General features: G+C 37.3%; 2 protein-coding genes, 1 long non-coding RNA gene and 1 pseudogene across 8 annotated transcripts; 3 read left to right on the plus strand and 1 right to left on the minus strand.

The window, feature by feature from the left end:
* Positions 1 to 10,969: 10,969 nt before the first annotated feature.
* On the plus strand, positions 10,970 to 12,723 carry LOC147525373 (uncharacterized). Its single transcript, XR_015198049.1, has 5 exons — positions 10,970 to 11,091; positions 11,182 to 11,281; positions 11,455 to 11,557; positions 12,376 to 12,446; positions 12,573 to 12,723. It is a non-coding gene; the product is annotated as an uncharacterized LOC147525373 (long non-coding RNA).
* Positions 12,724 to 13,188: 465 nt separating this feature from the next.
* LOC147525374 (D-3-phosphoglycerate dehydrogenase 1, chloroplastic-like) lies at positions 13,189 to 15,599 on the plus strand. Of its 2 annotated transcripts, XM_086606830.1 has the most exons (5): positions 13,189 to 13,236; positions 13,353 to 13,432; positions 13,686 to 13,763; positions 14,331 to 14,455; positions 15,154 to 15,599. In XM_086606830.1, exons 4-5 carry the CDS (start codon positions 14,348 to 14,350, stop codon positions 15,334 to 15,336), a joined length of 291 nt encoding a protein of 96 aa, XP_086462956.1. In that variant the 5' UTR covers positions 13,189 to 13,236; positions 13,353 to 13,432; positions 13,686 to 13,763; positions 14,331 to 14,347; the 3' UTR covers positions 15,337 to 15,599. The 2 variants fall into 2 exon arrangements, with proteins under 2 accessions (XP_086462956.1, XP_086462965.1); XM_086606839.1 differs by lacking the exons at positions 13,189 to 13,236; positions 13,353 to 13,432; positions 13,686 to 13,763 and adding an exon at positions 13,287 to 13,305.
* Positions 15,600 to 16,398: 799 nt separating this feature from the next.
* Positions 16,399 to 20,127, plus strand: LOC147525375 (pentatricopeptide repeat-containing protein At2g03880, mitochondrial pseudogene; annotated as a pseudogene). Its single transcript, XR_015221475.1, has 2 exons — positions 16,399 to 19,405; positions 19,526 to 20,127. The product of XR_015221475.1 is annotated as a pentatricopeptide repeat-containing protein At2g03880, mitochondrial pseudogene (transcript).
* On the minus strand, positions 19,779 to 29,763 carry RNEE/G (RNAse E/G-like protein). Of its 4 annotated transcripts, none has more exons than XM_086606794.1 (15): positions 29,667 to 29,763; positions 29,460 to 29,585; positions 29,295 to 29,383; positions 29,002 to 29,201; positions 28,319 to 28,547; positions 27,110 to 28,230; positions 26,692 to 27,009; positions 26,554 to 26,595; positions 25,914 to 26,038; positions 25,311 to 25,461; positions 22,711 to 22,783; positions 22,169 to 22,281; positions 20,997 to 21,116; positions 20,538 to 20,693; positions 19,779 to 20,153 (listed from the first exon to the last, which is right to left on the minus strand). In XM_086606794.1, the coding sequence occupies exons 2-15, from the start codon at positions 29,573 to 29,575 to the stop codon at positions 19,974 to 19,976; spliced, it is 3,033 nt and encodes a 1,010-aa protein (XP_086462920.1). In that variant the 5' UTR covers positions 29,576 to 29,585; positions 29,667 to 29,763; the 3' UTR covers positions 19,779 to 19,973. The 4 variants fall into 4 exon arrangements, with proteins under 4 accessions (XP_086462920.1, XP_086462912.1, XP_086462928.1 ...); XM_086606786.1 differs by having other exon boundaries at positions 29,460 to 29,582; positions 29,667 to 29,747; XM_086606802.1 differs by lacking the exon at positions 29,667 to 29,763 and having other exon boundaries at positions 29,002 to 29,148; positions 29,460 to 29,582.
* Positions 29,764 to 72,089: the final 42,326 nt, after the last annotated feature.

Consider the following 72,089-nt stretch of genomic DNA (forward strand, 5'->3'; position numbering starts at 1 on the left):
CGTTGGTTTTAGAAACTAACACCCTATAAATACTTGATTCAGTCTACACTCACAACCTACACCTCTCACCTTTCACTCCTCATTTTTCTCTTAGTTTCCACTGCATAGCACTCAAGTTATACAGAGTGCGCCCTGCGCCCTTCATAGGAAAAATCCAAGCGCACCCTGCGCTGAAGTGCCTGGACCTCGAGCAAGGCAAGAGCGCACCCCGCACCCTTCACTAGCCAATTTGGAGCATAACCCGCGCCTTGTCAATCGCAACCACTTAAATTTCTGATTTTTTGTGAGTTTTTTCGGGGTTGTTTACAGCACTTCTAGAGAGTATTTGTGATGATGACACTGCCTCATATCATACCGGAGCAGTCTTTTAAAGATTTGTTCTAAAGTAACACCTATGGAGGATGGTTCTGTGATAGAATTGTTCAGTCAAAATGGACACGTCTACTAGTAAGTCCTAATGACTCGTATTCCCCTCAACATACTGAATATTTCTATAATAATTCAAGGTTCTTTTGTCGACCAGATGGAGAACAAATGTTCTCTATCACACTTAATGGTACGACTATGGATTTTAGTAAGTTTTTTGTCGCTTTTGTTATGGGACTGCCTATGCCGGTTCCTACAAACTCATGGGGATATCTAACTAATAATGCATACCTTTACAACTATGAGTACTTTCACGAGACCTATGGGGGAGGAGTTTTTCATGTAATGGACCGAGGGCAGTATAACATATCCCTTGGTAGCCTATCCCCGAACGTAGGCCTTACCATGTTCTTCATTATGATGAATATTTTAGGGGATTGGCAGTATACTTTTGTGCATAGTACCGCTGGTGATGTTTTCCTTGCTTTAGCTGAAGGACGTTTCCTATATGACATTCCTAAGGTTTTAGTGGCTAGTCTAGCTAGAGGCCATAGTGTGAGGCATAAGTACCTTCTTATGCCTGTTTTGGTTTGTCATATCTTGTGCCGTTTTTTCCTGATTTTTGTACCTGCTACACGGATTGGGTTGGGGTTGAAATTATGAGACCCACCAATTGTGTTGTTCGTTCGTTTCGTGTTATAACTTGGTCGGGATGGAGGGTACAACCTCAATGGGTTGCTCCTTACACCCAATCAGACCGAGTAACACTTAACAGGCTAGCACAGGTTAATGATACAAGGAGAGAGGCTTGGCAAATTATCATGGCGTGGCAGGACACAAAAGAACCTCACTTTTATGTAGACGAGGACGATGATGCCTAAATGCTGAATAGGAGGTAAGTTTTTATTTTTTGTTCTCGTCTGCTTATGTCCCAAGCAATTTACTTCTTGCAACCCCATAGCGGGTGGAACTCATTTAGAGTTGCGTCTATTTTTATTTATCTATATTAGTATGTTTTAACTTTGTTTGCAGATGTTCCAAAATTTCACGTGTTTCCATTGTATTTTTCTACCCTTTTTATTTCAATACTTTGAGGACAAAGCATGCTTCTTTGTTTGGGGGTGGCATAGAAACACGCGTAATTTAGGGCACCTGTTATGATATAGATATGTACAATATGTACTTGTTTTCTAGTAAAAAATTCAAAAAATAAAAAATATAAATAAAAAGTTATGCTATACACTTAGGAATATTGGTATTGTTTTCTTTCTCTATGCTCTTAATAATCTAGAAGTTTCACGTTAGCTTTTGCATTATAATAGTTTTTAGAAACTTAGGTTAATATGTAGGTAATAATCTTTGTATCTTTCTATAAATATATTGCATGAGTATCTATGATGTATTGGCAGTAAGTTTCTGAAATCTAGGCTAGAATACTTATTCTACAAATCCTGTGAGAATATAGCCTAAAGCCTTATATGAGTGAAATATTTGAGAAATGACATAAGGGAAAAGTAAATTCCGAATAGAGAAATCACACGTCTACTTGTTTGATCACTATACCATATCTTAAGCGAGAATTTAGGCTCTCTTTGGATCGATATAGCTAGAAATTCAAACCTATATGAAATTATTTTTCGCTAGTCGCCCCTCTAAGCCTTTCTTTAGCCTTTCATAAATCGCAAATTCTTTACCCTTCTACAAAACAAAATAAAAATAAAAATCGGCTTACCCATTCTTTGAATGAGTCTGAGAATAGAGATGAAGAATAGAAAAGAGAAAGACTTTTGAAATCAAGAATTTGTTAGTTGCTTCAAATAAGAAAAGAAAGTTTCCATCTAAAGAAAAGAGAAAAAATAAATAAATAAATAAAGAGTTAGAACTCCAAAACATAATCAAAGGAGTCAAAAGCCAAAGCAAAAGAAAAAAATGGCTAATGATGGAAACAAAGTGTAGAAGCAAAGTAAATAACAAGGTCTTCTCTAGTTACATAATATGAAGACTCTATTATCTCAGACTGGTTCTTTTTGAATCTCCATTTCCTTCATTCTTAAACCATCACCTAATCCCCGTAACACCTAATAAAGACCTCTAGCTCAATTAAGATTTTTTTTTTTATGCTAATAGGTAATTGATTAATAAAGAATAAAGATTACAAAAGTGAAGGTTACATATTAAGAATTGCTTAGAGAAGGTTACATCATATGTGTACCTTTCCCAAAACATCAATGATCTAGTGGACAAATCGAAAATAAGTGGTGTAGTGATTTCGAAACATCAATTAGGAATAGGTTAGTGTAAGACCCCATATTATTTTTTCATTATTTCGTAACAATATTTAGTATTTTGAAATTTGATATTTATTTCTTGGTCAACGGGCTATTAAATGTGGGCTTGAATTTTTGATAGAAAAAGAAAAGAGGGAAAACAAGTATTTTGAATTTTGAATTTTTGTGTAGAGATATTTAATAGTTGGAAAGTTTTCAAAATAGATGTTAATATAAGGTATGTAATAAATAAAATATTTTTATGTAATAATGTTATAAAATATATGGTAAGTAAATTATTTAGAAAGGTAAAAAAGAAAAGAAGGTTTTCTCTTAAAACAACTAAACATGTAAAACACAAAGAAGAACGGAGACACGGATCGTGCGTCTTCTAGCTGGCTCGGAATTGGATTAACTCGTGTAATTTTCTTTGTACTCTGTTTCGGCAATACGAGAGGTGAGTAATTATATTTTTAAATCTATTTTCACCCAACCTACGGGAAGAAAAAGCTTTACTGTCAAGGTTTTGATTCCGCTCAGTATATATTTTTTTGTTTTGCTTACTATTGATATTATCATTCTGTCGAATTGTTTTAAGGGTTAACATATTGTTTGGCCGACTGTAAAACAAACTCTAGAAGTTTATTTGTTGAAGCTTATGGGCTGTAAATGGCGGCTAAAGCCCCTGAAATCGCCCAGTATAATTATCTTATTATATTATTTGAACTTTGGTGGTTGTGATTTTTGATTGATTGTGGATTGTTGGGTTATGGGGGATGTCGGGTTTAGAATCGGTTGTTGGGTGCTGTAGGGATTGAAATGGGTGGGTTGTTGAAGCTTGAACAAGTGTTAATGGCGGTCGAGATCTGTTGGGGAAGTGATTCCGAAAGTTAGTGAAATCAAGTTTGGTGTTTATTAAAGGGGTAGGGTTTTGGTCCAGGAGTCAAACCGTTGGGATGAGGGTGGCTCGCAGAGAGGAGTGGTGGTGGCCGGAATTGGAGCTGCTGGCTCTGGTGAGAGTGGGGGAATCGGGTTTTGTTAGTATTGGAAGATGGGGTTTTTCTGGGGGTTCAAAACCGAACTATTTCGGTTAGGTTGGAGTGCTGATAGGTGGTTAGTGGTGGCTGGTGGAGGAGTGCTGCTAGAGCTGCTGGCGCTGGTGAGGTGAGGGAGACGACTTGTTTGGTTGGTTGGTTGGGCCTTGGGCCGAAATCTGTTTAGTTTGGGCTGGTTTCATTTTTTGGGCTTTAGGTTTTAGTTCTTGGGCTGGACTAAGTTTTTTTTTTTTGGTAGGCAAGCGGGGTTTTTAACGAGGTCCCCTACCCCTTCATTAAAGAAATAAATAGTAACTGAGCTGTTTACAATCTCACATACTCTATGCCACTGGCATCCTCATATACAATCTTCCTAATATCCTCTGAAAATGAGCTAGGGATTATATCAACATTCCTCACATTGGGTACATTATTAGCTAACGCATCAGCCAATTTATTCGCTTCCCTATATACATGAATTATATTAAACTGCTCCAAGTGTCTCACCAGCTCTTCAATGCTCCGGATTAGCTTCCTTGCGTGCCATGGGTACTTCCCTTTTGTGTTCATGAATGAGACAACATTCATTGAGTCTATCCTTGCTTTAATTCGATGTATACCTTGCTGCCTTGTCATTTCCAGCCCTTTTTCCAAGCCTTGTAGTTCGATCATGGCGGACTAAGTTAGTTAGTGGTTTGGGCCATTTTTATATTAGTTTTTGGGCCAATTTCTCTTATTTACTTTGGGCCAAACCAATTAAAGTTTTGGGCCAGTTTAAGTTTCTTTTTTAGTTGGCTTGGGCTGAAACCAATTAGCTTTCTTTGGGCCAGTTTCAAGTTTGTTTTGGGGGCCGGTCCATATAACTTAATATAGATCCAAATGGGGTATTTAAATATTTAGACTTTTGGGTTTTGGCTTTGGGCTTTGATTGTGGACTTTTGACTATATAATTGTGCTACATTTTATGTTGTAAATTGTATGGACAAATCAAATGCTAAAATGGTATGGAAGCCTACATAAATTGGTTCGTCATTATCTAAGAAAGATTTGACATTGATATTGTGCAATTTTTAACACGTGACGAGATAGAAATCTTAAGAGATATAATATTCCTAAAACGCTATAAAAATGTTATGCGGCACGTTTGGAGAAATTATGACGTTATGTGGTATGTTGACATTGTTGTTCTGTTAAATGATATCATATATTAGGATATCTATTAAATGTAATATCTTTGAGAAATTTATATAAACACTCCATTATTATATCGGTAAGATGCTACTATGAGGTAGTATAATATTTGTGGATATTTCCCACAGGATTGTGGCTTAGTGCAATAATTAATTGGCACGTGAAAGAATGAAAGGTGTTATGACATTGTGGCTTAGTGCAATAATGTATTTGACATGCACGTGATATAGTGAAATGGTTATGAGATATAAATGTATGACACCTGAATAAATTACGTAACGAAAATCCTAGAACCTAGCTACCACAACTCATGTGATTTAGCCCTTGTGATGGGCGTATGTGATATGATTGGCCCTTCTGGCGTTTCAGTGAATCTGAATGGCCCTTCTGGCGTAAGTAATTTGATTGGCCCTTCTGGCATTTCAGTGAATCTGAATGACCCTTCTAGCTTAGCCGAATAGTGGCTTGATTATTCCATTCGCAAAATTAGAACGATACGCGCGATATTTTATGCCGAATAGTGGCAGTACTCACATAATGGCTTTCGTGTGAGGGTTACCTGGTATGCGATATCCCGCTTAGGGTAACTACACATGGAGTGGTTCATTATGTGAGGGGAGGCATGTGGATATACATGTTCGGTGTTGGGAAGCGATTGTGGTAGCCAGGGAAACTAGGTAAGACATAGAGACGATGTCATTCTAGAAACACTCGAAGAAACTCTGAACAATGATTGTGATGATATATCAAAGTGTACGTTAAATCTATAATAAATGATTTATTGTGATTTAAGTTGCATTCACAATGGTTTTGCAGAAGAGTGGGTTAAATTGATTATTTATGCAGGTGTGACCCACTCTGTGATTTGTCTTACACCAGTGTAAGTATAGAGTAAGTTTTAGGTTTGGTCATTCTATTATTAGATACAGTTGATCTAGTACTGTTTGAAGTTAAGGCGCCTCAGTGGAAGAACTAAATGCCTTATTATTATTGAATTGGAAGCTAAGGTGCCTCAGTGGAGGAACTACTTGCCTTAATTATTGTACTTAAGGATGTTGTATTATTCGTTAAATGTTAAAGTGCCTTGGTGGAGGAACTAACTGCCTTATTTATTGGGTATATATATGTATTAGTATGATTTGTATTTTAGGGCTACTCACACCAGCATTGTTTATAATGCTGACCCAATTTGCATGTTTGCTTATCGGGTGTGTTCATTAAATGAACATAGTTGATAAGTCTTGACAGGATTAGTGTTGAAGCAGGTTGGTTAGTGCTTGTGGTTTGCATTAGCATCGCATTTAGAATATGTTTTGTTTTTCCCTAGAGGTGCAATAGATTTTCAGTTGATATAATGTTTTCGTATTTTCAGTTATTATTATAATTAAAGAGTTGTTGAAAGGAAATTTGTAACTTAATCATATTTGTGAAAGTGTTGTAATGAAGAGGACTTTTGTTTATTTAAAATTTTTATTGGTTTCAAATTATTAGAATAATTAAATAGATGATGGGTTTTTGGAAGTGGAGAGTGCATGACACCTCTAAAATCGAAAAGTCGGGAACAAATATTATTTTTCCGATTTTGTCGAAATTCGGGGTGTAACAGTTAGTGTGATAGTAAGTGGTAGATGTGTTTGATCGACTTCGGCTTCCTTGTGTGTTATTGAGATTGTAAGGTAAAGTGTGCTCACTGCATACTGGAGTAGCGAAATTTGAGCAGAAAAATCAGAGTGTTTTTGTCTTGACATTTATGTGAGGACCTATTTAAGGACGCTATTCCAAAGTTTTAGAAATGGACCTGTTAGTGCATTTCATAACATTGTTCATTGTATATATGTTTATTCGTAGATGATTGATTATTATGCATATATTAGCTTAGGTTTCGACTTGATTATTGTGTATTCATTGCTAGTGAGATGTATAGATGTTTGAAAATAAATAAGGAAACAATAGTTTTATTTCTTAGTCGTTGTAGTATAGATGAAGTTTGTGAGTATCTTCACTGAAAAACTCTCACGATGCTATAACTCATCCACTAGGGAATTCCTAGTGGTTTAAGGCCTTGTTGCATATGGTCAATGCAATTGCACTCGGTGAAATGAGATTAGTTAGAACTCCATTTTTTAGTCATTTATTATAATTTCTCATATTTGCTTGAGGAGAAGCAAAATGTTGTTTGGGGGTGGTTTGATAAGAGCTCAAAACTGTAGTTTTAACCCCTTAACAATATTGCTTTTTGACCAATGATATGATTAATAAGTAGGAGTTAGTACTATTATCGTGTTCTTATGTATTTCAGGCATTGGAGTCAAATATGTGCAGAAATGCGTTCCTTTTGCGAGATAAAGGAGCAAAGGTTGGTTGCTAAGAAGTTCTATGATTAAAGGCCAAGATTCAAGGAGAAAAAGCCTCTTTAAAGCCCGGTCAAAGCTAAAAAAGTCAAAGTCAACCCGGGCAGAAATAGCGCACAAAAGTTAGTAGAACTTCCAAAGACCGTATCATTGGACTTAGACCTCAGAATTAGGCTTACCTTATGTCAAAACGACCATCTTGGAAAAAGTTTTCTAATGGTCCAAGCCTTGACCTAATCAGAGGAGCAGAAGTAGACGAAAAGGATGTTGAAGTCATTTCTAACTGAAAACCACTTTGTGGACTGAAGTAATGAGGTTTTGGGCTCAATTTTCCAGCCCAAAACAAAACATGGCTTCTTAGCCCATGCACAAAATTGTTGATCTAGTCTCTTATATATAAAGAGACTAAGGCTTAGCTCTTAAGTTATCTAGTTATTTTTTATAGAATTAGTTTTTAGAACAAGAAATTAGTTTGTAGAATCAATTACTTAGTTAATTTCAAGTTATCTAGTGAATTATCAATAAATTAGTTTTAGAACAGTAAATTTAGTTTTTTTTTTTTAAATCAATTACTTAGTTATATTTCAAGTTTTTGTTTCTAATTCAATACTTAGTTAATTTTAGTTTTGTCTTAATTTCATAATTAGTTTAGTCATAAACTCAAGTTCTAAATTAGTTTTAATTCAATATTAATCCATTTCGAATCATTAGACTATTGTTCAATTAGATTTATAAAGTTAATTACTTATTCAATAATGACTTGTTCTTATTGTTTTTGTTTTAGAAATGATAGTACAATGATTCAAGGCTAAAACATCCATTAGAGGGGTTTGAGGAAACCTTGATGATGACTTGATTTTTGATTAGCATGGATATAGTTGTAATGTTCTATTCTACTCTAGAAAATAATTAGTTCACCATGAGAATGAATTTGATTACTTCACATGCTAGTTATTAGTTGGTAGAGATTACCATGAATAATTAGGGATTAGAAACACCCAACCTTTACGTGAAAACCTAAATATTAGGATTACAACGTATTCTATGCTAGTTTATTAAGTCGAATTAAGGTGGAATCAAATTCCCCTAATTCATTCTCATATTATCAATTTAGTATTAAATTGCCATCGTTTCATTTATCACATCTTGATTAGTTAATTCACCATCGTAGTTACATTAAATTCCATTACTCTCATGACTTTGTTAGCTAACACGAACTATAAAACTTCACATCTAAACGACTAGGAGTGGAACGAATTCTCTACTCTAAACATATTGCATTGTTAACAAGAGTAAACAACTTTGATATATAAGCACAAAATAGTTTTAGTTTTACTTACATTTGAGTTTCATCACTTATTCGTAGATAAAACTATCGTTTCGTTTTACCTTTTATCAGCTACCGATGATCAGATTTCAGGGTTACCTTGCTGGAGGTATAAGGAAGTTGAGGCCAACTTAGTGTTAAAGTTTATACCCTAAAAAGTCATTTTAGTTTTTAATTGTTTTATAATAAATAAAATGGTTACTTAGTGTTACCCCTAGCTGACTTATTTTTTTGTGTGTACTTAGGGGGGAGACCCTAATTTCCCCATCTAGTGAGGGGGAAATCCTAATTGGCTTATCGAAAAAGGGGGCGGTAATACCTAAATAAAATATTGTGACATCTTATTTAGTTGTTGTTTGATTAGATCATTCTTAAAAGGGTAATGACCATTTCCATTGAACATGAGATGATCAATGAGGTATATGATACCATTAAGGTCCCTAGGTATATTAAAGGATGGCTAAGTAGTTAGCATTAAGCTAACACGGGAGATTTAGCCTACCGTGTTCTTATGCCTAAAAGTGTCACAACTTTGGATAGAGTTGGACACTCTATTTATATGGCTGCCATGGTGTTAGATGATCCTCATTATTGAAAAATAATAGTTATATCTCAACCTATGTAGTACGACAATTACAAACATGTGAAACTTATGTACTCATCAACATGTGGGTACTTAAATGTACACTAACATATTGCAAGTGAAAGATGTCTTTGTGAAACTTACTGTTAATGAGAGATATCTTTCACACACAAAATATTAGTCAATAAGTCATTAGACCTGAGGATTTTATTAGTCACTAAATAGTAGTCTATTGTCTTGATTAAATCATATTGAATCCAAACATGAGATTCATTAAATGGTTTATATTGAATGGTAGATGAGTTGTGTTGAGTAACAATGAAACTCCAACAAGGGATCCATGCCCATACTAAATGGGAGAATATCTACGATTCGGAAATGAATAGATGTTATCAATTATCAAATAGTCCTAATCCTACCTATATTAATATCAGTTCTTCCAAAATGCTCATAATGAGCCACGTTAGCAAATTTTTTAAAATAGACCCTACTTGAAAAGTATTTATTTGTCTTCTTACCAAAATAACCCTGAATTTAGTGTCCTTTCTAATTTAATATAAGTCAAAATTGTCTTTTTATGTGTGTTGGAAAAAAATAAAATAAAACTACGTCCGATTATTTCAATTCTGCGCCCCCGTTATTTCAATTCTGCGCAAGAGCTATTTTAATCCGTGAGCGTAGTGAACTCTTGAGGTCGCTTTTCTTAAGTCACCCAACCAAATAACACTTCTTTTGTGTCTGACCGTACCTTATTTTCTCATTTTCTCCTATCTTCGCCAATCTCTACCAATCTCTCCTCCATCAAACCTATCCTCACAATCTAAGTGATAAAGGACCGTCTGCTGTTTTACACAGCCACATCCGACCTCGTTAGATCTAACTCTCCCAATCTCCCAATCTCCCAATCGTCTCTCTATTCTCGCTTCTTCGGATTAAGCATCAAAAATCTGCAAGTTGGAAATGGCTTTCTACGATGGTGTGACGCAGTGTATTCAATCCTCCAATTTGCACTAAGGTTTCAAGTTATAAATGTTCCCCGATCTAATTTGTGTAGGTTCTCTTTGTTTTTTTTGTTTTTTTTTTAAGTCTTTCATTTACTACGGGGTTGTTTGTTTTTTTTGAATTCAGCATTCAGAGCCTCTTAAACTTAAGTTTTAAGCATTCAGAGGCTCAAAACTTGTTTGTTTTTTTTAAGTAGTTTAAGCATTGTAGTACTTTTTAGCATTCAAAGATTCAAAGACCAAAATTTCTTCTGAATGCTGAATTTTAATACTTGAAACAAAAAAGTCCCTTCTTGCCCTTTCTTAAGAACCCAATCTTAAGAACCTATCTACTTTCCTACCTTGACTTTTATGGTTTCAAAATAGGTTCTTCAAAATTTGATGTTGGCGTCACGGGTTTTTTCATTTTTTTTGGGTGAATGATATCCACTTTGTTAAAAATAGAATTACATATATATATTCTGAAAATAAACAAAATATGAAAATAAACCGTGAAAATATATTTGTGAAAGCATATTTTAAATAAATTTATTTATCATTTATTTTTTTCGATAATCCATCTCTTCTCCTCAAATATAATATATATTTTGTTTAACAAGAAATCAAGTTAGTGTTTAAAATAGATAGCATGAGTAAAATTGTCCTAATGATTTATATTCAAATTGAGCGAGGTTATTCTAACAAAAACAAACATGTTTTTAGAATTCAAAGAATCGGCATTTAGCATTCAGAGGATGAGCCATTCAAAGATTCAAAGATTCAAAGATTCATAGGCTCAGAAAAACAAACGACCCCTACGTACATATTCACTTCTTGTTTTGAGAATGGACTTTTCAAATGTGATTTTGATAGATGAGTGTGGATACGAAAAGTGTTACTGATCAGCTAAGTAGTGGTCTCTTACAAGGTTAAGGTCTTATAGGAGGGAAATTGTCAAATGGACTAATGCTTATGATGGCAAAACCATTGAGGTTGGTCTTTTCTATACTTTCTTTCTTTATTTTCTGTTATTCATTGCAACATTAACTAAATAAATTGCTTCTCTTGTAATGTAATGGCAGGTCTATGATCCTGCCACTGGTGATGTGATAGCCAATTTGGCTTGCATGGGTAGGAGGGAGACTAGTGATGCTATCTCTTCTGCCTCGGAAGTATTTAAAAGTAAGTTTTGGGGATTCACATTATACTGTTAATCTTCTTTACATGTTTTAGTAGTTCCTCGCACCAGCTACTGCATTATTTTATTTATTAATGACAAGGTACTTTGTGTTCATTTGCTTTTGTATTGCTTTCAAAGGTCCACAATTTGATTTTGATATTCATGTACGTTACAGGTAAATTATGGAGCTAACTTTATCGAGTACTATGCTGAGGAAGCAAAACGGTGATATCATTCCGACACCACTTCCTGATCGCCGATTATTTGTTTTAAAACAGGCAAGCATCTTTCAAGCTCGTCATTTAACTTGATGTTTCTTTTGAATGTTGACATACTCAAAACCTTACTTGCTGTCCTCTTTCAATTATAAGTATTCCTAAACTAATTAACTGAGTGTGGGGAAGTACTTGATACAATGATACCATTAATAGTACTTCTTAATTCTTGTGTTATTTATTGAGTATTGAAGTGGGAGCATGTATTTTAATTTCTAATAAAAGGGAGGTTCGAAAAAAAATTAGTTTCAAAGTCAAGAGGACTAGATCGGACCAAGGTGCATCTTTCTCTTAACTTTAAGGAAGTACACTTGATATTATTCATCAAGCAAGTCCCCACCCTTCACAAAAAAAACCGTGTTTATTGAAAGGAATATAATGGGACTTGTTGACATGGTTGAGTCTTTGTTGTTGTTCTCGGTTTTGAAACTAAATTTGGTAGCGATTCGCGAACTCTCCTTACAATTTTGCTTAATTTGGAATTAAATACTTATTTTTGACAATAAGTAAATCCGACTAATTTCAATATGTGGGAAGATGTTATTCTATTTAGTACCACCAAAAGGACTAGTTGGTTGCATAAACCTCGATTGTGTATTCTGATATGGCTCTATTAGTAGATGCAAAAAACTGTTGGTGACAATCTTAATTTTCACTCATATTTTGAATTCTGTTTTCAGAGAGGGAGGCAAGAATGCAAGAATGCGATACACCCAAGATCCTTTATCTTGGATTTTTAAGCTTTCTAATTGAATTCGGACCTTATCTATATGGATATATTATTACTTTATTAAAGGTCTTGCATCATTCTTCTTCTGTAGCCTGTTGGTGTCATTGGAGTGATTACACCATGGAACTTCCCTTTAGCAATGTTCATTCGCAAAATCGCAAGGTATACTCTCTAGTTTAACCCTTTTTGCATATAGTTTGAGATTTTGAATATGGATACCTTTTTGTTTTTGGTTGATACCTTTATGCCTTTTTGAAGATCATAAGCTCTCTATTTATGTTGTTTCAGGTCACTCCTGCTCTAGCTTGTGGTTGTACAGTAGTTATCAAGCCCTCTGAACTTACACCCCTGACATCTTTAGCAGCGGCCAAGCTTTCTCTTCAAGTTGGCATACCACCGGTAAACTTTACTGCCTATATTTTACAACGACGGCCACATTGTCGTCCTTTTAGTTCCATGCTTTCTTTTTCACACGACGATTTATTTTTTATTTGTTTCTTTCCACTGGTTATTTATTTCTTGTAGACTTTTAGTCAATTAAAAACTTGCAACTGAACCAATTGAACTTTTCGTGTATTAGAATCCTTTGGTTTTACTTGATTTGATGAGTTTTGCAATTGACATCAACTGAAGTGAACTGTTTTGGTGGCTTCAAAGAAATGCTAAGTTTGATTCTCATTACTTATGTTTTGAACGGTCTCATTCTTAGTGTCGTCTATCGAACTCCATGGACTATTACTTCCTCACATTCATTGGGTCTCATACTCTCATGAAAACATACTATTTCCCTTCACTGATACCATTATAAAGTTTCTACTGTGATATTATGCTCCACCATCCTCTATCTTTTTACTGCCTCTTGCAACTCATGAAGTCAAATAAACCGGGTGCTGTGAATGTGGTTATGGGAAATGCTTCTGAGATTGGAGACACTATTCTTGAGAGTCCACAGGTGAAGTACCTTTTGACTTCCAAACTCTTTTTGGATGGTGACGTGAACTAATCTCCTTGTGGAGTTTCAGTTAGTATTTCAACATTGGCATCTTCTTTTCTTTTTTCCCATTTTAGGTGAGGAAGATTACATTCACGGGCTCAACAATTTGTTGGAAAGAAATTGATGGCAGGTGCGGTAGGAAAACAGTTAAAAGGTAGACGCGATATATGAAGAAAAAACTGATCACTATATTGGATTGTACTCTTTATGATTGATGCACATCATAAATGTGAGATATAAATCACATATTGTATAACTCTTGTTGAAGGACTATAGTTGTTTTGAGTACGTTGAAGTACAAATGATACAATTTACCCTGAATCTTAGACATTTATTAAGCACTGCATATATCTTTTTGGTAGAATACACCATATTTATAATTTCATTTTGGATATTGAGATTTGCAGGTATCCTTGGAACTTGGTGGAAATGCAACTTGTATAGTTTTTGATGATGCAGACCTCGATTTGGCAGTGAAAATAAGTGTAAGTTATAATGTGACATCTGACATCTCCACTTATAACTCGAGTTAGCATGTGAAGTATAAATTAACATGCATATATGTTCCTCATGTATCCTTCAATTTGCATGGATTCTCAAACCCTTACTTTGATATTTACGTATGAATTTATGCGGGTTATGTATACATGCTTATTTTGTTATTAATGTGAGGCCTACTTACGCTTGGACACTGTTGTAGATTCTTCGTGGATTCTTACATAATGTATGTGAACTTTTATATCTGTAAGACATAGTCACTTCTAATTAGATTTCTATTTTCTAGTTTGTATGATCTTTGTAACTTTCTTGTACACTGTTTTGCTATCAGTACACTAATAAAAAAGTAAAAAGGTTTCTAGTATTGGTTTCTTTTTCTTGATCCTCGTGTTTTCGTTCAACTAGTAATACTATGGATGCTTTCAAAAAGGTAATTTTTATAACCTCTGCAAATGTAACTCCACATCTTGGAGCCAGCACCATGGAAGCACAGGTATATTAGATGAACAGCTGTATCATCTAGTCATGCTTATTCAATTGTATTCCTATATCAGGATTCTAATGACTGGTTATGATAACTCGGGAAGGAGTGGCCATTGAGATAGCTGATGCTTTTGTTGGGACCTTGAAGGGGGAGCTCTCTGCTACTGCTGTGAATGCACCCATGGTTCCTGCTGAGGTATGTCCACAACATTTTCCTCTTTTTGTTATGCATTTTTAGGATTTCTTTCTGTTTCTAGTGAAATTTTTTGCTTGGTCTGATTTATTAAAGTAACAAACTCGCCCAATGGGGAGCCCCCTAAGCCGCACGCACCTTTTAGAAAGTGTTAGTATAGAATTGGCTTGAATCTCCATATGTTAAAATTCTGCATCCTGGTGTAGTTTTGTATATCAGTTTTTCCTTCAGTTAAATTATGAATTCAAAACTCTCCTGTGTTATGTTTAGAATATAGTACTGACAATGCATGGGATTCATGTGTTTGTGGTATGTGATAAAGGGATCTGATTAGGTATATGATAGCCGTCTATAAGATTCATGTGTTTGCTTTAATCTCCATATGTTATAATTTTGCATCCCGGTATAGTTTTGTAAATCAGTTTATCTTTCGGTTGAGTTATGAATTCAAAACTCACATGTGTTATGTTAAGAATATAGTCTTGTGACAGACAAGCATGGTATTCATGTGTTTGTGGTATGCGATAAAGAGATCTGATTAGGTGTATGATAACCATTTATAAGATTCATGTGTTTGTTTGATTTTACTGTGGCATTCGCATTATTCAAAGTGCATGACCTTGTGTATATTTAAGTAGTAAGATTCAAGTTTTCATCTAGATTGAAAGAATTGATCTCGTAACTCTGTCTCCTGATTACAGGTGCTTTCGGAGCTTGCACCATATGTTGTATTGGCAAAGAAACTAGGCAGACTGGCTGTGCAATTGGTTGGAGGTGGTAGCGGTGTTAAAACATTGAAGGTCACATATGCTTCTGCAAGAGTTCCTGATGATCTTGACACTAGACTGCTTCGCGCCATGATCACTAAGGGTCTGATTGAATGAAAGAGGCAAACGCGACAAGAAAATAGGATGCTAATGTACTTGATGGTCACAATTGTTGAACTTCTATCGCCGTATACATTTGATGCTATTATTGATGAAGTTTTGGTCTGAGCTTGCAACTTGTGCACCAATGAATGAGCTTAGAGTAACGGAGTATGTAACGAAAGGAGGTCGATGCACCAGTGTTGCTTGAGATTATAGAAATAGCAATACTAATCTCTTTCTGATCAGTCTGGGAAAGATCCATTCAAGTTGTGAGAAAATTTTGCTAAGTTAACAACATTATTAGCATACACAGAAGACGATAAAAATCCTAGTCTTACCTGCATCATCATCCTCTTTACCCAAGCTCTCTTGCTATGATTCTCATAACCTATAGTTGTACACCAGGGATGTTATATGATTCTGTAGAGAAGGAATAAATGGTATCCTAACATGATTAACAAACCACTTGGAACCAACACCATATTGAGGTATTTCTTGTGTCACTCCATTTTCTCTCTTAATTAACTAGCTAAACGAATGCTCTAAGGTTGTTTTCGAAACCGTTGCAACTCTTTTTGGAGGTTTAGGCTGTCTTTCAACTTTAAAGAAGCCAAATCCAACGCAAATTCTCTCTCAACTCCATACTTCTAAAACTTTAAACTTATTAATTATGATCTGAGAAAGGCCCTTAGGAGAGTGTATTAGCTCAATTTAGAGACACTGTTTACTGTTTGTTTAAACAAAGTTTGCCTTAAACTTGATGAAAGCCACCAAGAATAGCTTAAAGTCAGATGGTTTTCTTGTACTGTAAATAATAACCAATTTGCCCACATATATGATAGTTGAAGTGTTGAACTAACTATTTAATATATATATAAAAAAAGTGAGCCAAATAAATGATATACTACGCTCACGCTCCACTGCAATGCAGTATACTAGTAATTATCAAATAAAAAAGAGCCCAACCCTTCCTAACCTAACCGCCTTCGTCTTCTTATCTTCTTCACATAAACGAAACCCCAACCCCACTCTTCGTGAAACACCCACTTCAGTAAAAAAAAAAAAAAAACCCCCGAACTCTATCACAAAAAAAAAATACTAAACTTACACTCTTTCACTACTCAAATTTCGATTAACCCCTCAAGCTCACCCACCTTATTACTCGATGACTTCACTAAATTCTGTTACCAAAAAGACCTTAAAAGAGCCATAAACACAATGCACTCCATGCAAAACATGGACTAAAAGCTCACCCCGTCACTTACTCACAACTCATCAAATGCTGCATTGCCCGCCGCGCTATCGAAGAAGGTAAACTCATTCACAAACACATTTACTCAAATGGGCACGTGCCTAAAATGTTTATAAACAATGTTTTGCTTAATATGTACGTGAAGTTTAATTTATTGGACGCGAGAATTTTGTTTGATAGAATGTCTGAGAGAAATGTTGTTTCTTGGACTACAATGGTTTCGGGTTATTGTAACTGTAAATTGTATGGAGAGGCTTTGAAGTACTTGGTTTTAATGCAGAGGGAAGGTGTTGTGCCTAATATGTTTACTTTTTCTTCTCTTCTTAGAGCCTGCGATGGGTTAGAGACACTTAGACAGCTGCATTGTAGTATAATTAAGTGTGTGTTGGATTCGGACATATTTGTTCGGAGTGCGAAATGGGGAGAATTGGGGAACGGTTTCGTGTTTTTAGTGAAATGGTTACAGGGGACTTGGTTGTCTGGAATTCTATTATTGGAGGTTTTGCTCAAAATGGTAACTGTGATGAAGCTTTGGATTTATTTAAGCGTATGAAAAGAGCTGGATTTCCAGCTAACCAGGCTACATTGACAAGTGTGTTGAGAGCTTGCACTGGTTTGGTGCTTCTAGAATTTGGGAGACAAGTCCATGCTCATGTGATAAAGTTTGAGAGGGATTTGATTATAAATAACGCGATCTTGGATATGTATTGCAAGTGTGGGAGCTTAGAGGATGCAGAATTTGCTTTCAAGCGGATGTCGGAGAGAGATGTGATATCATGGAGTACAATGATCACGGGGTTAGCCCAGAATGGGCGTAGCATTGAAGCACTGGATATGTTTGAGTCAATGAAAGCTTCTGGGCCAACACCAAACTATATTACGATGGTTGGGGTTTTGTTTGCTTGCAGCCATGCTGGTTTGGTAGATGACGGGTGGTGCCACTTTCAGTCAATGAAGAGACTTTACGGGATAGATCCTGGAAGGGAACACTATGGTTGTATAGTGGATCTTCTTGGAAGAGCAGGGAAGCTAAGCTTGATGAAGCAATTCAGTTCATCCAAGAAATGGAAGGTGAACCAGATGCTGTGATCTGGAGAACACTTCTTGGTGCATGTAGGGTTCATAAAAATGCTGATCTATTAACCTATGTAGCAAAGCAAATTCTAGAAATAGAACCCCATGATGAGGGGACTTACGTACTTCTGTCAAACATTTATGCAAATTCTCAAAGATGGGAAGATGTTGCTGGGGTGAGGAAGAACATGAGCGAGAGAGGTATAAAGAAAGAACCAGGGTGTAGCTGGATTGAGCACAATAAGCAAGTACATGCCTTTGTTTTAGGAGATGAATCACACCCACAGATAAAAACTATATATAGGGAGATGAACCATTTGATCAAGAGAATAACAGAAGTGGGTTATACCCCAGACATGAACTTTGTTTTACATGATCTTGAGGGGGAACAGAAAGAAGACTCTCCCGTTACCATAGTGAAAAGTTGGCCATTGTGTTAGGTCAATAACTTAAGATTCTCTCCGTACATAACCAGACACGGATGATAAGATTTGCTATTCTGTCGAATAACTTAAACAACTGGTGAAAATGTTACCACGCGTTCATTATACAAATGGGCTTATGCATTAAGCACATCAACCAAAATTAAAACTCTGAAAATTAATATGCGGGACATAATAGGTTTTGAAATAGCAGGCCTGACCACAAGTCAGGCTGCATGGCTAGTGTTTTCCATAGTTTTCTAAAACTATTATACGTAATATTACAAGTATCAAAATGTTTTTTCTTATAGGATAAATCTTTTATGAGAAAGGGTTTCTCATTTTATAACATTATTTTGAGAATCCGAATGATATTCTATAGACTATGGGTTCGAAAGTAATTTGAATCCCGAAGGGTCTATAAGAGATATTGAGGTTGGTAGGAAGTTATTCTTATAATAGAAATATTTTGTGGAAAGGACTATGCTATAGATATTATTTAATTTGGGAGTTTAGTTGCGATCTCACATCACTCGTAGCTCTAAGCTTACTAATTAATTGGTCAATCGGTTAGCCTAAGATTAGCCCATAATTAAGTATCCCTAAGCAATCTGATGATGTGCTCCACTAGCATAGTATATTCTCTTATACAATCTTATAGATGGCATATGATGTTATATTTTATTATAGGTTGTGGCTTACCGAATAAAATGGCATATGATGTTATTTAGTATAAACAGTATGTACCCACACTATCTATCCCTATTATTTTGTATCCATCACGCGGGAAACAAAAGAATAGAAGTTTTGTTCTTATTTTCTCTTGAAAGAAGTGGGTGGTTATATAACTTCTCCATGCACCTACGTGGGTGATTGATGAGAAACAAATGGGAAGAGAAACGTGGGTTTTTTTTTTGTTCTTGTACTACAAGTCTACAAATAGGGAAACAATTCGGTTAACTGAGAATGAAAATTGAATATTGAAATACAAAAGAGAAAGTGAGAGCAAGAATGTATTAGAGAGAGATGCTCTTGAGTTCTTGATTACTAGAAGATATTGTTGGCTTGGAGAAACATTGTTAAGGAGCTTTGGACAGATTAATCAAAAGGCTTAGCAAAAGATTATTTGATAAAACACGCTTCGAAAGTAAGTTCTCTTATGATTTTATATTCTATTACATACATGTTGAAAGCAAACTCTCTATGTGCCAAAAAAAAAAAAAAATATGTTTTAGCTTTGGGATTGTTTACATGGGCTGTTTAATTTTTAATCTGCTGCGTTCTATGTAGCGTCCCCTGACTGAGTGCAATTCAGATGCTGAAAATGAAACTTTCAGTAAGTTTTTGCTCTAAGACGGCAATAACTTCTTGATATGCTATCGATGACATATATATTTCCCATAGAATGAAGTAACAGCTTACCTTTTTGTGCACTCGTTTTGTTACTTGGCTGCAGGAGTGTTGTATTTGCTTAGCAAGACATAGGGTCACAGGGACAAGGAATTGGTGAGGTAGTTACCATGTTCTCATATATTCCACCTGAAGTGTGTGGATCAATGGCTCAGAATCATATATTGTTGTCCTCTATGCAAACATGAGTTGGAGAGACAACAAAGACCAGGAGGGATGCTTAATCATCATAAGACAACTCCGAACTTTTTTCAAATTCTATTTTGGATTCGATTTGCTTCGAATAAACTATTAAATGATTGAAAGTAAAAGAATATCCGTATCTATTACTTTTCAATTTTGATGATCTTAAGTTACAATGAAACTTTGGTCGAAAGCTACAAGAGTGTGGCTTTAAAAGGCCAGAGGGATTGCAAGCTATAACCAATATAAACCTAGTCTAGTGAAAACAAAGTAAAGCCAACAAAACCCCGGCGAGCTATAATTGTGCAGCTTCATTTCCTGGTTGTCTTCCATTTCTTGACAGGAAACAAAGTTAATTTGGTACTCGGGATGTGAGGTCTTCCCTCTGTAGATTGTAATCTCGAAATCACCACTTGATTTTGAGAGCTGTTTTCCTTTTCTTCTATGAATGGCTTCACCTCAAAAGCACCTCTGCTAAAACCTCTTGCAACCTAGTGCGTAACACCAAGCTATCAGTACTAAATCAGAAAATGTAAAATTAGAGCACAAACTAAAACAATGAACTGGATAAAATAATCTCAATAGATTAGCTTATATATTCATGTCTGTGCACCTATAAACAACCCAATAGACCGGCCTTTCCACGTCCTTCATAAACATAGACATCCTCATATATTTATATAATTCCCATGGATAGAGGAAATTTTCTATGCATCTATTCTAAACTATGTAAATACCATATTTAAATGATTAAGAGCCATGGAGACAAGTTCTTGCTTCAGCATCTCGAGACTAAGCAATGGTTCCTTTTATTCTTTAATGCTCAACAAAACTAAGTGATGACACATAAGAAAAAGATTTAATATAATGTGCACCTTCAAAAGGATCCAGACTTTGAGAGAACTGCTCAAAAGTGCAAGTCTTGTCCTTTTTCCGGATGTTAAGTAGTTACACATGTAACGATCTACCCTTAGAACGAACTTTGGCCATACTTTTGGGTTTCCAGGGTCTGCCTTCTGCCCCGACATCGCCTGTAGCAGACATCTTAGTTAATATTATTGCACTCAAAGAGCAAGAAAATTGAAACACATTAATCCAGCAAATGCCACTTCCACAAAGGAATTTAAAATCCTAGTATCTTTCTTGAAGAAATATAAATACATTGAATATGAATTCAAATCGGATAGACAAACAATGTTCCTCAAGTTCACATCCATTATACGAGAGACATTTCCTTGAAGCATACCAGAAACAGAAGTGCATTACCAGTTTACGATTCCTCACTACACAAAATGAGACAAAATTCCAGAATAATTGTAAGAATGTCTACGTACTAGTAAGCGGCAAATTTCATGTTCAATTTTTGAAAATGAAGTTTCCAGAGCTTCAACTCGCCCAGTAGCATGACAACAATCGCATGGCTCGCTAATCATAAATGTCACACTTGGACGAACCTGTAATGATCACACCTTTCATTAGATAGAGAAAGACATATCTGCAAGATGGCTCTTAAAAATGCTATTACATAATGTAGATGTTAAACATTATGAACATCCAACTTGAAACCAATTGGTAATAAGTGGAAAGGCCTAGGAACATTTGATGTACACTGCAAGCTTCACATGTCCCATGTGGGACTATAACAATCGTGTGGCATTACATGAGCCTAACACGCGGACAACACACCTCGCTGACGTGCAGTAAACGAATGCTTTTGGCCAAACACAATAGCGTGCTTTAATACCAAGTAAAACACTATGAGCATCCAACTTAAAACCAATTGGTAACAAGTGGAGAGGCCCAAAAACAAGAGTTTCAGCGGTTCAAAGTCCATTGAGGGGTCAATTAAAAGTCATTCTTCATTTGATTATACCTTTGTCAAATTCTTTAGCTCCACGACAGTTTCAAAATATAGGGCTCAAATATGCTATTACACAATGTTTTAGATATAAAAACATGAAGAACATTATTATCCATTCAAAGTCTGGCATTGAGGTGTTAATTAAAAGTCATTTTTCATTTGCTTATATCTTACTTGTGAAAATATAGGGCTGTCTGTACGGAAAAACTACAAAAGGAGGAAGGCATTGGCAAATGTAGTTGTTTTTTGTAGGTGTTTTTTTCTTTTTTTTTTATTGACTCCAGTTGTTTGGTAGTGACCTATTGTTATACCCCAGGGAAGTTCATACCACATCAATTAGGAAGCCCTTTTGGGTCCTGGGTAAATTGCAATTATCTACCACTTAATTGTGCCGAGGCCTTTTGAGACACCCCACACCCATGGATGGCCAATTTTTGGGTTCGGGCCTTAGGGTGGGTAAGTGGAAACAATATTAGCTGTTGGTAGGAGGTGGGTCGACAATTGGTATCAAGATCCAAGAACAGACTCGCTCATAAGGTGGTAGGAATGTGATGCACCAAAAAAGTTTATCCCACATCAGAAAAATAATGAAATACCAACTATTTATGAGAAATATTAATTAAATTCACAAGCAAGAAACATTACCCTTTTTCTTGTTATTTCCATCAGTCCATGCCTAGAAAGTTCAGATACTCTCACTGTTGACCGGTCTCTTTCAACAGCCTTCTTAACTTCTTCATACACTAACCTCTTATTTGCTGGAAGAGAGAAAATGTCGAGAACAAGAAAGTATTAATATGCTTTGGAGATGTCCAAATGATCCCCATGTTTTCTAGGTCTTACTCAGTTGGTCAATAATCACACACGACATACTTTAATGACCAAATAAATGGCTTTAGCTGATGGAAATGACCTTTTACACAGGCTTATAAAAAAAAAAAAAGTTACCCTTTACAAGGAGGTTCTTGAATACTTAAGTGCGAATGAAAAAGAGCATTTAATCACCAAGGACTATTAAGAGTCCTGATCGAGGGATTTTATGGAAGTCACCAACTATATAACTTTGAGGTTCAGGCCGAGCTCAAGCCTCAAGTCATTGATTATAGAATTTACCTACTGAGACCTAATAACAAAAAGGACACAAGCAACCAAAAGTACAAAAAATTGTAGATACTTCTTTTACTTACAGTCATCAACCATATCAATAAAATCTACAACGATAATGCCACCTATATCCCTGAGCCGCAGTTCCCTCGCAATCTGTAGCAGTAGTTTGTATTACTGGTTCGGAAAATACTAATCAAAAGTAAAGCAAAGAATAATGGCTCCAATTGATCAATTCACGTTCATCATACTATTCAAGTCACTAGATCAAACAATGGATACATTTTATACAAGATATAGCGACAAACAAAAAAATACAATGAGAATACACAACAATTAGAATCTCCAAGATCTTCTGATGTAGTTTATTTCTCTGATGTAAACATAGTGAAATAATAACTTTAATAAAGAATAAAACGCACAGCAAAACAGCTTCAATAATACTCTTTCTTTAAGACTTAAACATCAATTGAAAACCAATTACAAGAGATGGCAACTGGCCTTATTTAATAATGAGGTTTAGTTGCTAGCTATGACGCACATATACGGGTACAAGTACCGATACCACGACAACAAGTACGTGGCACAATACAACATTTTTGAAACTCTCGGATACGGTACGTCCATAGTTATATAAACATTAAAAAAAAAATTAAAACTTGATTGCAGATGGGCTTGCTTATAATAAAACCAGTGAGTGTGGTCTTTACATAGTCCAGACCTATCAAGAAATAATTTTCTTTAGAAGTGGCCCATATTCTTTAGTGTTAGTGAAATTTGACTTTGAATAAGCCCATTAACTGAGCCGTTACTAGTAATCTTGTTAACTAGTGAAACCCTAAAGCAAATGGTGTTCAAAAAAACGGCCTAGGTGGCCTTCTAGGTGGTGCCCAACTTTCTCACCTAGGCCTAAAATCAGTTCACAAAACTGTAGGCTGGTCTAGAAGGGCAATTAGTCAAGCTAGGTGGACTATAGGCGGTCTAGTCTGTACCAAGAAGGCCTAAGAACTGAATATGGCTTTAACGGACTAAAGCCCAATCAAACTATATAGAAAAAAGCCGTTTACAAGTTGTTAAAAGATCAGAAAAGAGTATGTTCACTTCATCCCACACAAAATAGAAGTCCTCTCTTCTCTTTGTTCAACTCGAGTAGTTCACTAGCCATCTTCTTCAACTCTAATGCTTTTTTTAAGAAGCACAGTTCGTTTTGTTTGTGTTTAATATCATTGTAATATTTGAAGTATTGTAAATATGTAAAGTTTGATAAGTAGTGGGTGTTTGTGACTATACCTAATATAAGTACATATTATTATCCTCCAATCACCAAACGACACATAGTGTACATGGCATAGCATGGGACAATATTCACCACCAACAAGAGCTCGACACGTGGCAATGGCATTTACAAGGCAATGAAGATACAATTTGATCAAATCGTGGTCTTGTGTTTAATTGTCACCAACACAAACATCACAGTTGAACAGTTGAACACTTGAACACCCAACGATTACATAAACACTTAAACTCCCAAACGATTATATAGTAAATTATATTATTAATGTAAATTTCATGCTAGGCGCTCTCCCACCGTCCGACTACCGCCTAGCGGAGAAACAATGGGTAATGGGTATGTGAATAGAGATTATGAGATATAGGAATTTTTTTAAAAACCATCATAGACAAAGAGGACGACTACCGGTAATTGAAACGGTAGAGACCCAGTAGAGGAATATCACACCAATAAAGAGAGATGGGATGTATGAGTGTATCAGCGACTAAAAATTCATAACATGGATAATTTGTATTTCTAATTTTTTAATGCTTGATCATGGCCAAAGAGAATAGTAAACTGAACTAGTCATAGCATTTATTCATAACTGTTGAACCAACCTAAGGTACAAAGGTGTTTGCCACCCTACAAATACTTGTAACAATCACTTGAATTGTTAAAGATATTAATTTTATGATTTACAATTTTTGATTGTGAACAAATGGGCTAACAACGTTGTTTCTAAATTATCTGACTAGTTTTTAAATTATCTTAGCCAGAGATGGCACAAAACTGTAGAACTGGATTAGAAATTACTTTGTTATTGACTAAGCACACTTTTTCTGAGTTGCATACAATTTTTCTACAACAGGGTGAGAGAGACAGAAATATTATTCAAGTTTACAAAATCTCAATACTCAACTAAATTATTCGGACAAATTCCACATGATGAAATTTTAACAGTCCAGGTGTGCACCTTACAGAAACAAATACATTGTATTGAACTTTAGGAGCACCCACCTCAGAATCAATTGTGATGAGTGGAGAGACCCAGGAAGTTTTATACTATTGCAAGCCTTTGAGGTTTTAACATCCCATATGGGATTCTACTTAACATCTTAACACGCCCTCTCATGTGGCGTTAATTGAACCTAACATGTGGGTGACATACTTGGGTGACGTGGAGTCCATGCGCCCTCTGGGCCAAATACAGAAACTGCTCCGATACCATGTAAAAGTTATGAGCATTTAACTCAAAACCAATTGGCGATGAGTGTAGACCATACTGCAAGGCTTTGAACATCCCATGTGGGACTATACTAAACACACTCAACGGATTGTACTCAAAACGTTTATTTCCTTTAATAATCTCACACCTCCATATGAGTGATGATATAGGTAACAACTACATACCTGTTTCGCAGCTGCAAGGTTGACCTCAAGAACAGCTTTTTCTTGTGAATTTCCTTGACCACTAAGCATCCCATGTCCTCCGTTCACATCAATGGAAACCAATGCCTCTGTTTGCTCAATCACGAGAGACCCTCCATTAGCGAGTGGAACTCTGCAACAAACAAGTCATAATCAACCAAAACATTGAACATTGTCATATTTATATCTATGAGGTTCTTCTTTTCTCCTTTTGAAAGGAAACTGCAATTCAGGATCTTAGACACATTTAAGATTTCTACTTTTGTTGCAGCATAAAGTTCACTAGTAAAGGTAGATATCATATAACCTAAGTTCTATATAACAATCTTTGAGTTAAATCGTATATGATATACCAGTAATAATACTATGCTGAATCTATTCCCTATAGTATCTACAGATCAAAAAAAAAAAGTATCGTATAGTATATTGAGATGTTAAGAGAACAATCAATTGAATAACAGATCCCAACATACAAGACGGTAACTCTGATTTGCTATACCATGCATTACAATGAGCTGAGCATCCCCAAGTATCCAATATTCCTTTGTGGTTACTGACAACATAGTTTGATGAACTGTACCTCACCTTTTACTAAGCATATTATTCATCTCCTCTTCAATGCCATACTCATCAAAAATTGGAATTTTTTTATCGTATAATTCAACTCGATTGCATAGATTAGGTGCGATTTCCTGAAGATAGCTGGTAATCTGACAAACAAAAGAGGACAAAGAAAAAGCAAAATTGAAAGTGTAACATCAGGTAAACATAAAACTATAAAAGAGAGAAATAGCATCAGGCCAACTCTATTACATAGCATCACACAGGGATTGTGTCTGTCGCCTCACTCCATAGTCCATACTTCTCCACTGCAAATGCCATTTTTGACACATGCCGGTTTAGTTTTACATAAAGTGAGTAAGTGATACCTTGTGGAAAAATAATGAAACCTTTGCTGCCTCTACTCATTCTATTGTGTAACAGTAATTGTTACAACTCAATTTTTGACTCGTATTCCTATTCGCTTTCAACTTTTGCTTATCCAATAAAATACACCTTAGATTGCAAGAAGGAAAAGAAATAGACCATGAGGCCCATGAAAACAACTCAGGATGTCACATCAATATTATTTGATTTCCTTAGAAACATGATTTCTCAATGATCTTAGCCTTCCTGAGTCAAGTATTGTTTTCAAAAGGATTTCTGTAATCGAATGACACTATACCTCATGAAACGTTCGAGGAGAATCAACGACCATTCCTTTCACCTAAGAATATGGTCAGAAAGCATCAGGGACCAATATGAAATGTGAATGTTGAAACATCAAAATAGTTAAACTAGATGCAAATGAGAATGATTCCACCTTCTCATTGAAATAATCCTGTGCAACAGAAAGTGTTTGACCCATAGCCCTGTTTAATATAACAGGCACTGCACCTTCAACACCTTCATCTGCAGCAAGAGCTGCAGATTTTGCATGTTCTATAATAACTTTCCAGGTTGAGAGCAATCCCTCTAAGTCTTTCTGCAGTTCTTCCAAGGAATGACCAGCAGCAACAGTTCTTACAGTAAGACCAAAACCTGGAGGTTGCAGAGTCTTTGCAATTACTCTTAAGCGTGTCCGCTCAACACCTGAAACTTTCTTTGAGACTCCAATTCTATCACAACGAGTGCTCAATATCTGCAAGTTAAGATGAAGTACATAAGACAGATACGAAAATTTACAAAGATAACAAGTAACATAATACGAAAGCAAAAAAACCAAAGCAATAATAACCCACCCAAAATCTGCTTCTTAGATTAGGATAAGCAGTCAGTGTTGGACCTTTTGTCCCTAATCCCTCTTTGACTACTTGAACAAGCACTTTAGTGCCTTTGCGAACACAGTCCCATTTATTTTCCTCGAGAAGTGCACTCACAGAATCCTTCACATCTTGGAGAACATGATGTGAAAATTGATAATCACCTGAGTCTTCTTTTTCAATGGGAAGGAACTCCTCAGCTGCAGCACTTTCAGCATGATGCCCATTTCTGTAAGTGTAGTCATCACAATCGGCTCCTTCCCTACAATAATCAACTGCACTACCATTCACGTTCTTCTTCAGAACATCTGGATTATCAAAGTCATCCTCAACTTCTTCAAAATCCTCATCGACTAGTTCCACCAGGTCATCGTGAAAAGTTACTTCCTCAAAGCCGTCATCATGTGGTGCAGTTGATACGTCATCAGTATTAGGGTGCTCTTCACAATCAGCAAACACTGAACCATTGTCATCCTTCCCCTTGGCCTTACGGCGGAACGGAGGAAATACAAATGGTTCCCTATTATGTTTGATGTCCATTAATGATGGCCTAGAAATCCCAATATTCACAAATGCACCACCCATATTAGGAACTAGTTTTGTGATCACCCCAAGATAAACACTATCACACTGCACGTTGTTTTTCACAGGTTCTAGCAATAACTCAACCAACTTCCCATCTTCTAAGATGGCAATCCTTTGCATTGTACATAGAGAAGAATTGATTAGTATGGAAGTAGAAATGGACTCCTCTAACTGAGTTGGCTTACCGTTATCTTCAGGATCTTTTTTTATATGAAAACTGTTATCAGGATTCTCTTTTTGTACCAATCTTTCTCGATTCGACTCTTTATTTAGAACCACGGCATCCAGCTTATCTTTAAGACTAAGGAAAAAGAGTGAAGATTGGTGTAGCCAGGGCTCCTCGACAGGCTGGTCTCTTTCGGAGAATGTTTCACTGGAACCCAGTCCCTCGTTACTTAAACTTACTTTGTCATTCTTTCCAGTTGAGTAACTTCCTTCCTTGGACGCGTCGTTAGTTAAAAACCTCTTTGAGAATAAAGAGTCACCATTTAGGCTTTGGAAATATCCGTGCTTATCTGCCATAACACTGGAAGAAATTAAGTGTTTAACAACATGAGCGGAGAGAAAAGAACAAGTGGAAGGATACCTCCAAAGAAGTATTACCTCCTGACAGTACTGATGTTTCGTCCAACCATGAGCCCCAGGAATGCACTGAAAGTCTTTCAGTCTGGACTGTCATCCATATATCTCTCACAACAATATTTCCATTATGATTTCTTGATAGGGGTACCGATACAGATAATTCAGGTCCAGGTCTCCAAATGAGATCACAGGAGGGCCACTTATCCCCTTTAATGAAATAATTGTACTTGAAACTAACGCCACAAGGTACCTGCAAATGATTGGAAATATAAAGGTCAAGAGAAATGCACCTCTCCGAATATCATGAATAAAATGGACGATGAATTGAACTAGTGGGAAAAAGGGTAAAGAATCCAGGGGTCTCATACTTCTTCCATGTAGGAACAAGTAACACTTATCGAGTGAGCGGAGAAAACGCTTTTGGGCCTAAGGGGGGGAGTGGGGTCCCAGAATGTCACTTGACCACATGTTCGTCTGACTGTCTTGCTTCTGTGCAATCTCTCTTCTCTTCTCTAACTCAAAACTCTTTCCCTCTTTCTCCTCAGTAACTGCTCTCTGTCTCTCTCTCCCCACTGATATGTAGTTATTCTAGTAATAGCATACATTCCACACAAGAAGCTCAAATGAAACATGTAGTACTAATTCATGCATAGATAATGTGAAGTAGGAAATACAGTACTACTAATTTTTTTGGACCAAAGTACCTTCACTTCAGTCTTCCACAAGTTAGTGTGTTGGGTAGGAAACATGAGAACAGCCGTGTCCGGCTCCCAGCAGCCTAAGGAGATGGGATCCCCGGTTATATACAAAAGCTGGCCGTCTGCTAAATCAGCTTCTACTGTCCAAAGAACCTTGCATAGTTGTTGAGGAGACGACGTAGTTGAGTCGAGCAAGAAATCAAATTCTACCATATCAAGCAGTAAAACAATAGAATGAACAAGAAGCATAAGGAAACAAAAATAGATTTTATTTTTTATTTTTATCTTGTTTAAATTACCTTTGGCGGCAGAAGCAAGAGGTGGTGTCCCGTAGTGCCCCAGGCGAAGGGCATTCTCCATACTGCTGGTCCGGTGGCATGTATGGTACCTGTCAGAGTCACACAACAATTAAGGATGGCACTCCAGAAGCAAAAAATAAAATAAAGAAATCGAAACCAACTTACGGCAAAGAAAGAGGCCTCTTCGGACCGAGCAGTAGCAAGGAAGAATGGAAGTTACTTGTGCTTCTTGTAATTAAAGGAGGCCGTGCTTCCGAAACTTCCATTAACAGATAATGCATATTTTACCTGCTGCACGTTAATATATATGAGACCAAATCTATCTAACACACTATTCAATGCGAGAAATGCATGAAAGAAAGGAGTAAGTACCTGTTAACACTGGGCTGAGAAGAAGAAAAAGAAAAGAGATAAGGACTCCATTTGTTAAAAACAACTGTTTCAAAAATTTTACTGATATATTATATACAAAGTCTCAACACCATCCTCAATATTTCGGTCTCTTGGAATTTCAACTTTAATGTAGTTCGGCATGGCCCTGAAATTCCAACAGGCTGACTTGGCGCCTGTGCAGTTTAAGGATAATCTAGGGAGCAAGTCGCTCCAAGACCTTATAGCGATTAATCGCCTTAGTTAACCTATAATGCATATGTCACATATAAGTGATATAACAATTTAAAACAAAATAAAGTAAAAAAACTACAAGCGTGAGTGGGGGAGTGTTAGCTAGCCTAAGAGTTTTCTTTGGTGGTTTTTCACTTTTGATTATTTTTCCTCGGTGAAGCGAAATGTTTTCAATATATAGATTCGTGGGGTTTTTTTTTTTTGGGCTTTTTTGTGGACTTAAATTTAAAAAAAAAACACAAAAAATTGTAAACCTATTAATCGGTGCTTTTTTTATATTGATTTTCCAATTAATCACCGATTAAGCGGAAGAAATCGCCCGTTTTATGGCACCCGCTCAAAACCTCTAAATTTTTTCTTGATCGGATCGGTCGAGGGGCGCATAGCGCTTATGCACCAATTAAGCGACGATTAATAGGCGCTTAAACTGCCTAGCTTGGCGCTGCATCCCTAAACCCTGAAATAGCCCTAAATTTGCAACTAGCTAAAATCAAAATCCTAAATCCTGAAATACAATGTTATCAGACCCGCCCCAGACCTCAACCTGAAAAGGGGACTATGTCACCGGGTTGGCTCACTAGTTGGACTGGGTTACTGGGTTGAACTGCATGTGTATATTTTAATAAATTATTCTATATTTACATTAGTAAGCCTTTTATGGACGAAGTGGTAAGTCTCTTTGTTCTTCAAAAGTTGGAACAAAGTTAACTCCCTCAAGTTGTTGAAATTGGTTTTTGAATTTCTAACATTAGCTCAACTGGGTTAGTGGGTTAGACTGTCTAGTTTAACTGCTTTAGTACTAGGTCAAAAGCATAAACGATCTGATAATAGACCGTGCCCGGTTAAGAGACCGCTTCGATGGTTTACCGAGTCAAACTGCTGAGTCTGTTAACACTGCTGAAATATCACTAAACCCTAAAGCCAACCCTAAACATTGAATTTGCAATGAGATGAAATAGCCCTAACCCTAAAATAGTCCTAAATTTGCAACGAGCTGAAATTGAAACACTAAACCCTAAATTAACCCTAAACCCTGAAATTCCAATGAGTTGAATTAGCTCTAAACTTTGAAATATCACTGAACCCTAAACACTGAATTTGCAACGAGCTAAAATAGCTCTAAATCTTAAAATAACCTTGCCAACGAATTGAAATAGCCCTAAATTTGCAGCGAGTTGAAATTAAAATCCTAAACCTTGAATTAGCCCTAAAACAAAACCCTAAACCATGAAATTCCAACGAGCTGAATTAGCTATAAATTCTAAAATATCACTGAACCCTAAACCTAAACAATAGATTTGCAATAAGCTGAAATAGCCCTAAACCCTAAAATAGCCCTAAATTTAAAACGACCTGAAATTGAAACACTAAACCCTGAATTAGCTTTAAAAAAAATCCTAAACCCTGAAAATCAAACGAGCTAAATTAGCTCTAAACCCTCTAATATCACTAAACCTTAAACCCTAAATCCAACCTTAAACACTGAATTTGAAATGAGCTGAAATAACCCTAAACCCTAAAATAACCTTAAATTGGCAACAAGTTGAAATAGCCCTAACCCCTAAAATAGCCCTAAATTTGCAACAAACTAAAATCGAAATCTTAAACCCTAAATTAGCCCTAAACCAAAACCTTAAACCCTAAAATTCCAACAAACTAAATTAGCTCTAAATACTAAAATATCATTGAACCCTAAACCCTAAACCCAACCCTAAACACTGAATTTGCAACAAGCTGAAATAGCACTTAATTTATATTTTCATTAAAATTATTTCATGCATATTTTTATTTCATTTTAACTCTATAAAATTATTATATATATGTTTATCATTCAAATGATAGCAATTTTTATATTTATATGTACAAATTTGTAGTACCAATTCAAATCTTTAGATTATTTTTTTGATTCCAACTTAATTAGAATGTGTCGGGAAAGTGAAATTAAATTAAATAATAATATAAATGATAATTTGCGACAAGTGAAATACTTAAGTTATGTATTTTGTCATTGTGGAGTCATCGGTATCATTTTCTATTGTGTATAACATATAATGAGTTACAATGTTGAAGAGATAAACATATTTTTTTTTTCTAAAAAACGAACAACTTTTTTTTTTTTTTTTTTTTTTTTTTTAAGTAGTTTATTTTCACAGTTTTTTTGTTTAAGATTTTTTCTTGCTCGTTCAATATTTTTTAATTCTTTTTTAGGGCTAATGCCATCTTTGCATATTTGATGTGGTTGATCTTTATCTGCTAATTTTGTAAACCCAATTTTATTAACCTTAGTAATAAAGAGGAGGACAAAAATATGTTTGGTGGATTGGTATATAGTTAATTGACTTGACCAATAAGATGATAGAAGTACAAGTTAAAAATTTCAATTCAATCCCCAATTTATGTATGTACTTCTAAAGGGAAGCTATTAATTATTTTTGTAAAAAATTTATTCTTGCTCTTTCGTTTTAATTATAAAAATCTACATTTATTTGGTAGTGTTCTTCATTAAAACTCATTTTTGTAATGATTGATTTTTTCAAAAAAAAAAAAAAAAAAAAAAAAAAAAAAAAGTATTAAAATGGACCCAAAGTCTGTTAAAAGTTAAAGAAAATGATGGGGCATGCATACCAACTTTAAAAAAAAAAAAAAAAAAAAAAAAATGTTTATGCTCTCATTTTTCCTCCCTATTTTGTTGGGCATACCCAAAAAATTAATAAGCTAACAAATTGAAAAGTTCTTTTAATTTCTAGTTCTCTCTCATCTCTAATGGCCATATACTACAAATTAAAATCACTAACTTTGAATTTAAAATAATATAATCCCTGAAAGAAGTCATTTCTAACTTGAAAATTATTGTTTTTGGATGGTTAATTTAGAATTGCAACTTAAAGTTCTAAACCAAATAACATATCATGCTTCATAAAAATTGCTAGTTAGATTAAAAAATTGCTCGAGCTTTAAAAGGGCTATCTTCTTTGATCTCTATAATTTCAATCTAATACCATTTCTGCTTATTCAATTCCAAATAATTATCATCCGTGAAAGATTGCACTCAACAAAATAAGGTTAAATTTCATAATCAATTATCTACTTGCAGGTCTTCCATTGACCCAAAGAAACAAATTTTCTTTTTAAATCAAGGATCCGACAAGTTTCGGTGACACCCCAAATAATTTGAGAGATGATATTAAAATGACGTGGTTATCGGGGTATTGTTGGGGTATGTATGTCATTGTTTTCTTGGGTGTGACCAAATCACCCAAAAGTTATCTATCATTATTAACCATTTTTGGATTTATTTTTTCATTTTTTCCAAATATCCTTATTTTTCTGGCAACTCATAAGGAGAGATCAATCTCCTTAAATTTAGTGCGCACAAGGATAACAACCGGTGGTATACCGATTTGATGATTTTTGGTAAGGGATTTGGTAAGGGATTTGTTCATAAAGATATCAAACAGATAGATTGGTCTTGATTTTTACAAACTTTATGCCAAACCATAATAGTCATCACTTCAAAATTCTATAAATTTAAAAGTATAATTTATTTTCTTTTCCTCCCTTCATATTAAACTTGAAACTTTTTGATCATCCTTAATGGAATTTTTGTTCGTCTTGTTGATCAAATCCTTCTCTTTTGAGATCTATGTTTGTAATATTGTCAATGATCTCTTTTAACATTTGATTCCACTACATTTCATTACCAAAAATATAAAATAAAAAATGGAAAAGCTAAATTGTTAAAGAGAGATGAGAAAAATTGAAACTTTCGTTCATGCATTTCTTTCCTTTACAGTAAGCCAAAAAAAAATACTAGAGAGCAGGAGAGAGGTGAAGAAGATGGGAGGATGAAAGGGCCTTTTGGTGTTGTGTGGACTTGTTTTTGTCAACTAAAAAACAACTTTTTTTAGGGTATGTTTGGGAACTGTGAGGATTCCCACCTTGATGGGAATTCTAATTCTAGTGCATGTTTGGATGCTTATAACCGCCGAGACTCGGAATTCTAGCGAGAAATGAACTCCCATTTTGGTAGGAATTTGATTCACGCCTAAAACCCATGTCAATTAGGAATTCTCATGGTTGTTATTGCGGTTAATAAGTAATGATGTAGATAAGCAAAGTGTTATCATCTATACCATTTGATGACATGTGTACTTCTTAAATTTAGGAAAGCAAGAATTCTTAGGGGACACCCAACAACCCGTTTTCACTTCAATCCTTAGCAATTCAATTATCATAGAATTCTATTTCTCACTACAATTTCATTTCTCATTTCCAAACGCACTTTTACTTTTGTTTCGAGGGAAATCTACTCCAATCTAACGATTGTTGACAAAGTGCGCTCGATTTCTCCTCACCAAGTCTCATTTTTTATTTCTATTTCTCTATTTCAAATTTCCTAACTATTTTTTGGAATATTTGTTTTCAATTTTTGAAATTTGTTTTAATTTTTAAAGTTTTTTTAGAAATATTTGTATCTATTCTTAATTTTTTGAATTTGTTATGAAATTTCCTAATTTGTTGAAAATTTAAACTTTTCATTTTTCCAAATATTTTCACTCTTTTCTATGATTTTTTTTTATTTTGTTTTAGGGTAGCCTTTGTTATTTTAACCACTTTCTCTTACTCGAGACGAGAACTGTCGGTTGAGAACTAACTAATCAAGATGCCATAAAATTGGTTGACAATGAATCAAAGTTGTGCCTATCTTTTTTAATTTTGAGAAATCGAAGGCATATTTCAATGGTGATGTACCTCTTCGGCATCATAAAGTGGTGAAGAAGCGGTGGAAGGTAAGAAACTTTGATGCTGAAGGAAGTTTACCTTCGTGTCCCACTACTGCTAAGTAATAATCAGAGTGAAGACTTTGAATTCCTATTAGACTGAGTGCACAATACAAGAAAATAGCTGGTGGAAAGCCAAGATTCTCTTTTAGACTGCGAGAACTACGATGATCAAATCTGTCGCTCAAACAATTCCTATCTGTGCCATGAGTATTTATGGGTTACCTTGTCATACTGCTGGTAAGATTGATAAGATGTGTCGTGATTTTTGGTGGAATGGTTCTGACACTGCTACCTCAGTTCATACAATCAGTTGGGATAAAATGTGTAGAAGCAAATGCAATGGTGGTCTGGGGTTTAGAAGATGTATAGATATGAAAAGAGCTTTGATTAGTAAGCATTGCTGGAGATTAATCAAATATGGTGATTGTAAGTACCCTCCGTTCTACATTCATATCACTACAGCACACATGTCCACAATCCAGGTCGTATCTTCACAGCTCGTACATCACCAGCTCATACCATACCACCAGGACGTAACAATGACCCAGACTTAGGTCGTCCCAAGTATCAAGCACAGCCATATATGGAAGCAAATGATCCACCACGATCCTGAAGCTCAATCAACGCACCAATCAAGGAGTCATTTACTTTGTAACATTAGAAGTAATGACGAATCATCAGGATAGCACAAAATATGGATCTACACTTGATAACGGCCTGGAGCAAATAAGGAAAGTCAGCTCAAACATCTATAAGTAGAGAGAGATGAACTACGTAAGGCTTGATTCAAGTTTACCCAAGAAACTTGATACATAGGCAACTCTTGTCCCAAGAAAAAGTGCAGCCATTCCCTATCAAACTCAACATCAGGTCGTAGACAGTAAAATCTATACCTCTACATTGGCGCCATCTGCCGGTTCATTTCCTTGAGAAAAACACACACACTCTTTTCTCAAGCCCACGAAGCTAGTCAGAAAACCACCATGGAAGCACAGCTACAAGATTTAGTAGATCAAGTCAAATTCCTCAGCGAATCATTCACCACGCTCCAACAAGAGAACCAAGCTATGTGCGAGCAAGCCACCTCCAACACCAACAATGTGACTCCAGACGCAATCGAGAACAACGTAGTCACAACCCTCACCACCACCACTAATCAATGACTAGAAGACTTCGCCCAGAGGTTGGAGAAGTCAAGCGAAAAGGCCAGCGCAACCCAGATCGTTCAAAAGATGCTCCAATCGTACAAGGCGTCACCATTCACCACTGAAGTCAGGGACAAGCAACCTCCCACAGATTTCATCCAACCAAAGTTCTCGTTGTATGACGGTAGCTCATGTCCAGGCCAGCACATAGCTCGCTTTAGCCAGATCCTTGTGCTTTACAGTGCTCCAGACTATGACTACCTAAAGTGCAAACTCTTTCCAGCTAGCTTGAAGGACGGAGCATTAGACTGGTTCTACACGTTCACTCCTGATTCAATCAGCAACTTCGACAAGCTGGCAGAGACGTTCACAGCAGAGTTCGTCCACAACAGGAAGAAACAAGCCGACCTAGACTCGTTGTTCCAGCTGAAGAAAGCACACGATGAAACTATCCGCGCTTTCCTAAGACGTTTCAAGAAGGAACTCCTATCAATGGAGCAAGGCCTCAAGGATAGCTTTGCAACTTCTGCATTCACCAACGCCCTCCTAGGCGACTCCGATCTAGCAGGGTCTCTCATGCGCAACAAGCCAGAATGCCTAGACGACCTGTACCACAGAGTCGACAAGTACATGAAGTATGAAGAATGGATGGCCCAACGTAAGGGCAAATAAGTCCTCGCAGTAAGCGAGCAAGGACCCAAAGAAAGCCATCAGTACTCAGACAACAACAACAAGGGCAACAACTCCCACAAGCTCTTATACACCAAAAGAGAATTCTCCAACTTCTCCGGGACGCCAAGCCATATCGTGAAGAAGATATATACAACACCTTACTTCAAGCCAAATATCAACAAGGTGATAGCAATACCATGACGCCCATACTGTCACTTCCACAAACTCTACCACCATGACACCGATGAATGTTGGAGTCTCAAACACTACCTCCAAGACTTAGTCAAAGAGGGAAAACTGAAAGAGTTCCTGCCAGAAAGTTACCTCAGGCATAAGTTGAATGCCAACTGTAACAGAAGTAGGAGCCGGAGCCATGAACGACCTGCTCGCAAAAGGAGCAGAAGCAGAATAACCCGACGATCTAAATCTCCAGGTCAGTCGAAACACAACAGGAGACAACACTCCTCCGATCATGATGAGGAAAAGGTAATCCACATGATTACAGACACCTCCAACAACGAGACCCTAGGTCGTGAAAAGTGCAGGCGTGTAAGAGCACTATAAGAAATCTACCACCTCTCCCACAAAGATGAGGTGATCACTCCTACCAACTCTCAATCCAAGACCTCCATATCATTTACCAAGGAAGATCTTGACAAAGTGTGCCTACCCCATAATGATGCCCTGGTAGTGCACGTCAAGATCAACGGATGGAAAGTCAAAAGGGTCCTAATTGATCCAGGTAGCTCCTGCGACATCCTCTTCTACCAAACATACAAGGATATGCACCTACCAGACTTGGTGATGATAGAGTTAAATGGACCACTCTATGGGTTCAACAGAGAGCACACAGATGCCATTGGCAATGTCATCCTACCAGTCTCCATTGGAGAAAAAGAAGACATGGTCAAGACCTCAACACGCTTCAATGTGATTGATGTCAAGTCATCCTACACTGCCATCTTAGGACGCAAGTGGATTCACAAGATCCAAGCAGTTCCATCCACCTTACACCAAGTCCTGCGGTTCCCCGGACCCCAAGGCATCATGGAGCTCAGAAGCAACCAACTAGAAGCTCATTAATGCAATCAAGTTAGCACAACAACCTCGGCCAAAACTCAGGTCATCCAAACAAAAGAAATCCCAAAGCTGCAAGATCCTTAATCTTCTAGCCCTCCAGCAGTAGACAAGCTCAAGGAGAAACAAGCACAAATCGAACCTGAAGAAAAAGTCAATTTGGGCACAAATGATGACCCAAAATTTGTTTATGTAGGGGCTAATTTAGACCCCAAGCTCAAGGAGCAACTTGTCAAATTTCTATCTCTCAATAAAGATTTTTTTTGCTTGGTCATATATCGATATGCCAGGAATCGACCCTCAGGTTGCTTGCCACAAATTAAATGTAGATCCAACTATAAAGCCTATCAAACAACGACTTAGGAAACTAGCACTCAAATTTCAAAAAGCCATCAACGAAGAGATAGAAAAGCTCAAAAATGTTAGATTCATCAGAGAAGTCGAGTACCATACCTAGCTAGCGAACATTGTAGCCGTTCCTAAGAAAAATGGCCAGGTACGACTCTGCATAGACTTCACCAACGTCAACAAGCATTGCCCAAAGGACAACTTTCTCCTACCAAGGATTGACATATTGGTAGATCAAACTTGTGGACATGAACTTCTATTATTTATGGACGCATATAATGGGTACAATCAGATACCACTTGCAAAGGAAGACCAGGAAAAAACGTCCTTCATAACCGAACAAGGAACGTTTTGCTACAACGTCCTACCATTCGGTTTGAAGAACGTCGGCGCAGCCTACCAAAGACTTGTCACAAAGATGTTCAAAGACTTGCTGGGTGACACTATGGAAGTCTACATAGACGACATGGTAGTCAAAAGCGAAAAAGCTGGCGATCACATTTCTCACCTGCAAGAAACCTTCAAAAGATTGGGCCAAAATAAGATGAAACTCAACCCAGCAAAATGTGTATTTGGGGTAGCCTCAGGGAAATTCTTAGGATACCTCGTTTCACAAAGACGCATTGAAGCAAACCTAGAACAAATACGAGCTCTCCTTAAAATGCTAGAACCAACTTCCAAGCAACAAATTCACAAGCTATCTGGCATGGTTTTAGCCCTCAACAGATTCATCTCATGGGCATCTGACAAGTGTAGACCATTCCTGCAAATACTCAAGAAAGGCGCAGCATTCACATGGACAGACGAATGCCACAAAACGTTCAAAGACCTAAATGCTTACCTATCAAATCCGCCTATCCTGTCCAAACCAAATGAGGGAGAAACACTGGGACTTTACCTTGCAACTACCGACTTTGCCATCAGCTCGGTCATCTTTAGTGAAAGAGAGAGAATCGAAAAACAAGTCTACTTCACTAGCAAGACATTGGCAGATGTAGAAAAACATTACTCTCCAATTGAGAAAACAATGTTATCTTTGTTATAGTCTGCTCGAAAGTTTCAACCTTACTTCCAATCTCACAATTTCAAGGTCATAACAGATGTACCCATCAAGCAGGTCTTGAGTTCTAACAACAAAACAGCCCGCATGGCCAAATGGGTTAAAGAACTCAGAGAACATCACATCGAATTTTTTCCCAGAATGTCTCAGAAAGGCCAGGTCGTTGCTGACTTCCCCGTCAAAGATATCAATTGGGAACTAGAGCCCATTACTTCACTCCATCAACCAACCACCCCAGACACATGGCACCTCTACGTAGATGGAGCGTGCAACAACAGCGGTAGTGGACTGGGGTTGTGTTAACTTCACCAGAAGGAACCCAGCTACAAAAGTCAATCAAGATCGATTTCGTAACATCCAACAACGAAGCGGAATATGAGGCATTAATCATAGGCCTCCGCATGGCACAACAACTACAAATCTAAAAGCTCAAAGCATATAGTGACTCACAACTAATTGTCAAGCAGATCACTAGAGAGTATGTGACAAATGGAGCAAACTTCGCCAAGTATGCTTAGGTCGTCAATGACATCATCAGCTCGTTCACAGCATTCCCCTTGGAACACATTCCCTAAGAGGATAACAGACATGCAGACAGCTTGGCTTTCTTAGCCTCGAAAACCCAAGGGGCATGTCCTAGCACAGTTTATATTGACATCTTGGAAAGGCCCGCCTACCAGCAAGAAAGTGTCAACAGCCTCACGAACTTCAAGCCCTCATCCGAAGAAGAGATCACTCAATCTTGGATAGGCCCATTTATGAAATTTATCTTACATGGCGAGCTCCCAACAGAGGCAAAGAATGCTCGTGCCATACAATTTTGAGCTCCCAGATACACCGTGATCAGCAGTCGATTGTTCCGTAAATCCACAGGAGGACCCCACCTAAGGTGTATAACTCCATGTGAAGGACAATTTATCTTTGATGAAATTCACAAAGGCGAATGTGGCAACCATGCAGGAGCAAGATCTCTGGCTCACAAAGCAATCGCCCAAGGGTATTATTGGTCAGGCATGCAAATTGAGGCAAAGATGTATATTCTCAAATGCCACCAATGTCAAACATTTGGCCACAACCATCTAAGTCCAGCACGGGAGTTGATCAACATAACCAGCCCATGGCCTTTTCATATGTGGGGGCTGGACATCATGGGACCATTCATCCCACAAAAGAAAAAAGGACTCAAATACGTCCTAGTAGCCACAAATTACTTCACTAAATGGGTTAAGGCAATCCCACTTGTTCAAGTAAAAAAAGTCCACGTCATCAACTTCATAAGGACCAATATCATCACAATATTTGGTCTACCCCACACCCTCGTCATGGACAATGGAACCCAATTCACTAGAACACAGGTCAAGGCATTCCTACAAAAATGGTGCATCACTCAAACATTTTCTACACCTAGATATGCACAAAATAATGGCCAAGCAGAGGCCACAAACAAATCTATCAAAGAAAATCTCCAAAAGAAGTTGGAGATCAAGAAAAGTCAATGGCTAGAACAACTCGAGAACATTTTATGGACATACAGAACAACAGCCAGAGCCAGTACCAATGAATCTCCATTCACACTTTGTTTCAGAACAGAAGTAGTCATACCATCAGTACTTACAATCACAACCACACATTCTGACAACGTCGAATCAAGAGAAAATAACACCATCTTAGCCAAAGAATTCGACCTCCTAGAGGAGCGAAGGGAAACAGCTGCAATATCCCTAGATTGGTACCACCAAATAATCTAACAATCTTACAACAAGAAGGTGGTCCCAAGATCTTTCCAATATGGCAACCTAGTCCTCAAAAAGACCTTAGCACCAGCCAAGCTTAGCCCAACTTGGGCAGGCCCATACATAGTTCACAAAGTCGTTGGAAATAGAGCATACTAGATCAAAACTCAACTCGGTGATGTGCTTCCCCGACCTTGGAATATAGCTCTACTCAAGCATTTTTACCAATAATCTGTCTCCATATGTATCAATCAATTGAATAAAATTTCATCAGCATTTCACATATATATGTTATCCTTGCATTATATGAGTACCACGCATCTTGCACTCGCTACCCGATCTGGGGTATCAAAATAACCGACCTAGCACCAATGTCAAGGTTGAGCACAACTCAACCACGCAGTGGTTAATTATCAGTCAAATTCAATCTATGGTCCCTCAAAAGGACTGCAATCAACTTAACACCAATGCCAGGGTTAAACATGATTCAACTGTAATTGCCACGCAAAGGCCAATTATCAGTCAAATACAATCCCAGGGACCTCCAAAAGGACCCTAAGTCAACTTAAAGCCTTTGAAAGGGTTAAGTTTGACTCAACTATAATTACTACTCAAAGGTTAATTATCAGTAAAAAATCAATAAGAAGTTCCCCTAAAAGGAACGACTTAATCAATACACATACCTAAGGACACGAGAAAACCTAGGTGCCAACTATACGCATTCATTAGGTCGTACACAAACACGTACGACCTAACAAAGCATCAGACGACCTACAAGCATCTACTATTATGCAGCACAGGTCATCAAGTAACAAATCAAGAAGCAATGGAAGGAATCACATCCATACAAAATTCAAAGACAATCTCAATTCCAAACAAGTAAATAATTTAAATATTTTTTAACTTCTTAAAAATTTGGTTAGATGCTAGAGCCCCCCAAGTTATCCTGAGAAAACAACCTCAGCATCCCCATCAAAAATAAAAGTATCAGTATCAACAGCAAAAGAAAATATTGTTCAAACACTTCATCCATCATCAAAATTACAAGAAAAGCACAATCAATTTACACAAGGAAGATTCTCCACATTCAAGGGGTCCAGTTGGTAGCCCTTTTCACCAACAGAGCTACTAGCTAGATCACCACTTGCATTCAGCACTTCTGTGGCAACATCTTCAATGGGCTGAGCAGCAGGAGCAACACCCAGGTCGGTATGTAGATCAAATCGTCTACTAGCATCTACAACAATACTTTCCACAGTTACTATTGCAACCCCACTTTCAACCGATCTGTTGAGGGTTTTATACTTACGTTCTAGCTCCATGTAATCATCCACCAGAACATAAGCGTCACTACTCTCTACCAAGTCAACCAGGTCATTGTATTCATTCTGAGCTCGCTCAGCAACGGCATGCATACCCCCACTTCAGGCTGCTCCACCTCTTGCACAACTAGCAGCTTGCCATAGGCCTCCTTGGTAGCATCCAGCTCCTTCTTGTACAGACCGGAGATAGTTGCCATCTCCCTCAGCTTCTTGTATATGGCCAGAACTTGACAAACCAACAAAATAAGTCAAAGCAACAATCAGATCAGAAGGACACTCAAAGCAACAACTCAAAGCACAAAACAAAAGTCAGATTGGAAGGACACTTACAAAGTAGATGGAGCAATCCATATCTTTAAGGTTTGCCTCCAAATCTTTCCCAGTCTCCAGCTGGTGCCTATCTCCATCCAGGGCAATGCTCTCTAGCAGCCCATTTGCCACTAGTGAAGACTTGAAGCTACAGTCCCTATTCTTCACTAGCTTCGTCAACCTACTCACGGGGTCGTAATAGGTGACCGTTCTATCCAGAACATCAGAATCACCACTCTTGTCACTTGGGGCCGCACTCCCTGACCCTTTGCACTTCTGGGCAGTTGGCTCAGTTTCACTAGCCTTCTTCTTGCCTTGGGCATCAGCCATCCCCATGTCCACCGCCAGCTCTTTCAGGTTCATTCTCTTCAGAGGAGCCCGACCTGATGAAGTATGACTTTCCACCATAGCAGGTCGTTCCTCAGACTCAGTTCATGTTCTCTTCGCCCCCTTAGGCTCAACCACCTCAGAACGCCTATTCAACTGAGGCCTACGAAAGGGAGCGGGAGCATCACCAACTATACCAGAACTCCCACCACCACAACCTCCCTTATCACTCTCACCTCCCTCCCCGGCCAACTCGTCTTGACATAGGATGGCTATCAGAGCCTCCTCCAACAACTCTCACTCCTGAAACATGTGCTCTCTTGTGGCTCTCTCTCTCTCCATCCCAATATCCGAGCTAGAATCAAAGGTATCAAATACGAGCTTCTAAGCCTTTTTCTTTTGCTCAACCTTCTTTCGGTTGATTCTCTCTCCTCCATGCTTCTTAAAGTAATGCACAATCTCCCCCAAGACAGCTCGTTTCTCCTCCCAACTAAAACAAGCAAACATTTTTATAGCTCCGGTGCTCTTATGCCCACGAATAGCAACCTCTGCAAAAACAAAACAAAGTTGTCAAAACGTTCAAAATATCAACTGCCTTACATACACTACGACCTATAACATAAACGACCTACCGTCTCACTTTATAGTACAATTATCCAACTCCCAATCAGAAGGACTGTAATTACCCACAACCAATAATGGCCTATGCCCCCAATCCTTCTTACTCACTCCCACAATCATAGCAGATTTCCTCTTCATGACCTACAAACTAAAGTTCATTACAGACGACCTCTTCACAGAGAAATGCTCTAGCACATCTGATAAACAGATATTATAGCTCCTCTCATTCAACAAATCCAATACATGGAAAACCCTCCAACTATTCCCCAAGAACTGGCAAGGGGCCTTTCCACAAAAGTTCAAAACTTCCATAGTAAGCCGTGAGAATGGCAAGTTCATCCCAGCCTTCAGTTGACCATAACAAACCATAACACCCCTATCCTGAGGAACATAATCCTTGTTAAACACATTCCTCTCTCCACCCAAGTCGTATACAGTCAGGTCGGACTCTGCCCAACCAAACTCCTCCCTCAAAGCAGCAGTACAACCTACCGACCTAAGCCCCGCCTCCTCAGCCATCATCTCCAATAAGGAAGACGAGGAAGCCTCACCTCGACTACGAGCCTTAACACTATCATCTCCATCACTCACAATTCTCTCTCTCCACTGATCCAACTCAACTTCCCCACTCAAACTATCACTAGTAATCGACATGACAAAAGGAAAAAGGAAAAAAAATCAAATTTTTGAGAAAAAAAAGACGCACCTAAAGACGAAAAGTTTGTAAGTGTTTTTGGTTTTTCTCTACTTTGTTTTCTTTCTTTGTGTTGATAGAATGAACAAATGAAAAGCCTTCACATGAAAAACCCTTCAGCTGCACGAATCTCAAAACAAGACAAAATGATTTTCCTTCCCACAAAAAGCAATCATAACCTCGCCCATAAACCGCCGCGATTTGGGCCCATGGATCAAATCCAATAGTTCAAGCACATTTTCCAAAACCAATCAAACGAGCCAGCTGTATAACACGTGTTAAAAAGCTTTATTTTATCTTTTCTTTTCACACCACACTGTCCAAAGAATAAATAAAATAAAGAGGGATGTGTAAGTACCATCTGTTTTACATTCATATCACTACAGTACACGTGTCCACAATCCAGGTCGTATCTTCACAGCTTGTACATCACCAGCTCATACCACATCACCAGGACATAACAACGACCCATACTCAGGTCATCCCAAGTATCAAACACAGCCATATATGGAAGCAAATGATCCACCATGATCTTGAAGCTCAATCAATGCACCAATCAAGGAGTCATTTACTTTGTAACATCAGAAGTAATGACGAATCATTAGGATAGCACAAAATATGGATCTACACTTGATAACTGCCTGGAGCAAATAAGGAAAACCAACTCAAACATTTATAAGTAGAGAGAAATGAACTACTTAAGGCTTGATTCAAGTTTATCCAAGAAACTTGATACGTAGGCAACTCTTGTCCCAAGAAAGAGTGCAGCCATTCCCTATCAAACTTAACATCAGGTCGTAGACAGCAAAATCTATACCTCTACAGTGGTTCTTTATGGTCGAGACTTTTTACAAGTATGTATAGTAATTGGCGGGGTAATTAGCTGGCAGAAAGCAATTACCTCGAGGTATTTCCTACCTCTTTAGAGGTATCATTAGAGCTTGGGAACATTTAATGGTGGTTACTATTGGAAAATTGGGAATGGCTCCAAGGTGTCTATCTTTCATGACCCTTCGTTGTTACATTTGAATAAGTTTATTATCCTTTCCAATTTTCTTGTTCCTGATCATGCGCACTGTTGGGAAATTTGGCCTTTACAAAGCCAATGAACATTTATTGTTTATACATGATGATGTTTAATTAAATACAATACACAAATTTTATTATTATGCATATGAGTGAATTAATATCATATGACGAAACCATAAGTTCCATAGATAATAGGATTAGAACAATCAAGCATATGAAGAGTCTTGTGCAGGAGATTTGATTGTATCTATTTACCTAGAATGCTCACAGTTAGGGGTGAAATCGGACGCTTCACTTATACGACTGTAATATACACAATTGCTATGTGATAGGATGATGATATCTCAATCATTTGAGTATGACTCTAAGTTTGTATATTGGTGTAGTCACATGACGGACACTGAGGGGATCGAAGTGAGAACACAATATAAATTCACTGTTATGAAAATTGTGACATACGACTGTAATATACCCAATTATTACCTAAACTTGAGGAATTATGAAAATTCATTGTATCTCAAATTTATTACTTTGAGACGTTAAAAAGTAATGTCTATTCATAGACTAGACTTGACGTTTCGGGTAATGAATGTAGGATGTCTTCACTCATGAATTCTAATAAAGGATCCACCACTCTATAGAGTTATATATTAGGAAATTGTGACATAACTAATTGAGCTCAAATCCGGCCGGTACAAGAAATAGTTTCTTAGTGCTCAATTGATGTTGAATGTCACATTTGGTTAATTAGACATGGTTGTGATAATGAAGAACAAATTCTCATTTTCCAATGGTCTAATTGTGAATACAAATGTGATGGAGAGACTTAGATTTAAATAATGGTAAGAAAAGACTTTCTTGATAATTCCATAGACCTTATTGTAAATATGGATTTATTAATAGGCACTTTTCATATTAAAGAGATATATATTAAAAGTGTTTTAGCTCTTTGACAATGACTTTACCTCTTTGAGATAAGACTTTGAATTCTAAGTGGATCCCACTACACACACATACGTATTCTCAAAGTTTCTCTATATAAGATAATGACTTTTTGGTGAAAGGAACCATTAGTCTTCTAGGAAAAATACAACTAAAAGTAGGAGAAAAGCAAAAGTGTTTTGTGGTGTGTTGTGTTGTGTTGTGTGTTGTGTGGTGAATACTATTAGAAGGCTCAAGACTTACTTTTTGGATTCAGTTTTGAAAAGCCTTTCTTTATTGTTGATAACCCGATAAGAGTGAATATAATTCTACTCCGAATAAACGATGAAGAATAAACAGTAGTAAAACTAAAACTCTATCGTATACTATTTATCAAAGATTTCTACTCTCGATACTATTGAAGTAGAGTTGGAATAAAAGATTCGTTCTACTCCTAGTTCTTTAGCATTCAAGTTTCCTATGACTATCAATCCTACCAAAGTCAATGAGAGTTTTATGAATTATATTACGATGCAATTTATACTAACAAGATACTGGGATTATAATGATTCAACTACAAAATGTTACGGAATACTAAAGTTTGAATCCAGAATAAGAATTAGGGGGGAATTAAATCCACCTTGAATCCAACTTAAGAATTAACATAGATTGTTGTAATCCAATTCTTACGTTCTTACGATAATAATTGGTCGTTCTAATCCCTAATTATACATGGCATTTCTACTAATTTATAACAAGCATGTGAGGAAGTCTACCCATTCTCATGGTAAATCAACGACCTTCTAGAGTGGAATAGACTCTTACAATGATTCTACACTATACAATCAAGTTTTTATCAAGGTTTCATCAAACCCTTCTAATGGAGGTTTAGCCTTGATTCATAAAACTATCATTTCTATATGAATTAAAACTAGACATCATAAAAAGATTGGAACTTTGCTTATTTAAACTCAATGGAAACTACTCATGCAATAATTGATTTAAACTAATGATGACAAATAAGTAAATCTAACAATTGAAACTAATAATTAATGGAAAACGAAATTAGATTATCAAGAACTAAATATTTTATTGATCTAACAACTAAATAACAATCATTCAATACTGAAATTAAAACAAGAATAACAACTAATTAATTAATTGAAAAACTAGATCTAGAACTAAGCTTTAATGGCTACTCTCATGGCTGCTTTCTATCCTCACCTAATTGATACCTAAGAGCTAAATCTTGTGTGTGGAAATGGAGGAGACCAGATCCACATTTTCGTGCATGGGCTGAGGGTCCATGTTTTGGGCCGGAAAATCGAGCCCAAAGCCCAATTTCTTCAATCCACAGGGCCCTTTTCAATTGATTTTGACTTCAACAGACTTTTTGTTCACTCTTGCTCCTCTGATTGGGTCAAGGTTTAGACCATTAGAAAGCTCTTTCCGAGATGGTCGTTTTGACATAAGGTACGCCCAATTCCGAGGCCTAAGTCCAAAGATACGGTCTTCGGAAGTTCTGCTGACTTTTGTGTTCTGTTTCTCCCCGTCTTGGCCTTTAATACCAGAACTTCTTAGCAACCAACCCTTGCTCCTTTATATCACCAAAGTGGCACATCTCTGCACATAATTGACTTCAATGCCTGAAATACATAAAAGCATGTAATTAGCATTAACTCTTATTTATTACTCGCATAATTGGTCTAAAAGTATTATTGTTAAGAGGTTAAAACTACAGTTTTGGGCTCTTATCAAACCACCCCCAAACAGCATTTTGCTTGTCCTCAAGCAAATATGAGAAATTAGCATAAGTGACCAAAAAATAGAGTTCTAACTAATCTCGTTTCGCCGAGTGCAATTGCATTGACCATATGTAACAAGGCCTTAAACCACTAGGAATTCCCTAGTAGATGAGTTATAGCCTTGTGAGAGTCTTCCAGTGAAGGTACTCACAAACTTCATCTATACTACAATGACTCAGAAATAAAACTATTGTTTCATTATCTATGTCTCAATTATCTATACATTTCACTAGCAATGAATACAGAATAATCAAGTCGAAACCTAAGCTAATATATGCATAATAATCAATCATCTACGAATAAACATATATATAATGAGTAATACTATGATATGAACTAGCAGGTCCATTTCTGAAAACTCGGAATATCATCCTTAAGTAGGTCCTCACATAAATGTCAAGACAAAAACCACTCTGATTTTTCTGCTCAAGTTTCACTACTCCAGTGTGCAGTGGGCACACTTTACCTTACAAACTTTATGACACACAAGGAAGTTGGAGTTGATCAAACACATCTGCCACTTACTAGCACATTAACCTATTCCTAATTGAGCTAGAGGTCTTTATTAGGTGTTGCGGGGATTAGGAGATGGTTTAAGAAGGAAGGAAATGGATATTCAGAAAGGACAAGTTTGAGATAATAGAGTCTTCATATTATGTAACTATAGAAAACCTTGTTCTTACTTTTGCTTCGACACTTTGTTTCCATCCTTAGCCATATTTTTCTTTTTCTTTGGATTTTGACTCCTTGATTCTATTTTTGGAGTTCTAACTCTTTATTTTCTTTTATTCTTTTTTATTTGGATGGAAACTTACTTTTCTCATCTGAAGTGACTAATAAATTCTTGATTTCAAAGGTTCTTCCTTTTTCTATTCTTCATCTTTATTCTCTGACTTATTCAAAGATTTGGGTAGGTTGATTTTTTAGTTTGTTTTGTTTTGTAATAGGGTAAAGGATTTGCGGTTTATGAAAGGCTCAAGAAAGGCGACTAGTAGAAAATAATTCATAGGTTTGAATTTCTGGCTATATCGATCCAAAGAGGGCCTAAATTCTCGCTTAGGATATGGTATAGTGATCAAGCAAGTGGACATGTGATTTTTCTATCCGGATTTTACTTCTCCCTTGTGTCATTTCTCAAATGTTACACTCATATAAGGCTTTAGGCTATATTCTCACAGGATTTGTAGAATAAGTACTCTAGCCTAGATTTAAGAAACTTACTGCCAACAATAATAGATACTCATGTAACATATTTATAGATAGATGCAAGGATTATTACCTACATATTGGCCTAAGTTTCTAAAAACTATTCTAATGTAAAAGCTATGTGAGACTTTTAGATTATTGAGCATAGAGAAAGAAAATAATACCAATATTCCTAAGTGTATAACATACTTTTTATTTATATTTTTAAAATTTTTGATTTTTTTAAGTAGAAAACACGTGCATATTATACATACCTATATCCTAACAGATGCCTTAATTACACGTATTTCTATGCCCCCCCCCCCCAAACAAGAAGCATGCTTTGTCCTCAAAGTATTTAAGTAAATAGGTTAGAGAAATACTATTGAAATGCGTGAAATTCTGGAACATTTGCAAAACAAGGTTAAACATACTAATATAGAAAAGAAAAACTGATGCAACTCTATAAGAGTTCCACCCGTAATGGGGTTAATGAGAAACAAATTGCTTGGGACATAAGAAGACACGAACTGAAACTAAAAACTAACCTGAACTCCCGTTTAAGCATTTTCCTCATTTCCCTCTCCAAAGAGAGGAGGTTCCTTCGCATCCTGCCATGCCATGATAACTTGCCAAGCCCGCCGCCGTGTGTCGTCAACTTGTGCTAACCTGTCTAGTGTTACTATGTTTGATGGGGTGTAAGGAGCAACCAAATGAGGTTGCACCTGCCATCCCGGCCAAGTCATTACTCGAAATTAGCGAACCACCCAATTGGTGGGTCTCATGACTTCAACCCTTTTCCAATCCGTGAACTGGGTACAAAATTCAGGATGACAACTGAGCATGGTGTGGCAAACCAAAACAGGCATAAGAAAATACTTATGTCGCATGCCTTGTGCTCTCTTAAGACTAGCCACTAATACTTGGAGAATGTCATATCGGCGATGTCCCTCAGCTAAAGCAAGGAAAACATCACCAGCGATACTATTTGCAGAGGTAAACTATCAATCCCCTAAAATATTCATCAAGATGAATAACATAGTGGTGCCTACATTTAGGACAGGCTACCAAGGGCTATGTTGTAACGCCCTTGGTCCATTATACGAAATACCCATCCCCCAAAATACTCATGGAAATATATATAGTCATAGAGGTATGCATTATCGGTCATATATCCCCACGTGTGAATATGATCAGGTATTGGTATTCCTGAAACTAATGCTACAACATACTTATTGAATTCTAGGGGTGTGTCATCAACCGTGACGGAGAATTCTTGTTCTCCATCTTGGTTACAATAGAACTTAACATTATTATAAAAAAATTCAGTAAGCTTAGGTGAATACGAGTCGTCTTCACTTACCAGAAGATGCCTCCATCCGAACTGCATGATCCTTTCGCGGAACCAATGTCCATAAGACTCGCTCCCCAACAAGTGATCGAAAGATTGCTCCGGTATTACTATAGGAGAAGTCATCATAAAACTACTCTCTAAAACAGCTGCAACAATCCAGAACAACCCACAAAAAATTGGAATTTTTCTTGGCCATGGGGTTCTGGGCGCGGGGTGCGCGCAACCTATGCCTGGGTAAGGCGGGGGGTGCACCTTGGTGATTTTCGAGTTCCAGGCGCTTGGGAGCGGGTGGCGCTCAGTTTTTGCCTGTGATGGGCGCGGGTCGCGCTTAGGATGAAAACTGGAATTCCAATGTTGTAGGTGCAGGTAGCGCTCAGCTCTAGGCTAAGTAGGGAGTGACTCTGATGAAATTCGGATAGCGATTGCCTAGAGGCGTGGGTAGCGCCTCCAGCAGGGGTGCTTAGTGAAATGCTGAAATTCTTGAGTTGCTAAGATGGTGAAGAAAAATGGGAAATGTAGAATGAATGCAGTTTTTATAGGTTTTAAGTTGCTAAAACGAATTGGGAAGTTGCCAAAAAGTTTTAAAGCAATTGCCGGAAACAAAAAAATTTCCAAAACCAAAAACGAAAACAACTCATATTCTTGATTCTAAAACAACCCTAATATCTTTTAGATTGAATTTATGATAGAAACTGCCTAACTCATCGAGATTTCATCCTACCACAATATCTATTCATAGCCATGCCCATATCGGCAATATTCTCAACCCTCACTCCAAAACAAATTCTAAACTGGAGGATCATATCAAAAATAATGCTAAAGTAAATAATACCATCCCCAAACAATTCGGGAAGGTGGGATTAACGATAAAAATAATGCACAATTTGGAAAGAACCATATTATATTAAAACTGAAATTCAAACAACATTTAACAACCAAATACAAATTTAAATACGGAATTCATAAATTAACATCCGAACTAAATAAAAAGAAAATACAAAATAACATCAACTCATAATATTCCTAAACCACTCGCTGCTGGTAGTGGAAGGGACATGGGAAGGTGATGGCTCCTGAGCTCCTAATGGGCTAGAGCCATCCGTCCTGCGGCGACGATGCTCGTGCCTCACATATTGCTCCTCAGAAGAAGCACCTCCCTGGGGTGGAAAGCGTGCAAGCATATTGCTCGGAACTTGCACTGAGCTTCCATCTTGGCCATCATCTGTTCCCACCGTTCATCCTCGCGCTGGGCACGAGTCTCGAAGTTATGATGCATGGTAGCCTGCCGAGTTCAGAGGTCTTCGCAAATAGTATTGAGAGGACGCATGCCACAATGAATCATAGCCATGCGTTCTGCATCCGACCTACACCTCTCCAAGGCATCGGCATCAAAACATGCCGTGTCCTCCTCATCCTCTTCGACTACCCTCTCTTCAGGCAACCTCCAAACTCTTTGGATACACTCCATATAAATATGAGGATTTCGATGATCTTTCAGACAAATCCTATTAGACGTCAGAGTCGCTCTCAAGGATTATCATGATCTTCGTTATCAAAATAGGGACAGGTACAATACTCTTCCCAACTCCCCTAATCATGTTACTCAAAAACTCCAAAATACAGAACTCATGCTTCTACTCCTGGAGTATCCATAGAATGTGAAGGCAGTTTAGACCAATGTCGCTAACTTTCTCCTTTCCTATGACATTCCTACCAATCCACTGAGCTACAGCCAGCTGGTTGGTTCTGAGAGACGACTGGCAAACACAATGCGAGCTCGCATTGTAGTTCCCTTCCAAAATAGTCGCGTTCATCAAAGGCTCGACCACAGTAAATTGAGAATCTTGTAATGTGGCATCGAGATGGCGTCTAGGTGGAATGCCTAAAATCTCAGCCAACAACCCAGTAGATACTTCTCTCCTCCTCCCAACCACCTTAACAAAAATCCTATTTCCATCAAACTCCCTCGTCCTATAAAACTGTCGGACCAAATCTTCATGGTAAAAATCGTGTGTCGAGTACCACAAGCCACTCCAATCTCTCCTAACCATCTCATCACCGTAAAACGATGCGAAGTGGTCGGCAGTAAATGGGTGCTCCGGCAAAATCCAACGTCTTTGAGCCATTGATATTTTAGAATGATTTGGGGGTTTATATGAGGTGTAGGAACAAGTTGAAACAACCTTACAAAAAAACGATGGTGGTAGAGCTTGGGTGGCGCGGCAGTTCAATTTTTTTTTTTTTGGTGGTTTCGGTAGTGGAAATTGTTGGGGGAATGAGTTGGAGAAGAATATATGGTTTGGGAATGAATTTGGGCATGGGTTAAATTAGGTTTTTTTTTTTTAATTTTAATTTTGGTTCTAGGTTGAAAGATGTTAATGGCAGTGGTGAAGGTGAGGAAGAAGAACGGAATGCGTTTTTGGGTTGTAATGTGGGCTTGGGCCCAAGCCCAATTCGAATTCCAAAAAAAATTGATTTTTAGCGCAACTTCAAACTAAAATTGTCGCTTCGTTACCGGTCCGATTTTTTGCGAATGAGATATGGAAATGATCAGGAGAGAATTTCCAATCCAATGAACCATAAAACACTCTATTCCGACCGTGGATGACATATAATAAAGTGAAAAATGCCTCGAAGTGCGTGCATGACGTAAGTTATGCGAACGAATAAACTCTAATTTCATAGATAATGTCAACCTGAATCGGAATACAATTAAACGGCCTAAACAATACAACTGGAAAGTTGAACAATCCAGGACAGAAATGAACATCCCACCCCCAAACAAATTTTAGACAACAAAGTTTGAAAATTTGTTTTTAAAAGTGGGTCTTTTAAAGTCAGATTTCCGAGACTTCCTAACTTACTATTTTTATGATTTTAACAATTTTTATTTTTATTTTTTTATGAAAAATATTTAATATAAGAAAAACAAGAAAATAATAATTGCATAATTCACACCATAGAGGAACATGACTCAAAATCCGAGAAAACATGCAAGAGTGGAAAATGTGAATTATGTTTAACGTGGACTTAGGATCCAATACTTACAGCCACACACTCCATAGGGAGGGCCCGGTTACCTGAATGGTGCACTTACCAATATATGAAAATGAAAGGAAGTACACCAACGAAAAGGTCAGTCCGCATAGATAGGGTCCTGTAAAAGGACTTCCTCTACATCAGGGGACAAAAGCTCGTGGAAATGTTTCAACCGTTGGCCATTGACTTGAAAGGTACTGTTGTCCTTAGAATTTACCAAGGTGATTGCCCCGTGAGGGGTGACTTCAGTAACCAGAAAAGGACCAGACCAAGGGGTTTTAAATTTCCCTAGAAAAATATGTAGACGGGAGTTGTAAAGTAAGACCTTTTGACCTACCACAAACTTTTTGCACAAGATTTGCTTATTATGAACACGTTTCATGTTAGCTTTATAATCCTTCGCGAGATCATAAGAATCGCTACGAATTTCTTCAAGCTCATTCAATTGCAACTTGCGCTTGACACCCGCCTCATCAAAATTGAAGTTAAGCCTTTTTATAGCCCACATAGCGCGGTGCTTCAACTAAATGGGCAAATGATAAGGTTTCCCAAATACAAGTCTAAAGGGAGACATACTTATAGGAGTTATGAAAGCAGTCCTATATGCCCATAAAGCATTAGATAGACGCTTTGACCAGTCTTTCCTATCAGGATTTACAGTTGTTTCTAATATCTTTTTGATTTTTCTATTAGAAACTTCTACTTGTCCGCTAGTTTGTGGATGATATTGAGTTGCTACCTTATGTATAACTCCATACTTTTTCACAAGAGATGCAACAAATCTGTTGCAAAAATGTGTTCCACCATCACTAATGATGGCTTTGGGAATACCAAATCGACAAAAAATATATTCTTTAACAAAAAACACAACTGTCTTATGGTCATTGTTACGACAAGCCATGGCCTCTATTTATTTAGACACGTAGTCCATGACAACTAGAATATAAATGAAACCATGGGAAACCGGAAAGGGACCCATGAAATCAATGCCCCATACGTCAAAAATTTCTACTACCATGATTGAATTTAATGGCATCATATTACGCTTCGTGATTCGCCCAAGTTGTTGGTAACGAATGTACGTCTTGCAATGCACTTAGGTATTTTTAAAGAGAGTAGGCCAATAAAACTCACATTGAAGAATTTTAGCAGCTGTTTTCATACCACTAAAATGGCCACCACACTCTTTGTCATGGCAGAATGGGAGAACCTCATTATATTCCCATTGGGGAATACAACGACTAATAATCTGATCCGCACAATACTTGAAAAGGTAGGGCTCATCCCAGTAGTATAGCTTAACTCTGGCCAAGAACTTCTTACGCTCATTTCTTGACCAATCATAAGGAATAATATCAGACGCTAAATAATTCACAATGTCAGCATACCATGGTGCAGAAAAAATAGCATACAGATGCTCATCAGGAAAAGAGTCCAGTATGGAGTCAGAATCACTATCATCGTCGTTTGTAAGTCTAGATAAGTGGTCGGCAACTACGTTTTTGACCCCTCGTTTGTCCTTTATTTCTAATGTGAATTCTTGCAGGAGAAGAATCCATCGGATTAATCTCTGCTTAGCATCCTTCTTTGCGAGAAGGTACCTAAGGGCTGCATGGTCCGTGTAAATTAGAGTCTTAGAATGAACCAAATAAGGACGAAACTTATCTAAAACATAAACGACAGCTAAGAATTCTTTTTCAGTAGTTGTATAATTCCTTTGAGCATCGTTTAGAGTTTTACTAGCATAATAAATAACAGTGGATTTATTATCTAGTTTCTGTCCCAAGACAGCACCAACTGCATAATCACTAGCATCACACATGAGTTCGAAAGGTTTAGACCAATCGGGAGGCTGTATAATGGGTGCAGAAGTTAAGGCGGCTTTTAAAGTTTCAAAAGCCTGTTTACAGTTAAAATTAAAATCAAAGATTGCATCCTTTAAAATTAGATTAGTTGACGGCCTAGCTATTTTTGAAAAATCTTTGATAAAGCTCCTATAAAAACCTGCATGGCCTAGAAAGGTTCTAATATCACGGACAGTCTGTGGTATAGGTAGAGTCGCTATCTTATCTAGTTTTGCCTTATCTACTTCGATGCCATCACTAGATACGATATGACCTAGTACTATGCCTTTTTTTTTACCATGAAGTGACATTTTTCCCAATTTAAAACAAGACTCTTGTCTTCACATTGTGTCAAAACTTTAGACACGTTAGACAGGCATTTAGTTAAAGAGTCTCTATAGATAGAAAAATCATCCATGAACACTTCCATGAAACGCTCTACCATGTCACTAAATATATGAAGCATACACCGCTGAAAGGTACCAGGAGCATTACAAAGGCCAAAAGGCATTTGTTTATAGGCGTATGTTCCAAAAGGACATGTGAAGGTAGTCTTTTCTTGGTCATCAATATCAATAATAATTTGGAAATAGCTAGAGTAGCCATCCAAAAAATAATAAAAAGCATGACCAGCTAGACGTTCAAGCATCTGATCTATAAAGGGTAAAAAAAAGAAAATGATCCTTTCATGTCATGGCATTTAAACGCGTCTCAGAATCAATACAGATCCTCCATTTCATAGGACCATGCGTGGCAACATATTCACCCTTGGCATTACGTACCATGGTAATCCCTGATTTCTTTGGAACTACATGAATGGGGCTTACCCATTCGCTATCAGAGATTGGGTATATGATACCTGCATCGAGTAACCGTAAGATCTCTTGCCTGACCACCTCTTTCATGGCAGGGTTCAAGCGACGCTGAGGTTCGCGAGAAGTCTTTGCATTATCCTCCAAACGGATACGATGAGTGCATACATTAGGGTCAATTCCCTTAATGTCGGCTAGGGACCAACCAATCGCAGAACGATGTTCCCTAATCACCCTAATCAACCGTGTCTCTTCCTTTTTAGATAACAGAGAAGATATAATTACCGGATGACTACCATCTGGATCAAGTTGAATACACTTTAACTCAAGAGGAAGAGGTTTAAGCACCGGGGTGGAAGGAATATCGATAAATGCTTCTGGAGGGTCCTCATCTTGAGTAATGAATACTTGCTTAGGCAGCAGGTCTTCAAACTCTGTATATGGAGTAACCAAATGGTCTACGATTTGTGTAGATTTGGAGATGGTGTTGACTTCCTCTATGTAGGAGTCATCGACAAAATTTGAACTTCCAAATGAAAGGAATTTATGCATATGGTTTTCTGGAAACGTATTATTAAAGTAATCTTGAGCTAAGCTTTCAATCATGCTAACCTCTCCATCTATAGACGAATCTGGTAACTGTTTCATCATTTTAAAAACATTTACCTCAACCGAAAGATGGCCAAAAGACAAGGACATCGAACCATCGCGGCAGTTTATAAAAGCGATGGCGATCCAAGAAGGGCATACTAAGATGATCGAAACAAAGTCGTTAACGACTTCTGTATCGAGTATAACAAAATCAGCAGGATAGTAGAAATCCTGGACCTTAACAAGCATGTTTTCAACCACACCCTTAGGGTACTTAATAGATCGATCCGCTAATTGCAACGTCATTTTAGTAGGTTGCATCTCTTATAGACCTATTTGTTTGTATAGATAATACGGGAATAAGTTAACACTCGCCCCCAGGTCTAGTAAAGCGGTCGTTGTGTGGGAATCTCCTAAGGTGCATTGTACAGTAGGACAACCAGGGTCCTTGTACTTAACGATTCCATTATGTTCCATTAAAGTTGGAAACTGTTTAGTTAAAAAGGTGTCTTTAGGAATATTTGTCTTACGCCTTTTAGTGCATAACTCTTTGGTAAACTTAGCATGGTGAGGTAATTTTTTAATTGCGTCTAGAAAAGGTAAGTTTATCATTAGATTTTTAAAAACTTCCCTGTTTGTATCCCTGTTTAACATAGCTAATTTATATCCCTGTTTAACATAGCTAATTTCTTGGGAAATGGTGGTTTCTCTCTATATTTAGCGTATGGATCAACTGGATGTCTAACCTTTGCTTTATGTTTCTTAGGTTGTGGTTTAACTGGTACCTCTATAGGGGTAGGCTCTTCAGTTTCTATTACATTATCTAGTTCAATCTCCGGTGTAGGGACAACTGGTGGGGTAACTATAGGCATAGTTACTTTGTTATTAACCACTCTCCCAGAACGGAGAGTGGAGATGGCATTTAGCTCACCTACGTTTTCATTTTCCATATTAGTACTACCATTTACCTCAAAGGTTGTGTTTGTTGTTTTAGGATTAGTTATCGCTTGACCTGGAAACACACCTTTTGGTTGTACTTTCTCTTAAGCTAACTGCTGTAAGGAAAGTTGGATGGCTTGTAAAATTTGTTGTTGAGATTGCATAAAGGTATCGAAATGATCCGGTTGTGGAGGAGTGTTAGCTATAGGTTGTGTGACAGGAACTATGTTACGTTGATTATTAATTGGTGGATTTTGATAGTTATTATTTATAGGAATGATACCTCTATTAGTATTATAATTATTATTGTTATAATTATTATAATTACCCTGACCTTGTCCTTGTCGTGGTTGAGCTTGGTTGCTATAATTATAATTACCCTGACCTTGTCCTTAACCTTGTCGTGGTGGGCCTTGGTTATAATTGTTTGCTGGCCTAACATTTTGATTATTAAACCCTGGAGGTGTTACTTGTTGATTATTTCTCCAACTGAAGTTGGGATGTTGTCTCCAAGGGGCGTTAGGAATAGAAAAACTATTAATCGAGCAAACATTATCTTGTTGTGACTGTTGTTGTTCATAGGTGAGAGGACAATGGGAGTCGAGATGCTCTGGACTCAAATAGAAATTACATGGATTGGAGTTGATATTCATGACGGGGATAGGCATGTGTTGAACAGAAATATCCTCTACCTTTTTAGTTAGAGATTCGATTAAATTTTTAAGTTCCGGATCGGGTTTCATCTCAAACATACCGGCGGCTTTAACTGTTATAGAAGAACTAGCTTTAACGGAGAAATCGTCACTACCCCCGCTTATTATTACGCTTTTAGTTTGATCTTCTAAAATTTATAAGCCTTTGAGGCTCCCTTTACTTAGGAAACTACCCCATTCATTATGTCAAGCACCTCCTTGTGGTGGTGTAACAGTCCCTTGAAAAGGCACTAACTAAGCGTGTCTTTCGCGAGGTTATGGTGTGGACACTCTATAAGTAAATCGGTGAAACGATTCCAAGCCTCCTCAAAATGATTCATGAGGATTCTCGTTGAAAGAAATGAATCTTGGAAGGCATTTCATCGATCTTCGGGTGGGTAAAATGTTCCATAAACAAATTGAACAAGTTTAGCCCACGAAGTCTACTGAATTTGGCGCTTTGGGCAGTTAACCAAGACGACGCCTTTATCGGCTAAAGTGAAGGGAAATACCCTCGGTTTAATTTGTTCAAAGACCAACCGTAGGATGTTGGAATGTAGTAAGGACTTGGTCAATCCTACGCATGTGCTGATAAGGTTTTTCATGGTCTAACCCATAAAAAATGGGTAACAAATTAAATATATTTGGGGGGATTCAGAAATCCCCCACTGGGTCTGATAGAATGATGTAAGATTTATGGCTATCGTTCAAGGCTTTGTAAAAGTTAGAGAGAGGAGACTCTCTTTCTTCAGCCATTACTTTAGGTGGTGTGTGTTGTATATTAGCTAGATGTGTAGTGAGTGGTATACTAGAAAGGCGTGTTTGTTGACGTTGCCGGTTGATTACGTTAGGTGTTTTTCTTCGGCCTGACCTTAATCTCATGCAAGGCTAAGCCAATCTTAACGAAACACAACAACACTCCAAACAATCCTGATATGCTAGTATGAACCTCTAATAATAGAGATCGCGAGGTGTGGAAGAAAAGAGTACCTGAATGCCTCCTTGCTTCGCTTATGAATAACGTCTTGTTTACGCGTGCTTAGTGTGTATAACAAGTTAGAACACTAAAAACTATGAAAGAAATGGAAGTTTGAAACAAACCTGTGGAAATCGGGCAGTTTTAGTAGAGGGCGCAGGTAGCGCTCAGGTCAAGCTGGAGTTCCAGGCGTTTGGGCGCGGGTGGCGCTCCAATTTAGCCTTGGTAGGGCGCGGGTCGCGCTCAGGGAAAACCTCGAGGTCCAGGCGCTTCAGCGTGGGGGCCGCTCATGTTTTGCCTTGGCAAGGCGCAGGTCGCGCTCAGCCAAAAAGTGGAGTTCCAGGCATTTGGGCGCGGGTGGTGCTCCAATTTAGCTTGCCCAAGGGGCGGGTCGCGCTCCGTGTAATTCTTCGAGGAAAATTTTCAGTCTGAAACGGACATCCACAGTGAGAATCAAACAAGGGTGGGTGGGTTATGGGACTTTGGAAAACTAACAATTCTACAGAAAACAAAACTAAAGGGAACTAAGATGGTAGCGGCGCCATTTGATAACCCGATAAAAGTGAATATAATTCTACTCCGAATAAACGGTAGTAAAACTAAAACTCTATCGTATACTATTTATCAACGATTTCTACTCTCGATACTATTGAAGTAGAGTTGGAATAGAAGATTCGTTCCACTCCTAGTTCTTTAGCATTCAAGTTTCCTACGACTATCAATCCTACCAAAGTCAATTAGACTTTTACGAATTATACTATGATGCAATTTATACTAACAAGATACTGGGATTATAATGATTCAACTATGAAATGCTACGGAATACTAAAGTTTGAATCTAGAATAAGAATTAGGGGGGAATTGAATCCACCTTGAATCTAACTTAAGAACTAGCATAGATTGTTGTAATCTAATTTTTACATTCTTACGGTAAGAATTGGTCGTTCTAATCCCTAATTATATATGGCATCTCTACCAATTCATAACTAGCATGTGAGGAAGTCCACCCATTCTCATGGCGAATCAACGACCTTCTAGAGTGGAATAGACTCTTACAACGATTCTACACTATACAATCAAGTTTTCATCAAGGTTTCATCAAACCCCTCTAATGGAGGTTTAGCCTTGATTCATCAAACTATCATTTCCATATGAATTAAAACTAGACATCATAAAAAGATTGGAACTTTGCTTATTTAAACTCAATGGAAACTACTCATGCAATAATTGATTTAAACTAATAATGACAAATAAGTAAATCTAAGAATTGAAACTAATAATTAATGGAAAACGAAATTAGATTATCAAGAACTAAATATTTTATTGATCTAACAACTAAATAACAATCATTCAATACTGAAATTAAAACAAAAATAACAACTAATTAATTAATTGAAAAACTAGATCTAGAACTAAGCTTTAATGGCTACTCTCATGGCTACTTTCTATCATCACCTAATTGATACCTAAGAGCTAAGTCTTGTGTGTGGAAATGGAGGAGACCAGATCCACATTTTCGTGCATGGGCTGAGGGTCCATATTTTGGGCCGGAAAATCGAGCCCAAAGCCCAATTTCTTCAGTCCACAGGGCCCTTTTCAGCTGGCTTTGACTTCAATAGGCTTTTTGTCTACTTCTGCTCCTTTGATTGGGTCAAGGTTTGGACCATTGGAAATACCTTTCCGAGCTGGTCATTTTGACATAAGGTATGCTCAATTCCGAGGCCTGAGTCCAAAGATACAATCTTTGGAAGTTCTACTGACTTTTATGTGCTGTTTCTGCCCGTCTTGGCCTTTAATCCCAGAATTTTTTAGCAACCAACCCTTGCTCCTTTATATCGCCAAAGTGGCACGTTTCTTCACATAATTGACTTCAATGCCTAAAATACATAAAAGCACGTAATTAGCATTAACTCTTATTTATTACTCGCATAATTGGTCTAAAAGTATTATTGTTAAGGGGTTAAAACTACAGTTTTGGGCTCTTATCAATTGTCAATATCCAATTTTGGTTTTGAAGGTATTTTTCTTTTAATTTCTTTTTTTTTTATCAATAATAGATTAGCATGTTAAAGATTTAGGATTAATTGTTTTCTAACATTTGGTATCTGAGCGTGTCATGCTATAATCTATTTTTGATTTTATTAGAATAATGAGATCTGAAATTTTTTGTTTGAACAATTATATATCATATATATGGTAATTTCAGATCTGCATGTTCTAGATAAAAAGGTGCTATTTTTTTTTGTTGCATATTTGATATATAATTTATGTTTATATATATACTTGTTTAGATTTATTATTATGTTAAAAAAAGGAAGATATATCACATATTGAATAGTGCATATGATATTAATAATCTATGTTTGCTTCCGTTATGTATTATAATTTTTTAATGTCATTCGGTTATGTGATAAGTAATTTTATTTATGTGGTATGGTACTTGTAAAAGATACTTTAAGAGTTGTTTTGCTAGTACAAAGTTTTTGGGTATACGTAGATGTAGTTTTCTAGACTACAAGAACAAGACAAGCAATGATCGAGATTGTATTGTTCCTTTCATGTATGTGGTATGTAAAAAAAACCATGTGTCAAGTTATTTGTTTTTTGTATAAAAGAAAATGACCACTTGTTAATAGAGGACGGAAACAACTTTGTCAAAATGTGTGTATTTTTATTCCTGAAAAAATTATTGATATGAGTACCGAACTATAGTGGATTTTACATTATGGGTACTATATTATTTTTTTTGCAAAATAGGGTACCGTAGATTTCAAATATTGCTAATATGGGTACCGTATATGTATACTGTGAAGTATGTATATGTATTTGATGATTTGGCATACTCAATACTCACTACGGCCTAATGAGGCCTTAATTTGGGCCCATTGATTGCACCCATGATCAATTCAGGCCCTTCAGGCCCATTGATTGCATCCATGATCAATTCACAAAGACTAGATTTCCGAAGAGAGAGAAAATAGAAGAATAAGATGTTGTCTAGCTTTAATGGCAGCAGCAACAACAGCAGGTTTAACAACAAAATCACTTATTATATCTGGTTTCAATGACCTCTCCATAAAGCCTAAAAGCCCACTCAGACACAATTCCTCTCCAATGACACTGATTCACCTTCAATAATAGTAGAGGAAGAAGAAGCCTGAACAGTTCAAACTTTATCAAAAACTCTTTATGCTTCCTCTTCACATTTAATCTTTTTCTCAATCTCAACTGCTTATACTTTAATGGCCTATCCACAATCAAATCACGATTACTCGAAGCCATTGGAAATGGATTCGCAAGGTCAGGGTCCTAAGAAACGAGCTCAAGAGCACGACCATACGACGTTTCAACAGTTTTAAACCTCTCTGGATAATCATTACAAAGCCTAGAATGAAAATTTGGTGGCAACCCATGATCAGTAGCTAAATGAACAAGCTTAGAAAGTAAAATCCTTCTATGACAAGATAACATAAGAAGCTTTTGAAGCTTAATAGCTAGAGCATTCAAAATGGTATGTTTTAAACTTAACTCTTGAGCAAAAAGAAGTGAAGCTTGGGGTGTAAGTGAGATACAGAGCTGATCTTGATATGTAGAAGAAGGTATCGAAGATAGGATTTTGAGCGCAATCAATGGGCCTGAATTGATCATAGGTGCAATCGATGGTACCGAATTGAGGTCTCATTAGGTCGTAGTGAGTATTGAGTATGCCAAATCATCATATACGTATACATACTTAACAGTATACATATACGGTACCCATATTAGCAATATTTGAAATCTACGGTACCCTATTTTGCAAAAAAAATAGTACAGTACCCATAATGTAAAATCCACTATAGTTCAGTACCCAAATCAATAATTTTTTATTTTATTCCTTACTAAAAGGAAACACTTTTGTCCTTTTATGACATGAAATTTTTGTTTCTATTTGTACTTCAATACAGTAAAGATTTATATGCATGAGATGGGTAAGTCTTGTTAATACATGAGATGCATAGTGGGTAATGCATGAGATGTATAAAATAACCCCAATTAGAGACTTTACTCACTATAAGATCTCTAAACAAGGATGTGACATGTGACAAATAAAAATAGTAGCTTACTTTTTTAGATTAATTTATGGGTTTTTATTAATTGAAGAAAAAACTAGGACCACATGCTCTCTCTTTTTTCATTGCAACACACACACACATATTATAGAATTAAAGGAATACAATGAAAGTCTGAGCAACATTTTGGTAGAGTACTCATGTCAGACAAGTTATAAGCCCATTTAGCTATATCATGAGCCTCACCATTAAAACATCTTCTTAACCATCTGAAACAAGAAAAACTTAAATTTATTAGCAATTCTGTTAATTGCTTTAGTAATGCTTTATAAAGACTAAGCAATGCTAGACTCTTGGGAGCTCAAACTATTGATGACATTGATGTTGTCACCCTCAAAAAGATATTTACCTCCTCCTAAGTGTTTTGCCAGCTGCACTACTACCTCGACTACAAGAAGTTCGTCACTTTCCTCTGTTCACCTTGTTGTGAATCTCCTAACTACAGCAACAATTAAAGCTCCTTCTTCATTCCAAGTCATAGTAGTAGCAACTCGGGATAGAGATATCTTATACAAAGCACCATCAAACCTAACATTTACATAATTAGGCATTGATAAGTGCTCAAAACGTGCAATTTAACCCTCGATTATGCCTCTTGTTTAGCTATCTTAGTGGACTAATAGTGTTTGTAAGTTATATTTTATGATTCTACAGGTGAAAAAGAGAGTTTTGTGGAATATTAGAGAAAAAGGGGTAAAACGGAGCAATTCAGAGCATTAAAGATCACATGGGAAGCCCGTGGACAATCATGGAGAAGGCCAAGGAATTGAAGCTATTAAAGATGCGACTTAGACCTATTTTAAAGCCTATTTGGAAGCCTAAGGCCAAATGATTCATTGATTGGACCAAAGCTCACAAAAAAGGATATAGGGATATAGCAAAAAAAAAAGGGAAAATAAACTTCCGCGTCTGGGACGCATGGATCGTGCATCCAGATGCATTGCTCGCATCTGAGATGCATGGATCATGCATCCAGATGCATGAAACAACACTGTAGCCACTTCCTTCTCAGTTTTGGAGACAAAGTTGGACTCTGAAAGAAGTTGATTTGTATTAGGAAACAAATGGTGGTTTGAAATGCTTCTAGAACTCATTGTAACCCCTATAAATAGAGGTCCTAAGTACCTTATGTAATTGGCTAATTCACTTATATTCTTGTCTCCAGAACTTGAGGCAAAGAGAGATTAATAATAAAAGATTCGGTTTTAACTAGTCGAGTCTTAATAAATTAGTCTTTCTAGTCTTATGTTCTTCAACTCTTCTTCTTATCGTTTTTTGTGTTTTTCCTTCTTTATGGAAGGCTAATCTTCTCCTTCAAGGGAGAAGATGAAGCCGGTGCTTAAGGTTCGTTGATTATTCTAGTTCATGGTATTCACCAATCAGGTTAGTTCTTTATGTTTTTAGTTATTAGTTTCATTGCCCAGACCAGGGGATGGAAGTATAGATTAAGATTTTATTTATTGCAATCGAATATCATGCTAGTTTAGGGTTTTATTTATTGCAATTGAATATTTTCTTGTGATATGCTTTTATTTATTGCAATTGATTATAATGTTAGAATAGGGTTTTATTTATTGTAATTGAATATTATACTATTATTCTATACTTTTCTTCTAGTTGTGTAGTGTTTTAGAGTAAGGAAAGTAATCCTTGTGTTTGCCTTAGATGGTGATTCATTGAATAGCTGCCCAAGCTCATATTAAAGGAAAGAAGATACTAGTAATATGAATATAGGAACAATCTTAAGTAGAGTTAATTGTTAACGACGTTTCGTCCAAAAGGGCATCGGCACTCGCTCAACTTCAATTTGACTTTTGTAGGCTTTAGGTTCTCCAGCCTAATGCTTGGTACACATGATATGGCAAGAGATTAACACTAGCACCAAGGTCTAAAAGAGCATTACCCGTGAATTTTTCTCCTATCTTGCATGATATTGTAGGACTTCCTGGATCTTTGAGCTTGACTAGAGCTTGCTGATGGATAATAGATGTTGCTTGTCTAGCTAGAAACGCTTGGTTTGGAACATGAGTACTTCTCTTTGTGTTGCATGCATCCTTCAAGAATTTGGCATATGATGGCAACTGCTTGATCGCTTTGAGAAAGGGGATATTGATGTTATCTTTCTCAAATGCCTCCTTCATTTCTAAAAATTGCTTGTCCTTTTTGCTTTGAGCAAAAAACATAGGAAAAGGTTCCTTTGGTACAAACACATCAGCATGTGTCTTCTCTTCTTTCTCTTAAGTATTCTTGCATATCTTGTCTTCGTTATCTTGACAAATGGGAGTTAAAAGGATTTATCCCACTTCCTTTCGAACTTTAGTTGAAATCTTGACCGATTGCTCTATAGCAATGTCATCATGAGAAGGTAAGTCAACATTGTTCTCTATCTTCAATCCTGATTTGAGAGTAGTTGATACAACATAAAAAGATAGTTTACCTACGAAATGAACGATAAAACTCAAAACGTAAGTAAACTAAAACTTTTTACGAGCCTACGAAATCAAAGATTCTACTCTCAATCCTATGAGATATAGTGGAGTAGAGTGATTCGTTCCACTCCTAGTCCTTCCGCATGCTTGTTTACGCGTGTAATTACTCTCTACTTAAAGTCTAATGAGAGATTTACGAAAAAGGCAACTAGACTACGATGCAACTACCCATGAAATGCAACTAGTCGACGATAGGAATAACTAAGGGAATGCTACGTTGATTCGATGATAAGGAGTTAGAGGGGAATTGATTCCACCTTAACTCGACTTAATCCTATTAACTACTTAATCGTCAGAATCCGAATTGAACTGCCCAGCGCAGAACAATTGGTTCTTCCTAATCCCTAATTACACATGGCATTTCTACCAATTAATAACTAGCATGTGAATGATTAAACCCATTCTCATGGTGAACTAAACATTTCTAGAGTGGAAAGGAAATTACGACGAATCTACGTTAATCGGAATCAAGCTTTCATCAAGGTTTCTCAACCCCCTCTAATGGAGGTTTAGCCGAGAATCATTCCGCAATCATTTCCATTTAGATTAAAACTAAACATAATATAAAGCATTGAAATTTACTTAATTAAACAATAATGGAATCTAATTAATAACTAAGAATTGAATGATAACAAGAATTGAAATTAGATCTAATAAATTGTAAATGACAAAAATCGAAATTGATAAAGAATACTACTTTATTGATCTAATCAAATTGAAGAGCAAGATTCAAAGGTTTAATCTAATACAATAATTTAAATGGAACTAAACTTAATTAAAACAATTAAATCTAGATCTAGAAGCTATTCTAATGGCTACTTTCTATTCTAAGCTATCTACCCTAATTCTCTACTAAATAATCTACCATTAACAAAGAGCTAAGCTTTTGTTTTTATACATCCAGATCCAAAAATCGTGCATGGGCTTGGAGCCATGTTTTGGGCGAGAATCAGCCCAAACCCAATTCTTTCAAATCAAAAAGGCCTCTTCACTAGATTCGGCTTCAACAGACTTTTTGTCCACTTCTGCTCCTCTGATTGGGTCAAGGCTTCGACCATTGCAAAGCTCTTTCCGAGCCAGTCGTTTTGACATAAGGTAGGCCCAATTCTGAGGTCCGAGTCCAAAGATATGGCATTCGAAGTTCTCACCGACTTTTGCTCCTTTATCTCGCTAAAAGTGGCACATTTCTCACATAATGGACTTTGAAGCCCGAAATGCATAAAAACACGTAATCAGTATTAACTCTTACTTATTATTCACATAATTGGTCTAACAAGTATGATTATTAAGGGGTTAAAACTACAGTTTTGGGCTCTTATCAAACCACCCCCCAAACAAAGATTTTGCTTGTCCTCAAGCAAAGATGAGAAATTAGAATAAGTGACCAAAAATGGAGTTCTAACTACTCTCGTTTATTTGAGTCGCGATTGCATTGACCATATACAACAAGGCCTTAAACCACTAGGAATTCCCTAGTGGACGAGTTATAGCCTCGTGAGAGTTTTCCGATGAAGGTACTCACAAACTTCATCTATACTACAACGACTAAGAAAATAAAACTATTGTTTCCTTATTCATGCTCAACTATCTATACATCTCTCTAGCAATTGAATAAGAATAACCAAGTCAGAAACCTAAGTTAATATATGCATAATAATCTATCATCTACAATAAACATATACACAATGAGTAGTACTATAAAATGTTTAGCAGGTTTGTTTCTCGAGAACTTCGAAATAGCGTCCTTAAGTAGGTTCTCACAATAATAGTCAAGAAACAACACTCTGATTTTTCCACTCAAGTTTCGCTACTCCAGAGTACAATGGGCACACTTTACCTTACAATCTCAATGACACACAGGAAGCCGGAGTCGATCAAACACATCTGCCACTTACTATCACACTAACCTATTCCTAATTGAGCTAGAGGTCTTTATTAGGTGTTACGGGGATTAGGAGATGGTTTAAGAAGGAAGGAAATGGATATTAAAAAGGACAAGTCTGAGATAATAGAGTCTTCATATTATGTAACTAGAGAAACCTTGTTATTTACTTTTTGCTTCTACACTTTGTTTCCATCCTTAGCCATATTTTTTTTTTTCTTTTTCTTTTGGCTTTTGACTCCCTTTTATTCTATTTTTGGAGTTTTTATTTTATTTCTATTTTTATTTTTCTTTTCTTTGGATGGAAACTTCTTTTCTTTATTTTTAAAGAAGCAACTAACTAATTTTTGTTTACACGGGTTTTCTCTTCTTCTTTCTTCATCATTCTATTCTCGGACTTATTCTAAATTGGGTAGGTTGATTTTTTTTATTATTTTGTTTTGTTTTTGTAATGGGGTAAAGGAATTGTGGTTTATGGAAGGGCTAATGAAAGGCTCGATTAGGCTGACTAGCGAAAAATATACTTAGGTCAGAATTTCTAGCTATATCGATCCAAAAGGGCCTAAATTCTCCTTAGGATATGGTTTAGTGATCAAGCAAGTGGGCGTGTGATTTCTCTATCCGGATTTTACTTCTCCCTTGTGTCATTTCTCAAATGTTTAAGCTTCATATAAGGCTTTAGGCTATATTCTCACGGGATTTGTAGAATAAGTACTCTAGCCTAGATTTCGAAACTTCTTGCTAACAATCATAGATACTCATGTAATATATTTATAGATAGATGTAAAGATTATTACATATATATTAACCTAAGTTTCTAACAATTATTCTGATGCAAAAGCTATGTGAGACTTCTAGATTGTTAAGAGCATAGAGAAAGAAAACAATACCAATATTCCTAAGTGTATAGCATGGACTTATTTATTTATATTTTTAAATTTTTGAAATTTTAACTAGAAAACAAATGCATATTATATATATTTATATCCTAGCAGATGTCTTAATTACACGTGTTTCTATGCCCCCAAAACAAGAAGCATGCTTTGTCCTCAAAGCATTTAAATAAAGAGGGTAGGAAAAATACCATTGAAATGCGTGAAATTCAGAAACATCTGCAAAACAAGGTTAGAACGTACTAATATAGGAAATAAAAACTGACGCAACTCTATAAGAGTTCCACCCATTATGGGGTTAACAGAATTAAATTGCTTGGGACATAAGCAGACACTAGCAGAAACTAAAACTTACCTCCACTCCCGCTTGTTATTAGGTCATCTTCGTTATCCTCTACTTCTATAAAGAAGTGAGGCTCTTTCAGCGTCTGCCATGCTATGATAATTTGCCGGGCTTCACGCCATTTATCATCTATGGTTGCTAACCTATTAAGTGCCACTTGGTCCGATGGGGTGTAGGGTGCAACCTGGTGAGGTTGTATCCACCACCCTTGCCAAGTCATTGCGGAAAGATCGAATAATACTATTGGTGGGTCGCACCGTGTCTACCCTAATCCAATCCGTGAAACGTGTACAAAAACAGAAAGAAACATAGCATAATACGCGAAATTAGAATAGGCATAAGAAGGTACTTATGCCTCATGGTATGGGCTCGTGCTAAACTAGACATCAAAGTTAAGGGAAGGTCATAGAACCGGGCGGCCCCGTGGCTAAAGCAAGGAAAACGCTGCAAGTGGCGTCATTCACGTAAGAAAACGCCATTCCCCTAAAATGTTTAGCATAATCCAAAACATAACAGTTCCTATGTTCATGGACGGGCTACCAAGGGGCAACGTTATAGTCCCCTTGGTCCTCAATCTGGAAAATGCCCCAGCCCCATAAGCCTCGTGCAAAAACTCATAAGTGTAGACATGCATATTATCGACCCAATAGCACCATGGGTCTTGTATCTCGGCGGGCATAGCAAGTCCAAGAACAAATGCTAGCAAGAACACGGTAATTTCCATTGGTTCATCGTCAATGTTGATGGAGAACACTTGTTCTCCATCCGGTCTCTCAAAGAAAATGCAGGTTATTATAAAAATAAGATGCAAGTGCTTTGGAGAATAAAGTTCAGCCGGTCTTACCATAAGAGGTTCCCAGCCAACGTATGTGATCACCTCGCGAAACCAAGCACCGTAAGTAGTGCTTTGGAACAAATCTTCGAAAGACTGTTCCGGTATTATTATAGGAGATGTCATCTCAAAACTAAGTTCGAACAAATTTGCAAAACAACCGGGCACAACTCGCGGAAAACTGGAATTTTTCTGGTCCACGGAAGTCAGGGCGCGAGCGCGCTCAACTAGGGCGCGAGTCGCGCTCTTTGTATTTTGGAATTCCAGTGTTTGAGCGCGAGTCGCGCTTGACTTGGGCGCGGGCGCGCTCTGAGCAAAATTTTCTGTCAGAAGTGTAGGGCGCGCGCGCGCTCCGAGTTGCAGATTTGCGAAAATGGAGACGAAACGTGGGAATCGCGGGTGTGAAGGGTGCGTGATGGAAGTTAGATGTAGTGTGAGTTGTGAGTGTAGAATGTATGAAGTTTATATAGGTTTTAAGTTGCTAAAACGGATCGGGAAGTTGCCAAAAAGTATTTACGGCAGTTTTCGGAAATCCTAAAATTTCCAAACCCGAAAACGGAAACAACTCATTTTCTTGATTCTAATTAATATCTTTTAGGTTGATTTTATGATTGAATGTACCTATTTAATCTAGATTTCATCCTACAATGATTCTCAATCATAGATATGCCTAAACGGCCATAATTTCACCTTACTCCGCAATAACTTCTAACACTAGGGTTATATAAAAATAAAGCTTGAATTGATAAAACCACCCCCAAACAAGTTGGGAAGGTGGGATCAATATGAAACAACCACACATACTGAAAATAACCCCTTATATTAAAATTTTCATTCGGAGTACCTTTCGCTACAAAATTCAAATTACGAAAATAAAAGTTACATTACAATAAAAACAACAAAATAAATAAAACAACAACCACTATCAATCCTCACACTCTCTAAACACCTCGCCACTGGTGGCGGAGGGCACACTCTCTAGTGGTGGCTCCTGGGCTCCCGAAGGTCCAGCAGCAGTCGTCCTTCGTCGACGACGCTCATGCCTCGTAGGCTGTGTCCTCGAGCGAGTCGTATGAGGTGGGAAGCGTGCAAGCATATCCACTCTAAATCGGGCGCTTGGGCTTCCATCTCACCCCCTCGCTTGTTCCCATCTCTCATCCTCTCTCTCGGTGCGGAGCTCGAAGTTGTGATGAATAGTCGCTGTCGAACCGGAGGTCTGCACAGATAGTGTTTAGTGAACGCATGCCCCTATGAAGCACAGCCATGCGTTCTGCATCTGACCAACACCTCTGGAAGGCATCCGTATCAAAGCAAGTCACATCCTCCTCATCCTCCTCCGAATCATCCTCATCCTCCTCCTCTACCTCATCCTGTTCCCTATCCTCGGGCAATTTCCAAACTTGTTGGACACACTCCCTATAGATACGCGAGTTACGGTGTAGGGTAATGTAAATCCTATCAGACGCCGGAGCTGCTTTCATCTTCAGCATGATCTTGGTAATTAACACAGGAAGAGGTGCCAAAGACTTTCCGACCCCCCTAATCATGCTCAGCAAAAACTCCAAGATACAGAAATCGTTACTTCGCTCTGGAGTACCCATAAGATGTGGAGGCAGGTCGGACCGATGTCACCGACCTTGTCCTTCCCTAGGACATTCCGACCCGATCCACCGAAGTAGCCATTTGTGGTTGGTCCCGAGGATGCCCGCGAACATAGTGGGAGTTTGTATTGTAGCTCCCATTGATGACAGTCACGCCCATCAAAGGCTCTACCCCATCAAACTGGGGCTCCTGTAAAGTGGCATCCAGATGGATTCTAGGTGGAATGCCTAGAATCTCAGCCAACAGTCCAGTAGTCAACTCCTTCCTCTTCTTCTTTACCAACACAAAAATCCTACTCCCCTCCAACTCCCTGGTATTGTAGAACCGTCGGACCAAGTCTTCGTGGTAGAAGGCTTCGGTCGAGTACCACAAACTACCCCAGTCTCTACTAGCCATTTCATCACCGTAAAACGGCGCGAAGTGGTCGGCAGTGAAAACTTGCTCCGGTAAAATTCGGCGTTGTTGAGCCATCTAGTGTTTGGAATGGAGTGAGGGTTGAAATGTGATGTGGTGGTGGGATTTTAATAGGCGGTTGAAGCAACAGCGGTGGTGGTGGTGGTGGTGGTGGTAGCAAAGACCAAAATTATGAATTTTCGGTGGGTTTTAGTGATGGAAATCGGTGGTGGTTGTGGTGGTATTGTTTTAGAGGAGATTTGAATTGAATTTTTATTGTTGGCGTAGGTTATTTTGGTTTTCTTTTAATTTTTATTTTTGTTAGGGTTTTGAAGCTTTGTTAATGGCG

This window comes from Coptis chinensis, chromosome 1, assembly GCF_015680905.1.
Source record: "Coptis chinensis isolate HL-2020 chromosome 1, ASM1568090v1, whole genome shotgun sequence".
Taxonomy (NCBI): domain Eukaryota; kingdom Viridiplantae; phylum Streptophyta; class Magnoliopsida; order Ranunculales; family Ranunculaceae; genus Coptis; species Coptis chinensis.

Excerpts from the sequence above, each read along its gene's own strand:
- LOC147525374 (XM_086606830.1), top strand. The coding sequence starts at position 14,348 with ATGATAACTCGGGAAGGAGTGGCCATTGAGATAGCTGATGCTTTTGTT. Across the intron at positions 14,456-15,153 it reads CACCCATGGTTCCTGCTGAG|GTGCTTTCGGAGCTTGCACC; the intron begins GTATGTCCACAA and ends TCCTGATTACAG.
- RNEE/G (XM_086606794.1), bottom strand. The coding sequence starts at position 29,575 with ATGCATTATCTGTTAATGGAAGTTTCGGAAGCACGGCCTCCTTTAATT. Across the intron at positions 22,282-22,710 it reads TATTGATATGGTTGATGACT|CAAATAAGAGGTTAGTGTAT; the intron begins GTAAGTAAAAGA and ends TCTCTCTTCCAG. Across the intron at positions 20,154-20,537 it reads AAGTCTGGATCCTTTTGAAG|GTTGCAAGAGGTTTTAGCAG; the intron begins GTGCACATTATA and ends GTTACGCACTAG.